At 37.2% G+C, this 72,089-nt stretch overlaps 2 protein-coding genes across 2 annotated transcripts in view; both read right to left on the bottom strand.

Moving 5' to 3' along the window:
- The window catches only part of LOC120086577 (serine/threonine-protein kinase PEPKR2), a 3,719-nt gene extending 3,269 nt beyond the window's left edge, over window positions 1-450 (bottom strand). Inside the window, exon 1 of the mRNA XM_039043304.1 lies at window positions 151-450. The gene's annotated coding sequence lies outside the window, so the exon portion shown is untranslated. The remainder of the gene's footprint in view (window positions 1-150) is intronic.
- Window positions 451-24,821: 24,371 nt separating this feature from the next.
- On the bottom strand, window positions 24,822-71,724 carry LOC120084862. The gene is given in 10 exon segments (XM_039040676.1): window positions 24,822-25,295; window positions 25,298-25,499; window positions 25,501-25,568; window positions 25,571-25,720; window positions 25,723-26,358; window positions 68,739-68,880; window positions 69,131-69,280; window positions 69,370-69,696; window positions 70,718-70,816; window positions 71,563-71,724. Coding segments are annotated over 10 exon segments (2,013 nt in total). The 3' UTR covers window positions 24,822-25,218.
- Window positions 71,725-72,089: the final 365 nt, after the last annotated feature.

Here is a 72,089-nt window from a genome sequence, read left to right as displayed (position 1 = left end):
ATCCTAACTAACATTACAGAAGCCAAAAAAACGGCATCATAATCAATTAGCCGCAAACTCTATCAAATTCCAGTTCATATAAAGATCGACATCGTCAAATTCCATAAACTTCAAAAGAAAACAAGAAAGACCCAGATGATAAAATTCCACCTTGAAAGCCCCAGATATCCTTCACCACTCGCATATCATCAAAGCGCCGGTTCCGAGAAGCGAGACAAAACAACCAGTGCCACCATTAACACAAAGATCGATCCGTCACACAACTAGATGATAAAGAACACAGAATCCGAAACCCTAGCAATCTCCGATCACATTTCCTCTTGGGAGAAAATCCAGCAATTCCCCGATTTATAAACGACAATAGAAAAATATAGGTATATAGCCAAAATATCCCCCAAGAGAGAGAGGAAAAAGAGGAGAAAAATTAAAATGAATGAATAAATAAAATCAAAAGCAATTTAGGGGTTTTTTCTTTGGTCACCAAAACTTTATGTCCAGCCAACGTGTCCACTCCATACTCCACTGCACGTCACCGAAAAGCTACCGGTTCTGCTCCTCATTGCCGAACCGGGCACGACCCGACCCGGAATGGGAGCAGATAAATTATAGCGTGTAATGCAGCAGAATGATGTCAAATGCAGCGTCGGGTTTTATAGACGTAAACGTGTCTAATACCAATCGAACGGTTGCGATTTTTCACGTATACGGCACCATTTGCGCTAGTATTAGTTTTCTCTGTGGATGTGTGCGATGGATTTGATTAGACATGTCCACATGGCAAGGTGGAACTGTCATTTTTCGTTCCCATCGCACACTTCATTTCCCATTCCTGGAATTCTCCACGGGATCATGACAGAGATTTTTCACCAAAATTGTAAGAATCGGATTCGGTGAATTTTTTTTAAAAATAAAATAAAATACCGTTAATTATTTATTAGGATTAATTTTATATGGTCATTTGAATTTAAAGTGCTCACATTTTCATCTAAAAAAAACTAATCACTTTTTTAATATAAATAAATAAACATGAATCCAATTATTCATATATATAATCTAAAAGGTAAATATTTAATCCAAACATATTCATTATTTTGACCCATAAACAATCAAACTTAAAATTAAATAATTATTCTAAATACATAATAGAGACTAACCGAGGTGGGGAAGGGAGACGAGGAATCCCAGTCCCGTCCCCGTTTAGAAAATTCTTTCCCCACTTCCTCTCCATTTCCCGCCTAATCAGGGCCCGTAGGAAAATTGGACATCTTTAGATTAGATGGTTTTGGTGTTATATTTGAAGTTGTTTAAAATAATTGCTATCAACGGTTTTTCTATATATATATATAAGTCAACTGTTAAATAAAATAAATCTGTGTTAGGTAAATTTCACTTTAAACTAAAAGAAAAAAAGTAAGTTACAGTGTTTGGTAAATAAATACAAAATAACTTATGATATAATAACTAAAATATATTTATAAATAACATTTCTTTGTGATTTAAAATTTTAAATTATTGTTTAGAGTGTTCTATTTTATTTGTTATAGATTGATTTTTAAATATTAAATAAAATAGTTTTATTTAATACAAAAAAATATGGTATTATTTTGTTTAAATCAATACATTCGATTCATGAAAAATAGAAAATAGGTTTGATTAAGTGAGAAATAGATAGATATATAAAATAAATCATAATTTTAAAATATACAATTGAAAAATAAATATTTATTAAAAACTATACCTGATTTTAGAATAATCTAAAAAATAGTATGATGCTACTCTTAAAATAGACGTGAATTAAGAATATGTTCTTAAAAGTAATTTTAGTTCAAATTTGTTTTACCAAATGTAAGGCAAAAAAGGTCAAGTGTCTGTCTTGATTGACTTAAGAAAAAAAATGTTTTTCAAAAATTTATTTTTATTTGATCATAAGCGTTTAAAACACAATTTAAATGTTATTTTAAGTGATTGTCAAACACGCCAGTTTGTCTAAAATGACTTATTTTTTAAATTAAACACTTGAAAATGTATTCCAAATGCATCATAAGTCTTTTCTATAATCACTTTTGTATCTCCCAAAAGTAATTATAGAGGCATGCTTAGTCCTTAAACTTTGATGGAAGTAATAATTTAGTCATGTACTTTGGTCTGTAGCGATTTAGGATGTAATACATTTCTAAGCATTTATTTTAAAATAATCATTTTAGGCAAAAATTGAGTGTTTCACAACCATTAAAAACAGCTCTTGAAGTATATTTTAAATAATTTTATCAAAAGTATTTAAATATAAGTATTTTTTTTAAACACAATTTTCTCAAATTGATCAAAAGGGGTTATTGGTTATTGTACTTTCAATTTTGTAACAATTAAATCTCTAAACTTTGCTATGTAACATTTTAGCTATCGCAAAAAATTAGTATTTAAATTTAATAAGATTTCTTACATAAATAAATCAATAAACTAATTAGATACTCATCATTTTATAAACTACAAAGTCAACGTCATTAAATAATAAAAATTGGCATTTAATTTAATAAATATTCTTACATTAAAAAAATAAATTGTGGTAAATTTAAAAGTATAATAACTAGATTCTTATATTACAAAAATTAAAAATACACCAATTAAATCGTTGTGAATAAAAATTTGTGGACTAAATTATTAAGTTCGTGAAAGTTTAACAAGATGTTTCAAACCTTTTACATTTATACTGATAAGTGATAGAAGCTGCGGCACGCGTGCGTCACGTGGGATGTCTTCTTGCGCAAGTCTTGCGGCTTTGTCGAGACATTTCCCAAAACAGGGGTTTTGAAGCCTGATATGGAAATTGGAAATGATGAAAAAAGGAACCATTGAATCAGGTCAATGATGGTAAATGCCTCTGGTTTTGTTGAATACTTGGATGGAAGAGAACATTGAAAAGCTTATTTTACAATGATAATGTTTTCTTCTTCTTCTTTTTTTTTTTCGACAAAATAAATTTTTTTAAGAGAAATTTATATGGATGACCTAAAAATTGGGTCCAAAATATCAAATGACCGTCTTTTAAAAAATAATGTCAATTACGTCATCGCCCTATCAAATTACTTAATTTGCTTTTACTTCGTGTTCTTACCTTTTTATTGAGAAAACCTACCAAAACTAAACTATTATTCATTCAAATTTTCCAAGGCTAACGGCTGTATTGCTCATAAACGGAAAAAAACTATTTCCGATTTGCAAACGATTCTACTTCCGGCTTTCAATCGAATCTTATCGGTAAATCTTTCTTTCAATATGGTTTTTTTTTTTTTTTGGTTTGGATGTGTTATGTGGTTGAAAACGAGTAGAAAGAGTTTGTAAGCGAGATAAGTGAGAGTGGAATCGTTTTAGAGCGACGCCGGAGAGAGCGACACTGAAGAGATGAGTGAACCTATGGTTTTTTGTTTGTTTTTCTGGTTTTCGATGTGTTATGTGGTTGAAGACGAGTAAAAAGAGAGAATGTGAGGGAGATAAGGGAGAGCGACACCAGCTAGAGCGATGCCAGCGAGATTTAATCATAATGTTTTTTTACATTTTTTTCTGAAGGATTTTACTGATTAAATTTTTTAATAAATGCATAAGTGATTTAAGATGGCTACACGTTTCATAATAGCTGAAGGTAACAGATTTCCCGGTCAAGTAACCAGCTTGGCCCACATTACCAATGCAAACAAGATTATCAAAGAGAAGCCCACGCCAACGCAGTTGGCCATGTTCGAGAGAACAGTTTTTGGGCGATTTGTTGACGTTGATATGGTGTTCAACAGCCCAATTGTCCATCACATGTTGCTCAGAGAAGTGAGGAGGATAAGTGTATTTTCTATTCTTTGTAAAAACGTTATTTTATTTTTTATGTATGTAAAAACATTCATTGTATAATTGAACGTATATTTTTTATGAAAATTTAAAGTTTAAAGTTCAAAGTTCAGTATCAGAATTTTATCAAAACACCTAGCTACTGCTCTTTTCATTGTATAGTTGAATTTTACCAGTAACAGAATAGAGCACATCCAAAACCAATTATACAACACATCCAATTGAAAGAACATTCATTGTATAATCTTTGTTTGTTATCCATTTTGTTTCAAGTATGTGTCCTGTAAAAACATTCATTGTATAGTCGGTTTTGGATGTGTTATGCTACTGCTCTTATCAGTATCAAAATTTTACCATAACATGCATAATTAAGCTTAGAACATTATATGGTTCAAAGTTCAAAGATTGAGAGAGCAAGATGTTGAGAGAGAGCGAGATTGTAAGAGAGAGCGAGTTTGAGAGCGAGATTGAGAGAGCAAGATGTTCAGAGAGAGCGAGATTGAAAGAGTATGAATTATCCATTTTGTTACAAGTTTGGGGATTAAGAAAGTATGAAGTCATTGTAACAAAATATGGATGTAGTTTGGAAGCTTCTCAAGGAGATTTGCCCGTGCTTCTCAAAGCCATCATAAACACATCATAATTTTAACATCCTACCTATTGTGACATTCAAATTGATTAAAAACAAAATAATGATAAGAAAACAGACATGAAAGTTTTGAGCGGGCAGGTAATAGCTTTACACATGAAGTATCGAATGAATAACGCTCGTGGAAGCACAAGACCATTTCCAATCAGGGCAAGAAGCATTGTGAGAGCTGATAAGCCTTTAATGTTCCTAGGATTCAGATAATTAGTCCACCGAACAAACAGCATATAATGGTTAGTGGTAAAACAAAGATGAAGATATATACTTTTATCATTCTAAGAGTTCAAGCAGGATAAATACCATTTGCAAAACCGACATCCACATAAAAAGAAGGGTTGTTGTCCATCCCGATAATGCTCCGACAACTTTCACACCTTTCTCATGAAGTTTTCCTGCTCATGCCTGTAAATCTTACAATGACACTTTTAAGGGATGTTGAACTAGATCGGAGTGATAACGTTTTTAACAACACCATGTGGAAAGATAGTAATCTTGGTATCAGATCTCAATTTCACACTATCCCATTTAATAACTATATACATCTAAGAAAATTCATAGAATTTGGTCTAGTTTTTATATCATTATTGAAAGAGATTCAATCCTCGAAACATAAGATTTTTGTGTTGACATATTTCATCAAAAGATTAGCAAATGCAAGAAAAAAACAAAATATAGGCAAGAAAAAATCTACCAAAGCAACTGCTAGCAGTGCTGCAACCAAAGCAGTTACTCCAGGCAAGATACTATTTGGTATGAATGGAACAAAAGTAAACCACATAACTTGCAAAAAAGAAAAAATTGCAAAACCAAAATTTCATCTCTTTAAGATAAATTTTACTATTAAATGTCATCATCTCTTGAATGAAGCTAGGGCTAGAAGAGAGATTACATGGGGGAGAATAGAAAATCCAACAACAGTGATAGAGTCTTCCCAAAATTTCAAGATTTATACATAAAGAACATTAAAGTAATTCATAAAGTCTATAAGAAGACCAAAAGCCACAATAGCCGACGTGGCTGCAAAATAAAGCAGGGGCATTGCCCCTGCCATTGCAAGTTGGGCAAAAACTATATATGTTGTTACACATATCTCAATCTTCATACATGTAAAAACAATGACTTCATACTCTCTCAAACCTCATACTTGTAACAAAATGGATAATTCATACTCTCTCAATCTCGCTCTCTCTTACAATCTCGCTCTTCTCATAATCTCGCTCTCTCAATCTTTGAACTTTGAACCTTGACCCATATAATGTTCTAAGCTCAATCATGCATGTTCTAATAAAATTCTGATGTTGAACTTTGAACTTTGAACTTTGAAATTACATGTTCTGATAAAATTATGATACTGATTAGAGCAGTAGCAGAACACATCCAAAACCAATTATACAATGAATGTTTTTACAGAACACATACTTGAAACAAAATGGATAACAAACAAAGATCGTACAATGAATGTTCTTTCAATTGGATGTGTTGTATAATTGGTTTTGGATGTGCTCTGTTCTGATACTGATAAAATTCAATTATACAATGAAAAGAACAGCAGGCAGGTGTTCTGATGAAATTCTGATACTGAGCTTTGAACTTTCATAAAAAATATATGTTCAATTATACAATGAATGTTTTTACATACATAAAAAATAAATGAATGTTTTTACAAAGAATAAAAAATAAATTGTCCTCTTCACTTTTCTGAGAAACATGTGATGGACAGTTAGGTTGTTGAACACCATATCAACGTCAACAAATCGCCCAAAAACTGTTATCTTGAACATGGCCAACTGCGTTGGCGTGAGCTTTTCTTTGACAATCTTGTTTGCATTGGCAATGTGGGCCAAGCTGGTTACTTGACTGGGAAATATGTCACCTCCAGCTATTCTGAAACGTGTAGCTATCTTAAATCACTTATGCATTTATTAAAAAAATTCAATCAGTAAACTCCTTCAGAAAAAAAAAATGTAAAAAAACATTATGATTAAATCTTGTTAGAATGGATCTCGCTGCATCGCTCTCGCTAGAATGGCTCTCGCTGGTGTCGTTCTCTCCAGTGTCGCTCTCTCTCACAATCTCGCTATTTCCGGTGTTGTTCTCTCTCACAATCTCGCTCTCTCCGGTGTCGCTTTCCCTTATCTCCCTCACATTCTCTCTTCGTACTTGTCTTCAACCACATAACACATCGAAAACCAGAACAAACAAACAAAAAAACCATAGGTTCACTTATCTCTCCGGCATCGCTCTACCGATCTCACTTTCACTTATCTCGCTCACAAACTCTTTCTACTCGTCTTCGACCACATAACACATCCAAAACCAAAAAAACAAACAAAAAAAACCATATTGAAAAAAAGATTTACTGATAAAATTCGATTAAAAGCCGGAAGTAGAATCGTTTGCAAGCCAGAAATAGTTTTTTTTTTTTCGTTTATGAGCAATACAGCCGTTAGCCTTGGAAAATTTGAATGAATAACAGTTTAGTTTTGGTGGGTTTTCTCAGTAAAAAAGGTAAGAACACGAAGTAAGGGCAAATTAAGTAATCTGGTAGGGCGATGACGTCAGTATAGTGTCAATTGACATTATTTTTTAAAAAATGATCATTTGACATTTTGGGCCCAATTTTTGGGTCATCCGTACAAATTTCCCTTTTTTTAAGGTCGTATTATGTAATAATCTTGTTTTTTTTTTTAAAAAAAAAAAAATTAAAATCATTTCATCTATATTTCTTATAATGGTTTATATATTTTTTTAAGTACAACGTTTGAATTCTTATCCGAATTTCAAAAAAAGAAAAAATTGAAAGTCACTTCTTCTAGTTCTCAAATTTTGACTTGATTTTTAAACCATTTGTGATAAGTAGATAACAAATGAAGAAATTTGAAGTGAAAATAGAGTTCATGAGCTTAATTTTTAAAACAAAAAAAAAAAACAAAAAAAAATTGTTACCAAACGAGACCTAAATAATTCAAAAATAATAATTTAACTGGTAGTTGGCTAATAGAAAGTAATAGGTAGGTTTCATTGTCTGTATCGGTAAGTCGATAGTTTTATTTATTTGTCACTATTTTTTAATAACATTCAAGTGACTTTTTTTATCTAACATTCTCACCAGTTTTATATTTTAATTTTAATTTTTAAATGTTTATAAAACGTTGGAATAATATTGCAACATTTAAAATGATATAAATATTTTCATTCATATTAGAAATTGAGAGGGATAGTTAGAAACTTTTGTCATATTTATTTCTTCAATTATTTCTTAAATTTTCTAAATGTTATGATATGCAAGATTATCATTAATCAATAGTCAATATAAAATATTAATTGACTGGCTGACTGCAAAGGATTAAATTGAAAAAGACAAAAATATGAATGTTTATATGGTAAACTTTTAAACAGAGTTGGGAATATGGGGGTCATTCAAACCGCAAAAATCGAATAAAAAAGAGTAAAATCGAACTGCTTTTAATTTAAAGAACAAAATCAAATTTAAAATCGAATCGAACCGAACCGAACCGTTTTTAAATTAAAAAAGAATATAATATGGATTTTTTAAAAATGTCAAAACCGAATTTGAAACCGAACCGAACCACTTTTAACTAATATATATATTTATTTGTTTATATATTTAAAAAAAGAGTAAACTCGAAATTAAAATCGAACCGCTTTTAATTTAAATAACAAAACCGAATTTAAAATCAAACTGAATCGAACCGTTTTTTAATTAAAAAATAATATAACATGTTTTTTAAAAATGCCAAAACCGAATTTGATACCGATGTGGTTCGGTTCGGTTCGAACCAATAAACCTGTTCGATTCGATTTCACATTTTAAAAAATTTGATTCGATTCAGTTTGATCACCAAACTGATCCTATCTGAACCGTTTCCATCCCTAGTTGGGAACAAAACATGTATTTAGTTTACGTCTTTTATAAACTGGGAATCCCCTTAGGTTATTCATTATTGTAAAAAATGGACTTTTATGTTTTGTTTTTTTTTTTTTGGATAAGATGGCCACTTTAGTGTTTGGGAACTTCTTTGATTTTTAAAATGCAAAATTACATTTTTACCGCTGGTCATTAAATCTAAAAAACAAAGCAAAACTACAACTATTTTTCTAAACGACTTGAGTTATCAGAGGAAAAAAATTGATTAAAAGACTCATTTTCAAAATCTAAAATGATCTTTGTCGTACCTTTTAAAGTGACGTTTAGGGCACTTGATTGATTATTATAGGCCGTAGTTATTATAGTTGAGTTATAATAGTTTGTGTTTATGATGTAGATTATTCTAGTATGAGTTATAATAGTATGTGTTTAAAGTGTAAACTATTTTAGTTTGATGAGGAAATAATAAACATTATAACAAATAATAAAAAACAATGAATATAGAATAATAAATATTGTAACAAATGTGGAGTTTGAAATAGTGTTGATTGTAGTTAATTAGAATCGCGTTGTAATAATGGATGGTTTTTATAGTTGGAGCCCAATTGGATGCACAAACGACCCATACACTAGCAATTTTACAAAATCACCCTTATATAAGCACCTACGACCATCTTCTTCTTTTCTCCCTTTATTAAGTGTACGACACTGTAGAGCTAGATTAGAAGAGTGAGAGTAAGAGAACGAAAGTGAAACGATCTATTCGAGAAGGGAGTGAGAGTAAGAAAGCAAAAAAGTTCATTTGTGAGAAGTTTCGTGTTATAATTTCACCAAAATTTGACGTAAATGAAAAAAAAAAAAAAATCATTTTCAAAATAGGGCAAAACCCATTTCCTCCCCTCCCCTGAATTTGGGTCATCATCCGGCGAACCCGTTACCAGGGAGAGCGATCAAAACGGCTCAACAGTCTCGCGCGCGCGCGCGCTTCCTCTCTTCCACAACGCAACATTCCGATCAATATCTGGGAATTGTTTTCTTCCTTTTTCCCTATCTATCGCATCTCTCCCTCTCTTTCTAGCAAAGGCCGTTCTTCATTTCTCCGATGAAAGATTCATATTGTTCCCTCAGAGAGTTGTATTTCTTCGTACAACTTCACTACAGCGCACAGCCACGTCGATTACCACCGGCGGATGTTTCCAGTGATGGCTACGGTTTCCGTGGGCAAAGGAGGATCGCAGTGGTTCTACACGTTTCCAACTTCGTTGTAGTCCCTCTCTTTTCCACAGGTATACGTTCGGTAGTCCTTTATTTCTTTCGCAATCTCATTCTTATTCTTATTTTCTGGCTATTTTCTCTCTACCGCCTGAATCGTAGTGGCTGATGAAACTACAGTTTTAATGCATTGCTGTTGGTTATTTGTAATTATGTCTTTATGGGAATGGCAAGTGAATTTCCAGGCATTCAAGAGATAGTGAAATCGAGAAGGTTTTGGAGATTTTCACAGGGTCAGCGGGTATAACATTGTTCTATTCACTCGTTACTATATGTTAATTAGTTAGAATTATAAAAAATCTTGTTTGGTTCTTTGAGTGGGATTGCTGGAGGATGCGCCATTATCGGAGATAAAGCTTACATGTTGATGTATCAGAATTTTGGAGATATTTGGACGAAGAGTCGAAAAGTCGGTGGATGATATCTAGCATGTTAGATTATATTAGATGTTATAGATATTATATTATTAGATTATTTGATTTGTTTTACCTTTTATTATGAAGAAGTCATTGGGTTTATATTTGTTTATGCTATTCAATAGAAACCTGGACAAAACTACAATGCCCTTTCTGTATTAATTATAACGACACAGTTGGACATACAAAAGAAAAAAAAAAAAAAAGAAATAACCTGGACATACAAAAGAAGGTTGTGATGATTGTTGATTAGAACAAATTTGATAAAAGAAAGGTTTCCCTAAATTTAACAAAACTATAGGAAATAACCTGGACATACAAAAGAAAGGTTTCCATGAAATACAATTGGAAATTCTCTGTGGCTATTTGTGGAGAATCAACGATGAAGATCACAGTATCAGAATTATTATTATTATTTTAACTTATCATTATTGCGCAGGGGACATGACCGTATTTGTAGACAACTATTCAAATTATGGAAAATGCAGGATAACATTCCAAACACGTAGTAGGTTGTAGTAATGAGTACAATAGCTGTGGAGCGGAACCGCTCTAATATTAGTTCAGATATAGAACACAAATTGGCATGCACTGGTGTGCAAATGGGGCCTCATTCAAGGTTATTATATTTACTTCACCTAAATGCTATATGTGTGTGTGTGTGTGTATTTCTCGTATATGGTTATATGTGTTTGCCATATATATATGTTGACATTCCTATAGACGTTTCTCTTAGCACAATATTGAAGACTTTAATCTGGTTTTACTCTTATGCAAGGAAGTAATCATATGTGAATCAAGGACCATCGACTCTTATTTATTTACATTGGCGTTCACTCTATTTTGGTGCAATTATGATGATTGTTGATTAGAACAAATTTGATAAAATATTAGATGTTCCTTTTGCTTTTACTTTCAGTTCAACGTTCAAACATCTTTTTGACAACAATTTTGCTTATTATGTGCCCTTTACCTATCTATAAAATGGAGCCACCGACATGAACGCTTGCTATTGATTATATATGAGATGGTGAGTTGATGTATATTAGTTGTTACTTTCTGCATGACCAAATTGACTCTTCTTCTTCTTCTTATTCCTTTTTATTTTATTTTATTACGTGTTTTGAAACAGACCAATTTTCTGACATTTTTTTTAAAAAAATCTAATTGCATATAAAGAAACTTTGCTTATATTCTTTTCAGGGGTCTAAAACCTTTTCAATAACGAGAGCTTTTTTTTTCTCCTTAAGGAAAATTCTTGGCCCTTCCACGCTTAATGCATGGTTTGTGTGTATGTGAAATTTTTGATAGAGAGAGGACGATCCGCACTTAGTGCATGAGGATAGGGCAATGATATGTATTTTAAGTTTCATCAGTATATCTTTATTACTTCAAAATAGACAATTGACTCTTTCATAAATTCAGTACTTAAAGTGGCATCATTGATTCATATTTTTATATACCTTTTTTCATCATTTGTTTGATGGTAGCTGATACTTGATAGGAGGGATGATCCTTTGGCTCTCCTATCAAATTAATGGACCTACGAGAGTTTTGGCTTATGAATTTACTGTCGGTCATTTGTAACTATGTTTCCTAGGCAATGGTCCATGAACTGCTAAGTATTCAAGAGAACAAAGTGGAGTCGTCGACTTGAAGAGGACTGGGGAATTTTTAAAGGACTACCAGGTATAAAGTTTATGTTCGATACTTAATTTTTTTTCACAATTCTCACGGGCTTCAGAAATCCTTCAAAAACACTCATCTTATGTTTAGCCCATAGCTTATCTATCCAAATTGTAGCAACCAACACTTACGAAATATGAGATGGTTAGTTGATGAGTATTAGCGATTACTTTCTGCATAATCACCTTTGCTTGTGTAATAAAATTAACTGTAACATGGCTATGATACCATGTGAACTCAAAAGCTATGGTTTATGATAAATTTAATAATATCACTAATCTTTGAAATGAGAGCATTTCTGTATAGACCCAATTACATCCTAGTGTTTTTGTATACTTTGTCATACAAGAAAGAGAACCATGTCCAGTTGATGCGGCTTTCAACAATTTGGCTTCTTCTGCAGAGTATAACTTAAGGTATACACGTTTGTTCTGCCAAGTGTCAAGTACAGAATAAGTTTTTAATTTTTAGATGTTAAAGTAAAGCATTAAAAGAAAAAAAGCCAATATTTTTTTTTACGTGACAGCACATGTATATTTGAGAATGTTTGTGTTAGGAACCCTCCTAACAAGAACAGTACTAGAAAATATAGAAAAAACTAAAGGACAATTCAATTATAGAAATATATGAAAATGTATTAAAATATGCTATAAACTCACAAACTAACAAGATAAACCCTAACCTTTCGAGAGGGAGAGCTAGTCTCTCCCAAATTCCCCAATGGAAATTTCCACCAAATTCTTCCTACCTCCTCTCAACCTACTCCCTCTATTTATAACCAAAAGCCCTAACTAACTCCTTATCTAATTACTAATTTACCCCTTCTAATACTTATCCTAATATTTACTAGTAATCCTACTATTCCCAAAATAAGGGGTCTTATATTACTCCGCCCTTCGAAGACACCTTGTCCTCAAGGTGTGCTTACAAAACACAAAACAAAAATTAAAATTTAAGATCAGATTTTTTTTTTTTTCATGCCCCTGTCTTCATATACAATTTTCTTCCAGTCTCAAAAACAAAATGGGCTTCCATTGATTCCCTTGACTTCAATCCATAAAACAGCCCAAGAACACAAAATTTCCCACAATCAATTTTTTTAGACATGTGAACGGGCCCATCTTCACACTATCTGTTTTTGTGTTTAAAATTGAAGTTTCCCCTCACTTCAGTTTCGAAAAGCCATGGGGCTTTAACTAATGCACTTGGATTTGGCCCAATAAGCAGCCAAGGACCCCATAAACTTGCATAATCTTCTTTCTTCTCACAAAGTATGTGGCCCCAATTAACAAGTTGCAAACCTCTGGGCAAATTTCCAAGCCATTTGTATTGGTCTTTAAATTTGAAGTTCTCATCTCATGGGCTAGGCCCATGATCCACATGTTGGTCCAGCCCCATCTGGGCTCATACCTCATCCTCCTTAAAGATAGCAACTAGCTTCAAGTGAATCCAACCCAAAATAATGCAGCCAATCTTTCTGTTCTCTGGTCTCGAATTGTTTAGTTGATGTATTGGGCCTTTTTGTTGCATTTGAAGCCCATATTGGATGACAGAACAGGCCATATCCCTAGCTCCTTTCCTTAACTCTATTTCTTTTTCTTTTTTACACGTGTTTAACCTTTCTAACCTTTTATTGTTCTTCATATACGAGAATAGATGGGCCTGTTTACCCAGCCCAAAAAGGCTCTCATGACGTGGGTAAAAGATTCTTCTTCCATCTCACCCCCTTTTCCTTTTCCCGAGCCTTATTCTCTGCCCATGGTCTTCCGTCTCCCTCTGCAAATCCCAACCCATCTTTCGTGAAGACTTCCCACCTCACTTGCTTCTTCGCTGCCACCCGCATTCCGATGACCGCCATTCGTGCACTTGCTCCTTGACCTTTGTTGCACAGCATCTGCTCTTCCCGAGAATAGTCTCTCCGTTTACACGTCTTCTTCTCCCACCACCGCCGCTCGTCCTCTTCGGCCATATACATTATTTCCGTCCTCCTCGCCTTCCCGTTTTCTTCTCCTGGCATGATCAGAAATGATTTCGTTCGCCGGACTTTTCGCCATTTCAACCCATCCTCCGCCCGCGTATTCTCCGTCCTTTGCTTGCCATTTTGTTTATTAGAGTAAGTCCAATCAGTTAAGTTTGTACCTCGTCGTTTCTCTGTCCGTACGCCACCACGCTGGGAAGTTCTTCTTCAAGACTTTTTCTTTCGCCACACCCATTCTTACCATTGGTAGTGATCTCCTTCGTTGGTTCCTTCATGGTTATACCTTCCCGATCCCTTCTCTCGCTTTTCTTGGAACTTATATCGGTGCTTTTTAAGAAACTTCATCTCTGACCCTGCTGATTTGTGACGCTTCTTCCACTTGCCCTTTTGTCTTTTGGCCGGTATGTTTCTCCTTCCTCTATTCATCTTCGCCTTTCGATTCATTTTCTCCCTGAATGTGCTATCGAATTTGTTCTCTCGGACTCCCTGATCCTTACCTCCTCTTTTATTGTTTTGAAATTGTTCCCTTCCAACAAGTTTGATCTTAGGTCTCTGTTCTGATTTTGTCTTTCCCGGTGATACCTCTTTCTTTCCTTCCCTCTTGGTTTGTCGATTGACTTTTGCTTTTTCGGAGGTGTTCTCAGGTACGATCGTTGCCTTTCAGCCACTCTTCGAACTCGTCTTAATAGTTTCCGAACAAGGTTTTCCTTCTCTATTTGGGTGTCTGCCAGCCTTCTCTCTTCTCTTTCTCTATCTCTTTGCAGAGACTCCTTGATCCTTTGTTGTATTGCCTTTTTTTTCTTTTTGTATCTCCCACAGCCTTGAATCTAGCCTTTGACCACGATCCATAGCAAAAACAATTCTCCAAGAAAGAACGGCTCCGATGCCAATTTGTTAGGAACCCTCCTAACAAGAACAGTACTAGAAAATATAGAAAAAACTAAAGGACAATTCAATTATAGAAATATAGGAAAATGTATTGAAATATGCTATAAACTCACAAACTAACAAGATAAACCCTAGCCTTTCGAGAGGGCTAGTCTCTCCCAAATTCCCCAATAGAAATTTCCACCAAATTCTTCCTACCTCCTCTCAACCTACTCCCTCTATTTATAACCAAAAGCCCTAACCAACTCCTTATCTAATTACTAATTTACCCCTTCTAATACTTATCCTAATATTTACTAGTAATCCTACTATTCCCAAAATAAGGGGTCTTACAATTTGTTTCTTCGTTGATGAAAAACTAAGAATAGAACTTAACATCCCCGGCCTAGTTCTCTCTTGTGTTCTCCTACCCCCAAACCTTAACCTTCGTCCGGTTGGTTTCTTATTGGATTTTTCTTTAGAGTTAAGCATCATCTTCTAGTTTCATCTCTCTCCTGTTAGTAAAAAAAAACCAAGCCCCCCAAAAGGAAGCACCCTAGAGAAAGGGACTCCAATCAAGCAAAATGAGACCAACCAAATAGTTGCAAAAGAAATTGTCTCCGAAGCCCAAAGAGAAACCATAAATCTCACTAGGGCCTGAACATCCACAGACTACCTCTCAGTCCCCCCTAAAATTCGTGTTCTTGTTCACTCCCCAAATACTTCACAACACATCGCTCTCCCAAACTTTCAATAAAAAACTTTCTATAAAAAACTATTTTTCTCGAAATGGTCGATGGAAGAGGAACACCTTGACCATATCTATGTGATTTTTAGTTGGTTTGTTCTTTTTTGAGTTTCATCTTCTAGTAAGCAATTTCTTCAAATGCTCAAGTCCTTCCTTTCTTCTTCTTCTTATTTTTTTTTCAGTTATGGCCAGCATGGAAAGTAAATGTGGTATTTTAAACAAATATATATTTTTTTGTTTGTTTGCTTCATGAGAATTATTTGCTGGACGAGAGAGAGAGGAGAAAAAAAGAAGGAATGGTACTTTTTTCATCAAGATTCAATGTTTATTTTTTTGGTGGATTTTGCAAGATGATTGAAGATTTATTTAAGGCATGTCTTGGCAGCAAAGACTGCAATGGATTTTACTTTCCCCTTGACCTTTCAGCTTCTTTGTGAAGCAAGGTGGAGGTTTCCAATAAGTGATTTTGCAAAATAGAGGAGGAGGAGGTGATTCCAAACTTCAGGAAGGTTTTTGTTTCTAACAAGACTTCATTCTTTTGAAGATTGGGGGTATATTTCTGAAATTCTGAATATATTGGTGAAGAACTAGAATACCTATTGACACGATAGATGGTTGGTAATTATATATGTATATATTAAAGACAAAATATATAACGAGGGCAATGTAGTTGGTGGCCAACTTGGTGGGCTTTAGTCTTCGAGGAAACAATTTTTTATAATCATTTTTGCCCATTCTCCAGTGCAAAACCATTCAATCAATCGGGCCCACTTCTCCAATGTCTTCACTCGGAGAAAAACATTCTTCAAAAATAAATGGACAGGGCTTCAAGACAGGCCCCTTGCGACAGAAAATGAGGCTTCTGATCCCTCCATTTTAGTGCAGAGTGAAAGTAACCATGATTTGCTAGAGGTATGTTGCACCAAAATCCAACTCCCCTCTCCAACTTTAAATAAAACCCTCCCCAGCCATCAAACTCTGCTTTTCAACCACTCTAGTTTCAAAATTCCAGAGTCAAACAACATTTTCATTAGGGGGTTACCCTGCACCCCTCGAAAACCAAGAAGTTTAGAGATTCGGGAATTTGACTCACCTTTTAGTGTAAGCAGTGCTGAATTGGAATTTTGCCCTGTTTCGAATCAAGATGAAAAGCCCCAAGACTCTGTCCTTGGATTAGACCTCCAGACTTGATTCTCTACTGAAGAAAAGGATATATCTTTGAAGCTTTGTACCCCTCACTCCACCTCAGTTCAGCCTCTAGAAATTCCAGAGCACCTTTCCTCAATAGTTAAGGATTGCGGATTCATTTTGGCCTGAAAACCCCTTCCCTGACAGCCCCCTCCCACTTTCCAGCTGATGAAGATTCTTTCATGGAATACAAGGGGTCTTAAAGATCTAAATAAGAGAATTGCAATTAGAAGGCTGCTTAAAAGCATACATCTAGATGTAGTCCTTATTCAGGAGTCAAAGAAGGAGAGTTTAGATGCTGCCTTCATCAAATCTATTTGGAGTTCAAAGGAAATTGGGTGGGAATCAGTGGATTCTTTTGGAAAATCTGGTGGTTTATTAACAATGTGGGACAGCAGCAAAATTAAAGTTGTAGAATCCCTTAAAGGGGGATACTCTCTAACAGTCAAATGTCGTACCTTATGCAAGAAAGTATGCTGGATTACCAATGTTTATGGATCGGTTGATTATAAGGAAAGAAAACATGTATGGCCAGAGCTCTCAGCCATTGCAGGTTACTGCACTGATGCTTGGTGCATGGGAGGGGATTTTCACCTAACCCGTTGGAGTCATGAACGATCACCAGTTGGAAGATATACCAAAGGCATGAAGCTTTTTAATGATTTCATTGATTCAGTCAACCTGCTAGAGATTCCCTTATCAAATGGGAAATTTACTTGGTCCAGGGGAGAAAATTCCACCTCAAAATCTCTGCTGGATAGATTTTTGATTAACAAGGAATGAGATGTATTGTTTACTAACTCAAAGGTGATCCGCCAGGTATGACTTCTTTCTGATCATTTCCCTTTGCTCCTAAGTGCAGGAGCTATTAATTGGGGCCCATCTCCATTCAGATTCTGTAACAGCTGGTTACTTAACAAAGAGTGTGTCTCTTCCATTGAAAAATCATGGAAAAACAGCAAAATTAAGGGATGGCCAGGTTATATCATCAATGCAAACTTAAGGCTGGTCAAGGAAGCACTAAAAACTGAATACCAAGAAGCACAAAATAGAGATGAAATGGCCCTGTCAAAGGAAATAGCCGAAAAGGAAGCTCAGTTTGACTCTTTGGGAGGGGACTCAGTGTTAGCAGTCAACATAGCCAAGTTAAAAACAGAATTTCTAAGGATATATATGCTGAAAGAAAGGGATCTAATACAGAAATGTAAGTTGAATTGGTTGAAATTGGGAGATCAAAATTCTAGTTTTTTTCATCGATTTTTGGCAGCAAGGAAAAAGAAGAATCAGATTATTGAGCTACTCAATGACCAAGGGATGCCTACAAACTCTTTGAAGGAAGTTGAAGAAATTATCCTAAACTTTTATGATTCTCTCTCTCTAAATTCCCAGGTGTTAGGTACTTACCAACCCCTTTAGATTGGCCCCAAGTCTCACAAGTTCAGAATGCTATGCTCACTACAGGTTTCATGGAAACAGAAATTGTTTTGGCCATCAAATCATTGGGAAAAAACAAAATACCTGGTCCAGATGGCTTTACCTCAGAGTTTCTCTTAAGATTCTGGCCTTTAGTCAAGGATAATTTCACTAAGCTCTTCGAGGACTTTTACTCTAGTGGCAAATTGAATGCGTGTGTAAGAGAGAATTTCATTTGCCTTATCCAAAAAAAAGAAGATGCAGTCTCCATCAAGGACTCCAGACCAATCAGCCTTACTACCCTAACTTACAAAGTAGTGGCCAAGGTTCTCGCAGAAAGATTGAAAAGAGTAATGAATTCTATTACCAACCCATCTCAGAATGCTTTCATCGAAGGAAGACAAATTCTTGACGCCATTTTGATCGCTAATGAAGTGGTGGAAGATTACAGAGCAAAAAAGAAAAAGGGATGGATATTAAAGCTCGATCTAGAGAAAGCCTTTGATCGGGTGGATTGGTCATTTCTAGAGAAGATTTTAATTTCAAAAAATTTAGACTCCTGATGGATCTCATGGATTTTGGGCTGTATTAAAGACCCTAAATTCTCAATCATCATCAATGGTAGACACCGAGGTCGTCTTCTTGCTTCAAGAGGTATTAGATAAGGAGATCCCTTGTCACCTTTCTTCTTCATCTTATTAAGTGAAGTGCTCAGCTCAATCATTGAAAAGTTATATGTTAATGGTGTATATGAGGGTTTTGTGGTCGGTAAGGAGAGGATACATGTTCCATTGCTCCAGTTCGCGGATGATACTCTCATTTTTTGCAAATATGAGAACGAAATGCTTTTAAAGCTTAAGGAAGCAATCAGTCTCTTTTAAAGGTTAATTGGGAAAAATCAGCCCTCAGTGGAATTAATGTAGCAGAAAGTGACTTATCAACAATGGCTGGTATTCTTAATTGCAGGGCCGAAGCTCTCCCCATTTCTTATCTTGGTTTACCCCTTGGAGGTTATCCTAAGCAACACTCTTTTTGGCAGCCAGTGGTTGAAAAGGTCCGTCGGAAGCTGGATAAATGGAAACGCTTTAATCTCTCAAGAGGGGCTAGGGCAACTCTTTGTTCTTCCGTCTTAGCAAACCTCCCAATATACTACATGTCTATCTTCTCAATGCCGAATTCAGTGGTTTGCTCCCTAGAAAGATTAATCCGAAACTTCTTTTGGGAAGGTCATAAAGGAAGCAAAATCAATCACTTGGCCAAATGGAGTTTAGTCTCTCAATCTACTTTAAATGGAGGCCTTGGTTTGGGAGGACTCAAAGCTAAGAACACGACTTTGCTTGCCAAATGGGACTGGCGGTACATGATGGAGGAAAATGCATATTGGAGAAGGATCATTTCCTCCAGCATCCATGACAAAGGGCCTTTTGATTGGCACACTTCCGGGAAGTATGGGAATAGTTTGAGAAGTCCATGGATAAACATTTCAAAGAGCTGGTCCAAGTTTGAAAACTTAGCTCCCTTTACTGTTGGAGAGGGGAATAGAGTCAGATTTTGGTCAGATCCTTGGCTCTCCCTTTCTCCTTTGTCTTCTCAGTTTCCATCTCTTTTTAGGATCTCCTTATTACCAAGGGGTTCCATAGTTGAGCATTGGGATCACTCTTTACACTCTTGGTCCATCACCATTCGAAGGTTGCTAAAGGAAGAAGAGATGGCTCACTTTCAAGCACTGCTACTTGCTTTATCAGAAAAGACAGTTTCTTCTAACCCGGATAGTCGTCATTGGTCCTTGGAAGCATCGGGTTTTTTCTCAGTTAAGTCCCTCCCAGCCCACCTCTTTTCCAAACCACCTATGGAGATCTACCTCTTCAAAGCTCTTTGGAAATCTAAAAGTCCAAGGAGAGTAAACATCCAAATTTGGATTATGCTGTTCGGTCTATTGAATTGCTCTACGGTTCTGGAAAGAAAGCTTCATTCAGTCACCCTACTTCCCTCGGTTTGTCCTCTATGTTATTCGGCTAGTGAAGACTTACAGCATCTCCTTTTCTCATGCTCATTTGTAGAAAAGTGTTCCAATTTTATTTTTTCGTATTTTCACCTCTTGTTCGTAAAAAAAATGTGTGAGAATTCCGGAAATTGCGTATTCAATTCAATAAGGTCTTTTTTCCAGATGTTTAATTTTGTTATCTCCTCCCGAGTCCCTTTCTACCAAAAAAGCCTCGGCTCCTTTGGATCAACATGGTCAAGGCAATTCTTTCTGATATTTGGTTCAAAAGAAATCAGAGAATTTTCCATAATGCTGAGAAAAATTGGGATTTCGCTTTGATTTAGCTAAAAGGAATGCGTCGGCTTGGTGCTCTTTGAACAAAGATTTTGATGGCTTCTCAATCCAAGACTTTTTTCTTAATTGGCAGACTTTTATTTTTCCAGCATTTTAACTCTTACCAGTTTACTGTCTAGGATATCATTTCATTTCTAAAGTGGTACTCGTTTTTCTTTTCAAGTAGGCTTGGGTTTTTTCTTGTTGTCTGCTCTTTAGGCTCTTTGTATAAATCTCTTGTACTTTGGAATACTAGTCTCTACTTATATTATAATAATAAAGAGACCCGTTTTCTTTTTTAAAAAAATAATCATTTTTGCAAACTATTTGAGTGTTTACTGGTATAATTTATGAAATTTGCAACAGGTTATTATTAATTACTATCCTTATAGAGGAGTGCCAAGTCGTCAAGTCTAGAAAATCAAAGCCTTTGTTTTTTCTTATGTTTTTTCAATAACACAAAGGGTAGAGAAGAAACATTATCATCATCAAATTACAAATCTTTCAACTCCTTGTCGCTATAGGTTTGCCTCTTTTCAACAGGGCTGAGGCGGCTATGACTCTACGGTTGACTTCATCTGCCCGATGTTGCAGCCTTGCAGGATAAATAGTGTTTTAGCATTATATTATATCTATTTGTGTTCAAATAGGGTTGGACGTTGGCGAGATTCAAACTTCTGATATTTAAAAGAGTAAGTAATATCTCCAATAGTTGGGCTATATATTTATGTTGGCTAATTTACTCTCTATCTAACTAGCTAGATCTATTAGAACTCTATGAACTTCTCTCTTTCTCCATTTTATTTCTGTATAGCATATGGCTTTAAAATAAATCTAGGCCTTCGTTTGTCTGGTTATGCATTTTTAGATCATGCTACTTTCCATTGCCTCAGAGGGTGGAAAGTTTCAAAAAGGAATTGGAAAAGTTTTATTTTAATGCTTTACTCAGTTTTATCCTTATTCTTGTTACTCCGTCAACTAGTCTTAACATAAATGGCTAGTGTAATTGCTATTCTGTTTTTCTTATTACTCCTAAGATTTGTGGCCGTGAATTTTAGTGGGACTAAGATGAGATATATTATTGGAAAATTATTTCAAATGGTAAAACTGTTGAAAATATTTACAAAATCTAGCAAATTTTAGAACTTTCAATGATAGACAGTACTGTCTATCAACGTCTATCATTGAAAGTTCTAAAATTTGCTAGATTTTGTAAATATTTTAGTTTATTTTTCTATAGTTAAAAATAGCCCTATATCATCATCATTATGTGCATTAGTTCTTTTGGTGGGTGGGTACCATTTAATTGGATTTTGACATTTTTATTGAAAAGGCTGGATTTTTTAATGTTTTTTTGAAAAAAAAAAATATTTTTAGTCAGTTGGTTCTTTAGCAGTTTATGTTCCCCCAGATTAATGAGAGGTAATTTAATTGGAATGAAACTGAAGATAGATTAAAATTGTCTCACCTAAATCAATGTTAGCATATCTTAGCGGTGATTGATATATGTTTTGTCTTTCAAAGTCAAATGTTGAAATCCCGAGATCTTCACTTATTATACTATGAAAAATTGTTCCACTTAATAATGAAATTTACCCTTTTTGTAAAAGGAGAAATATCATGGCTTTTATTTAATATTTTTTTTCGTATAGGGAGTTTCTGCTCTTGCTTTTTGATCCTATTTCTTTGTTATTATTTTCTCGCTATCATAATGTGCTCTATGAACATATTCCATGCTCATCCCATCTCCTTGTTATCTTCCTTGACCCTCGTTCTTCTGGTATGTTTGCTGCATCCGTGTTGCTTGTTTATTGATTTCATTTTGATGTTTAACAAATTTTTTTAGTATAATTTTAGGACATGTTTGGATTGACTTATCAAGTGAAATAGAAAATGTTTTTAAGCGCTTAGAAAGTTCATTCAAATATGTCCTTAAAGCATTAAAAAAAGAACAAACATCCTTTCTTTATGTGGCAGGCACGAATATTTTATATATTAATTTCTAATGTTTGATGTAATACTTTGAATACAGATTGACATGTTGGGTGGTTGGCAATTATATATAAATGTGTGATTGATGTAACGTAGGCAATGGAGTTGGAAGCTTTCATTGGGGAAGGAGGTATGTTGGCCACTAGTTGTATTCCCTATAGGATATTCTTAAGTTAAATGTCTTAGTGAGCGTAGCATCGAAAGTTGTCTGTATTCAGACAAAAATTAAAATATTACCTTTAAGAAAAAGTAGTACCGAACTTTTAAGCCATCTATTGGATCTAAAAAGGTAATATGTTCTCCCATAGGCTGTCACTTTTGTCTATGAGAGCGTGTTGATCACGAGTGATTTTGTTGAGTGGAGATTTTAGTTAGTTTAATTTCATTGCATGTGTTCTTAATCTTTAGTATGAACCAAATCTTTAAGCTGGAATTTGTGGAAATTGACTCTATCTTCGTCGCTCTTTTGTCATGTAAATATTATAGTGGTATAGTTTGCTCTTGGATGTTCATTGTTATCATCTGTGGATAGGATGCTAGCTTGTTTTAATTCTGAGAAGGTTCAAATGAGTGGAAGGTGGCATGAGCATTATTAGTAGGTTCATGGCTTGAAAAATTGGGTAAATTTAAGAGCTCGTTTGTTTCCTGGGAATCTCCCATGGAATGAGCATCTAGATTATTGCGTTTATTTTATAGTAATGTAAGATGTCCAGACATCTAGAGATTTTTAGGCATTCTAGGACCCTCTTATGGAGGGTATCATAAGTGTTTTGGATTCCCTTCTGAAACATGCGTTTTCTAGATTCCCTTGTTTAGGTATCATCTTTTTACATTTTTTACCTTTTCTTTTTCATATATATATATATATATATACTCTTCTTTATTTTCATTTTATAATTAAAATAAGTATTATCATCTATGTACTTCATTCTCTTTGGTTATATTATAGTAGTTTTTATTTTTTTTAGAAAGATATTACAATTCAAATTTACATTTGTATTTATTTTATAAAAAATCTTAAATTAACATATATTATTTTGTTGAGAAAAATAACAAATAGAACCGTAAAATGATGTTAATTTTTTTAAAATTAAATAATAAAAATAAATATCATATAAGTTCAAATTAAATCAAGTTAATTATAAATTAATGAATAGTCGTAAGGACGTTATTAGAACATTATGTAAATTTAAGACATTTCCGATTATAAAGTATTTCTAGATATTTTAGAAATTGTTCCTATAAAACAAGTATGGTTATCTAAAAATGTTGAAGATGTGTAATTTTGGGTGATGAGCATCTAAGTGGCCATATGCTTTTGCTTGCTTGTGAACTTAGAAAAAGGGAACTAATTACTCATTTTGATGTTGTGCTTTCATAGGTATGTATTATTTTTTAGAAATGTTTGTTATTTTGTATTTCGTCAGTGTACTATTGTTGCAAGTATGTTCCTCGATATATATTTAAAAGATGCGGTTGATTTGGGATAGTTTCATTTAGAAATAGTTAAGAGGTACTAGAGATTTTTCCTTTTTTCTTTCTTTTTTTTTTTTAGTTTAACAAGATAGTGTGGAAGATTTGAATCTCTTGTACAAATTTTATGCTAGGTAATCTATGTTTATTTTTGTGAGGAAGTTTATTTATTATGAAATATTTCTAGTCATTTTAATATATTTTTTATATGCCAAATATATGCGACTTTTCTATGGTTTTATTTTGGTCTTGTACCTTTACGAGTGTAACTATGTGGTTCTTTAACATAAATTATTCATTAAATTTTTTAGATAAAATTCAGTGGTGTATGTGGGCTTTTTTCTTTTGCCTTTTCATTTAAATTTTTTCTTATCAATCACAATGAGGGGATAAGGGGGAAAAAGTAAAGCCAGACCAAGAAGAGTTTTGTCCCAAAAATCAAATATAGGATTGTTGAAAATAATTGAATAATTATAGTTTGTTTTACTCTATAACATTGTTATATAGTGATGAAGTAAATATTCACTATAAGATTTGACCTCAGTTTCTTCTCTTAATAACTAAAAAATATTTTTAACTACATTAAAAAATAAACCATAACAACTATTAGTCTACTAAAAAAATATGGAGTTTGAGCAAAGTAAAAGATATTTCGATGAGTTCACACTCCATCTTAAAATCAATCTTTAAAGTTTTTTAAAAAGTCACAATACTAATTACTAAATTAGATCGAATAAATAGTTCTTTCCCTCTTTACTCATCATTGGGCAAAATAAAAGATTCCAAATCATAAAAATCATTCAAAGAATATATAGTTGGCAATTTGGTGGGTTTTAGTCTTCAAGAATCAAAGAATATCCTCTTGCTTTAATGGGTAGGTAAATATCGAGACAAAGATTCCTCATTCCTCTTCATTTCCTTGAAATAACATAAAAATCTAAAAAAGGTAACAATATATATATATATATATATATATATATATATATATAGAATATTGAATGTCTAATTTCTTCATCTATTATCAAGAAAATGACTCAGAGAAAATATAGAATAGAAGTTTCTTCTCTTTGGTCATGGAATGAGAAAGTTTTTAAAACTTTAGACCTGACAAAATTGATTTATGGATTTGAATGAGTAGTGAAAGGAATATCATTTCCAAATATTAATAAAAAGAAAGTTAACGAATCACTAGAAACGATACCTCTTTGGTCCCAATTTCAATTATGAATTTATAATTTTATAACATAATCACTTCTGGTTCAATTTTAGCATGCATTTTCTCAATTATTCTACTAAAAAAAAGATTTGTTAGGGTTATTTTAATTTTAATTTTTTACTCGGACAGTAAATTTTTTAAAAAAATTTGAAATGTATATTTACAAATTTCATTAACTTTCAAAAAGAAAAGAAAAGGAAAAAGAAAAAAAAAACCCAAAATCACTATGTACCAAATGGATTCTCGAGTCTTGACCAGTCAAAACCTCAAAACTCTAAAGCTAATCCGCCGCCGTACTCGGACCATTTCCACTCGGCCTCAGCCGGGCAAACGACCGGTCGCCGAAGTCCTCATCCCCGGAGACCGCCCGGCTCCGGCAGCCCTTTCGACGATAGGAGCCGGCACCGAAAACGTCCGCTGTAGGAAATTCCTCCACCCGCCGTTTTCTCCGGTTCCACCTCGATATCCCCGTCGCAAACTCTGCACTCTCGGCAACTCCGCCCAGCTTCTGGTCCGGTTCAGCGTCGAGTTCATTAGCTGACTCCGAACAGGCTCCGGCAAATCGCAAAGTGAACCGCTCATGCCCGGTCGAATTAGACCGCTGGAATATTCCGCTCAACCGCCATCCAACGACCTCGACCGAGTCGGAGTACTCCGGTTCGCCATCGGACTTGGATTCGTCACATTTGTCGTCTCCGTTGCCACTCCTTCCCCGGCACGGCGGTCTTCGACGACCGGAATCGACACGTGGTTCGGCGTCGGCGATAGCGACGGTGGCGGGACCGTTCGATTCCGATTATTTCTGAGCCGGTGGACGGATCAAAATTAACGATGGACAATGTCACTTCACCAGGTTTAGGACAGAGATTAGCTCTGCAAACAGGGCAAGTCGAGTGTGAAACTAACCAAGCATCAACACAATCCGAGTGAAAAACATGGCTACACTTTGGGATCAATCGCAACATATCGCTATTTTCAAATTCATTCAAACAAACGGCGCATTCCAGTGAGCTTTTCCCGATTTTCAGCCCTTTCACCGTCGAGTACACAAAAGTTGGAAATGTTGCAATGAATGCCTGATCAAGTCCACGCGACGGCCTCCACGGCACGCCACCGCCGCCACCTATTCCGATGCCAACATCTCTTAACCTCCTCTCTCTGCAGCGGCGCGTGTAAATGGAAACGATGCCAAGTATAAAGAAGGCGGAAATCAGCGAAACGAATGCAATCGCCATGTTTTTACTAACCTCCGGCTCCGATGATACCGGTATGGTTCCAGCTCCGGTCTCCTGCGCGGCGGCCGGCGGCGGCGGCGGCAGTGGCAACAAAAGTAACAAGAATTGACAAGTGAGAACGTGATTCTTCTTCCTGATTGCCATAATTCGAATTATCAACAGGTCGGTTGATGAAATTCCAATTTCTTTTCAAATTGGTTAAAAAAAATTAGGGAAAAAATTGCGAGACGAGGAGGCTTTTGGTTGAAGGGAAGAACCAGAAATTTCAGTGGCGTTGGAGTTGACTTACGATTGAGAGAGATATGCCGGTGGTGGCCACGTTTGATATTATCTAATTAAACTTTGATTATGTTATCCATTATCATTAATTTATATTATTAAATTGATTAATTTCATCATTAGTCCATCAAAGAAATTTTATTTATTTTCTTTAAATGACGTTAATAACAATTTTCAATGCTTTCGAAAATTTATTCGGTTTTAAAACTGTAGAAGAAGATTCATATGATAAGCTGACCTTGACTAATGCTAAGGGCAAAATGTTTGTATAAAATAATCATCGACAAAACTTTGGTTTATTTATTTACTTATTCAACTTTGAATATGAGAAAAAAAAAAAAAAATCCAAAAGTAAGCAAGCATGGTTCAGCATTGCATATACCTCTGTAAGAGATTTGAATCCAACAAAGTATTAAAATTTCCGCGACATTTAAATCTATGAGTTTAAATTTCTAATATTAATATAAGAGGTGAATTGACATTTTTATTATACCCTATAAATTCGATGAAATGTAAAGAAAAAAATGCAACCTACCGTTAATGTAATATTATAACTAGTATTTAAGTTATTTTAAAAGTGTAAAATATTTATTTATTAATTTAGATATTTTTTATTTCGTTTTATTTAAATCATAAATATATATCAACGTCTACATTTGTTGATAATTTCATCTATTCTTTCCAATTAAATTTTAAAATGGCATTATTTTGGTATCTAAATTTTATAGTGTATATTTGTCTTAACAGTTTAATAAAACAATTTTTGGCATAAGTATTTTAGGTTTATTTAATTTTAGTCATTTTAAATGTCCAATTTTTAATTTATGTGATTTTAGTACGTCTTAAATTTTATCCCTCGAAATTGACTCGATAATAATAATAATTTTCCCCTAAGTGAATATATTTTAAAAAACATGAGCATTTGAGGGGCACTTGCCCCAACTTCTTCATAGATTCGCCACTAGCAACTAGTAACAATATGGTGTCCATGTATTTATTAAAATATATTTAACTTTATATAACATGATTGTTAGTTAATTAATTAGTTACCGTTCTACAAAAATTTGAAGTTGATATATTAAAACATTAGAAGAAAAAGTGAGCTTAGCTGAATTGATAATTGACATGTCTTTCATCTTAGAGGTGGAAAGTTTGATCCCTCTTCCTTGTGTCCATGAAGTTATACTAAAATAAAACATTAGTAGAAGTAATAATAATAATAATTAAAAAAGAGTATCATTTTTATTTTTAGCTTTTGTTTCTCTACAAATAATTAAAAACTTCTTTTAATTTTCAAATTTTGATTTGGATTTTGAAAACGTACCAATAAGTAGATAGCAAACAAATAAATCATAGGTTGAAGTTGAGAGTATATCTTAATTTTATTATTATTATTTTTATAAAAGTGAACTAAGGTGACTTATTTCATGAAAATCCAAAATTTTCCATAGAATGAACATCTAAATTACCCATTTGTGTTGTTGTAGTGTAAAATGCTCATAAGCGTATCGATTTTGTTGCATGACATCTCAAGAGTTTTGGTTGCCTATTGGAACATAGGTTTTAAAGATTCCCATGTCGAGCATCTTCTTTTGACTTTTTAGTCAAATATTTAGTCCTTGTATTTTAGGCGAATTTTTGTTTAAAATAATGTTATTTAATATTTATTGACAAAAATAGAGTTTAATTGAAAGAAATGACAAAAATAGGGTAGTGAAATCGTGGGTCGGGTCCATGAGTGCTGAGTAAGCACATAACACGTATATCCGGTCTATGATTTAAAGCTAAATCGCAGTTGAGGTCCACGACTTCTCTCCACACATCACGTGACCATCTGCTGACCTGCCACCTGACGATTGTCACATGTCTAACATGCTGCATTAACTAGGAAGTCGTGGACTGGGGTCCACGACTTCATACTCGTATACCAGATACATGACTCAGTGGTCCCAAAACCCTCCTCTACCACCCTCCGAGTGCTTTCTTCTTCAACCTCCAACTTTTTTTCTTTCTTCCTCTCTCTCGTAGCTCACCACCAACCGCGCGTCCTGTTGGAGTTAACAATTAACATGCGGAAGCAATTAAGATATTGAAACACTATAATTCAATTAATCTTAGCAAACAAGCATGCATTTTCATAATTTAGCAATTATACGATAATATTAAAATTATAGGTTATATGTTATATTTGATATAATATATAGTTTAATATATATTATACGATAAGGTACTTATCATATGAATATATATTAAATAATTTATTAAAAAAATAAATAAATATTGATTTATTTATTTTTTGAATTTTTTAGAAAAGAGTTGTAACTTCCTCCCCGTTCTTTCTCTCTACTACGTTAGTGGGAAGAGTTTTTCTAACATATGGGTTTTATTCTTTTCTCTTCCTCTGGGTGCTCTAACAGAATAAAGTTTTTCTATAAATCTCACGTTCTCTCCCAATCATTTACTTCTTCCTCTTCTTGCTCCTTTCTTTTTCCCTCACCAATATTGTCAGAACCCCACTCCTCATGGATTCTCATCTAGAGAATACCGAGGTAGCCATTCATGGTGGTGTTCACCGGTTCGATAGAATCCATTGAAGATTGTTCTTCAAAGGTAAGGGTTATGAACCCTAATTTATTCTTCTTGTATTTTTGTTAAAAACGTGTTGTATTATATTTGTTAAATGTATAAATTTTTGTTTTGTTATCTATAAAATTAGTATTCTGTGAAATTTTAGGAATTGGGACGATTCATTTCCATTGCGGACCCTTCACATGGATCCTTCAATTGGTATCAGAGCGAGGTTTATGGCCCAATTTTTTTTTTTCTTTTTCAAAACTTCAAAATTTAATTTTACTTTTATGGTGGTTAATCATTATGTATATTTCATATGATGAATTCTTTGTTGAATGTGGTATGCATTAATGGATGTTTTCGGGATTGAGCATTTAGATTCATCACTTTATTTATAAAATTGGTTTTGTAAGGGCCCATTTTTGGGGCATTAATTGCGATAGAGTATGTATTTTTTGTTTGTTGAGTCGTTCGTGATGTTCCCGACCATTTTCTGGAGAATTCGAGGTGTTTTCCATGGAGTTCCGAAGTTGTTCGAAACTGTACAGTAGCATCATGACGCTGTGCCCTAGTGTCACAACGCTGCGATGCGACGAATGAAGGAAAACTTCATAGCATGATGATGCTAGGGCACGACGTCGTGATGCTCCGAGATCGAGTTTTCACGAGTTCCAGCTCTAGTTCAGCTTTGGTTCGTGCATGGTCCGTGGTCTGCTGATTCGGTTCGATTTGTGGGTTCTTCAGTTTGAGCTGTTTAGGTTCATTTGGACCGGTTCCTAGTATGGTTAAAACGGTTCAAGGCCCAGTTCACCTATTTCGAACCGGATGGATAATTATCTTGTAATAGTTAGTTTTTTTTAATAGGTGTCCAATCCCGGTCCATTAATTGCTTTTATATTATACATGTGATGTATGATTTAAGTTTATTATTATATGCCATAAGGTATGTCATATAGTATAAAATCCCACAATAGGTTATGCATTTAATTTCATGCATCATATTATAAATGTTACAATTTTAGATGCATGATTTAATTTTATAGCATGCTCATGCATCATATAATATAAATTTTATAATATATGCATGCATGCGTCAATAACATATCTATGTATCATTTATATTATAATTGTTATAATATATGGTTCAATGTATGTATGGATGTATGCTATAGTTGAAGGAACTCTTATTCAAGAGTACCTACGAGCGGAAGCGGATCTTTCCAATTCATTGTGACAGAATTTCCACATATACATTCGAACATACTAATACGCATTCATAACGCAAAATTATTGGTATGCTCAAAGAAACAATAAATAAGAGATCAAGAGATCATTCCAGTTGAAGACTTATTCTTCACAACAAATCTCGCTTTCGCCGAAACGGTAAGCTATCGCTCAACAAATCCTAATCGTCTACCTCGAACAGTCTCCACACGAATAGAAGGAAATGGGGACGACACAACCACTCAAAGCCCTCAGTATTCTTGGAGTGAGAATCTAAAGAGTGAGCTTTGTTCAAATTTGGTAGAGGGGAGGAGGAAGGAAGATCGTATACAATGATCAAGCAAGTGGGAGAAAGACTCGTCTATCGTATAGACAAAATGCTTGATCGTCTAGGTGAAGTATACAATCGTGTAGGAAAAGGTAAGCGATCTAGACGATTGCGTCTATACGATCGTTTAGTAAATGTCGGGCGCTAAACGATCACTTAGGAAAAGGTAAACAATCGTTTAGTAAATAGTGCGTGCGGGTGTAAACGTTAAGCGATCGCTCAGCACTATCATATAGGTAAACGATCGTTCAAGCATTATCGTATAGGCACAAGTTTTACTAAGCGATAACACACTTCAACTTCAATGTTTAACACACCGTGGGCTATTTAAGCGTCTCAAAGTGATTCTTTAACTTACTCATCCGTTATGAAAACAGAAGAGACGCCGACCTATTATCCCTTAACCGTCCAATCAATAGACAATGAATATAATCACATTATATTCATAACTTATGGATTATTATCATATATTAATCATAGTATTTTTCCTCCACTAGATATAAATCATGTTTATATCCAATTTTCTCCAAATTAATGTATCTCATACATAAAGTTAATTATATCATACATAATTAACTAGTTCAATTATATCATACATAATCGAACTCCCTCTTGTCAATTTGAATATTTCAAACTGACCCAAAAACTAATTCTCAAGCGACCAAGGAGACCTTATGGACCTATGGCTTGAAGCTCCAATAGTACGTGAATAATTGACTAAACTCTTTAGCCACGATATCCACCATCCGTTAATGCCAGGCATTCCACTAAAGACCGACAATTGAACTCTTCTTACCATAGATATATTTCTATAGCCATCGGATATAACCAATCATCAATATGATGACCCTTCACAGATGCTTGTAAGTACAGCTGGCCAATTTACCGTTTTGCCCTTGAAGTTACATCTTACTCCTTAAGTACCACTAATCCCTCTAATGAACAATACAACATAGTCCTACTATGTGTGAACACCTCTCGGGCCATGAGAAGGTATGTGGCACCACATCGTTCAAGCCTCGGGATCAGCCCTTAAGAGAGTAATCTATCTACTTACCCCTACTTCGGGGAAGAAGTGAACTCCATCTTGTGAAGCTAAGTTCCCAGCTCCTAAATCAGATGAATCCCCAAAGTGGTAAGTTTAAGTCGGCGCTCTGACCACTCCTACCCATGCAAATCAAAGGATCGCCTTCAATGGCAGGAGTTCCCAACTCACTCAGGATTGAGGTCATGTTACCTATGGTCATCNTTTCCCAACTCCCAAATCAGACAAATCCCCAAAGTAGTAGGTTTGAGTTGGTGCTCTGGCCACTCGCGCCCATGCAAATCAAAGAACCACCCTCAATTGCAAGAGTTCCCAACTCACTCAGGATTGAGGTCATGTTACCTATGGTCATCCTAGTGAAGTGAAGTCTCTGTCATGAACGGAGTTATATGACGAGACGTTAACACTTCAAGGTCAGGTCTTATACAAACTCTTTGTATAGGACGCCCCTGCTCGCATGTCCCCTACACGAATGATCAGGATCAGATCATCTGTGACAAGTCACAATATTTGTAACTATTCCACAAAGCGGGTCGCGTCCATAGTGTTACCACGATAAGGTTTCCCTTCTATATCCATATACTACAGGCCATTTTGGTTGTCACTTAAGACATGATTGATGAACTCTCAGCGTCTTCTCACGCATTTTGTCTGGATCGCGGGGAAAGTCCCCGATTCACAAGGATCCTCCCTGGATGATTGGAATTATGCTCATCAGCTTCTATTTATAGAGTTTGGACCGCCGACAACATTAATTGGACTGCTCTGGGTTTGACGTTCGACGCGTTTGTCCTTTATGAACCTTTACCACCAACGGCATGGTAGGTGAAATGAACGCCACCCCCAAACTTAAAATCATGCTTGTCCTCAAGCATGCGTTATACTCAAGAAATTCTAATTCTCATTCATGCTTTCCTTTGCGATGACCAGCTTCTTAGAATATAATTTACACACACCTTTAACCATCATCGCAATGCTTTCCTCCACTTGGCTGCTTCTTCAAAAAGATCTTTTCCAAGTTTAGATCCGGCAAGCCTTTGCTCAAAAACTCTTTATTCATTCAATGCAATTTTGCGTTTAGCTTCTGAGATTGCGCTCATTCAAAATACTTCAAAAATTTGCGATGGCTTATTCAAATGCGGCATTGAACCTGGTTACGCCTTTCGTTTTGGCTTACTCTTACGTGTGTCATGTAGGCATCCAACTTCGGTTGTGTTCCACATTCAACTCAACTCTTGTCTCGTTTGTTTTGGCTTGAGTCGGACAGAGGAGTTGCACTAATGCGCTGATCCTGGCGACTTGCCTTCGTTTTGGCTTGCCCCCACGTATGTCATGCAGACATCCAACTTCAAGCAAGTGCCTTTCACAACTTAACTCTTATCAACATGGGTTTTCCCATTGCGTTGACAGTGGAGTTATTATTCCCAAAATCTCACTTCAATTTTTTTTTCTTTCAAATGATCGCAATATAATGAACGCAATTCTCCGAGACCGCTGCCACCTTCAAACTTAGAGGTTGGAAGCGTTCTCACTGCAAAGCTAAAAGAAAATTACCAGAATGTGATAATAAATGTTTGAACATAGGTTTGCACAAAATAAAACTTAAGACTTTCAAAATTTGAAGAAGCTAATAAAAGTAAAGAATGCCTTGCGTTGATTAGTTAGAAAATGCGGTGAATTATACGTACCATCATAGAACATCGCAAAACAACACAATTAGGAAAAAGAGAATTTCAAAAGGATAAGGCATACAAGATAACAAGAAAAGACCTTAGGTGGAACAACGCATGCGCTCATGCGTTGGAATCCACGCGATTGAAGCCTTGCATTGAAAGTTGAAAAGAATTCTTCCGTTGATCTACGAATCGAGGAGACTTATTGTTGCACCTACAAGAGCAAACGTACCCAAAACCAAGGAAGCAACCATATATCCAAAATAACAATAAAAATAAAACAAATAACCTATACTAAGAAAGCAAAGTAAAAATAGAGTAGAAGACGTCCCTGGAAAAATAAGAGTGCTATCACCGCAAGGAGTCTTCCGTGCAGGAGATTGCTCTCAACTGCTTGGGTCAAGTTGCCCTAACCCTTGGAACTTCCGAAAATTGTTGGGTGCATGCGACCGTCATGTGCTTAGAATCACATTCAACTCTTTTGCGACTGATTGCCCTTCTACCTTAGGGTCAACATTGGCTTTCAGCGCATCGCCTACACTTAATGCTGTTTGCAACCTGGTCGCACAAGCTGCAATACACCCAAGATAAAGAGTTTGCTTGCAGAGACACAATACTTACAAACATTTAGTTGCCAAGTCCCCAGAAACGGCGCCAAAAACTTGATGCATGAAAATTAGAAGTCAATTTTACTCGACAACCAAGATTCGCTGGATGTATATGCGATGCATGTTCCTAAAATATGCGTTGATAGTCATGCGTCGATCATCATGCGTTGGAATGAAAATGCGCCAACAATGTATGCGATGACCATGCATCCTGCCACAAGTTTTCTTGCGTTCACGCCAAGTATAACATGAACGCAAGTTTCTTGGGTAATCCGAGGTCGAACATAGAGGCTTGTACTATATGTTTGCGGTGATTGTGCATGCGGCGGTATAAATAAAAGAATGGAGGGGTTGTTGTTCAATTAATCCTACTCCTACTCCTATCTATTAACGCAATGAGAATATGCATGAGAGGTAGAAATGCGACAAACCTTGACATGGAATAAATGAATGGAAAATAGATAAAATGCGGAGATTTTTTCATTGTAACCCTTAAGAGCGGCCGCAAGGGAACCTTAGTCAGCATCAGACTATGCGATCATGTTACAACCATGCACGGTAAGTTATTTTCCAGTGCTCCTAATTCTAGGACGCATGTTGCATGCAAAAGTGTCCATAGAGCTTATCCCTAAGTCTCTACTCTTGTCCTATGCGTTGATGCAAGATGCATGAAATCAAGGTGACTGCATACAATCGTATCCTATCTCTAGGATGCATGCGATGCATTAATAACAAATAATGCTCATTCCTAAGCACCTATCTTTCATATTATGTGATCTAATCTGACTCTCCCAAGCTTAGATTTTGATCTGACTTCCCAAGCCTAGATCCTATCCTTAGACTACCCTCCCGAGTATCCCTAATGGATGAATGAAGCATACATAATACAAGACAATCGTATAAACTTCGCTGACCTACGGTTGCTACTATCCCTAGTGAACAATGCATACTTTCTTAATGTGTCTAACTACTTACCCTTTCAGGCAGTTGATTGTTGCTGACTTTACTCATAGACAAGCAATGCGTTAGCCCATAGACATGCGTTGCAACAGCTTCACACTAAGCAAATAAGATTACTCACATACTCACACAACGCATACCTCTTGGTGGTTTGCTCATGCTTCATATCCCTAATCTACATGACTAAGTATACAATACACAAGTACTCCCACTAAGTGTCGCAATGAAAGTAAAGATGCTAAACAAGAAGATGGAGATGAAGTCAAAGGAATAGAGAATGCATTGAAAACACATTGTATTAATTTCTTAATTCAAAATGTCATACAATACAATATAGAAAGGAAAGAAAAAGAAATGACCGGTTGGAAGCAAAACTTTGCTTCCAGCGGATGCGCGCCAAGGTTGTTGGTAGTGCCATGGATGGGCGGAGAAGCTGACTCTCTCGAGATCTAACTTCGGTCGAAGGCTCTAATCGTCACTCGAAATGGATGAAGGAGGTGAAGAACTCTCAGCGTCTTCTCACGCATTTTGTCTGGATTGCGAGGAAAGTCCCCAGTTCACAAGGATCCTCCCCCGGATGAGGGATAAACCTGTCTCTTATACACATCTAGATGTGTATAAGAGACAGGCGTTGATCCCATTAGAATGCGTTGTCGCGTAGCCGCAATCATTCAATGACCACATTCGCTTAACCCTGTAACTCTACATGATGACCGCAATCGCCTGACGAGCGCAACTCCATTGCGATGGATGCATACGGCTGATTACCGCAACATCCATGCATTGATTGATGTGTTTGCCTTGCGATGGAGTGTTTCTCCGTATGCGGTCGTCTATGCGTTGGTCCGGTTTCCACGTTTACGTTAATTTCCTGCATTAGCTACAAAAATAGAACATTGAACGCATAATTAACGCAAAGTACTGGGTTAGCTGAGATTCAACATGCTGATCGGCGCAAACTCTTTTTCTCGTGATTTCCTAGCATGATTGACGCAATTTCTGCCTAACGACCTTCATAATTCTAAGTAAAAGGTTTAAGATGACATGCATTTTTGCATGTCATCAATGATCCACTCGTATGTCACTACATATATGCTTAAGTTACATAAAGGCAACCAGGTGTTGGGATTGGTGTTCTAATTCTCCCGAAGTCTCGTTGTTTGTAATGATACACATTGTTTGATGAATAAAATAAATATTATTTCATTCTGGCATTTACTCATATCCAATAAACAAAGCTCCATGGTTGTCTTATGTGATCTTAAGCATGTATATGTGATATACAAGTGGATCATGCCTTAAGTGATAAGCTAAATAGGTCTATAGTATAAGGATGAAGGTTGGATATCTGATCCTGGTGACACTACGAATACGGCCCATTTTGTAGAGGTTTGCAAGTATTGTAAACTACTACAGATGGTAGATCCTGACCATTCATGTGGAGACGTGCGAGCGGGGGTGTCCCATACAAAGAGTTTGTATAAGACCGAGCCACGAGATGACTAGACTCTGTATATAATGCCATTGATACTAGAGACTTACATCTCACCTAAACGACCATAGGTGACACGACCTCAATCCTGAGTGTTTTAGGAACTCCTGCCTTTGAGGGCGATCCTTTGATTAGTATGGGTGAGAGTGCCCAGATTGCCAACTCAACATGCCTACCTGATTTGGGACCTGGAAACTCAATTCACAAGATGAAATTCACTCCTTTCCGAAGCAGGGATAAGTAGAGAGATTGCTCCCTTAAGGGCTGATTCCGGGACTTGAACATAGTGGCCACAACTTCTCTTTGGAAGAGAGGACTCAGTGATAGTAGGAATATGACTTATGTTCATTAGAGAGATCAGTGGTACTTAAGGAGTTAGATGTAACTACAGGGGCATTACGGTTATTGGCTGAGCTGTACTTACGAGTGATCTGTGAAGGGTTGTCGTACTACTGATTGGTTAAGATGGACACATAATATATATGTGGTAAGGAGAATTCAGCTATCGATTTTTAGTGAAGTGTCTGATAGTTAACGGATGGTGGATCCCGTAACTCTTTTTTAGTCAGTTATTGACGTACCGTTGGAGCTTCAAGCTACAGGTTCATAAGGTCCCCTTGGTAGCTCAATGGATTCAGTTGAGGGTCAGTTCTTGGTGTTGATTTGAAATGTTCAAATTGATAAGAGGTAATTTGATTATATATGATGTAATCGGTATGATGTATGAGATACATCTAGTGAAAGATTAATGTAAATCAGATTTACATTAAGTACCATGGAATAGAAAAAGTGCTATGGTTTATATGTTTCATGAGATGAAATATTAAAACTATAGGTTATAAATATAGTATGATAAGTTAGTTATCATTTATATTTATAATAATATTAATTATTGGATAATTAATTCTTTTTCTTCAATAACCAATTGGGTGGGAGGTTATTGGTGGTTTCATGGTAACTGTGAGATAAAAGGAAAATTGTTTTCCTAATTTTAGTAAGGTTAAAATTTTTGTGACTTTGAGATTTTTTCTCTCTCGAAAAATTATCTCACGGAAGTTGTCAAGTAAATAGGATTTAATAAGCGACAACCTGAAGCAAGCTAAATGATCGTGTAGTGTTTGTAGGCGGCAGACACACAGCTAAGCGATGAGCTAAACGATCGCTTAGCTTTTGCTAGACGATCGTTTAGTTTTTGCTAAACGATTGGGCATCGACCTATATGATAGATTCAGCCTTCTCCCAGTTGCTCAATCGTTTACACGATTTTTGTTTCCTCCATTTTTGCCTCAAACCAAGTACACATAGAGCTCACCCTCTAGATTCTCACATTGAGAATACCAAGGTAGCCTTCTTGGTGGTGTCATACTCAACTCGACACCATCGAGGTTCTATGGAGGCTGTTTGTGCTGTTGGGGTGTTCGTAACCGAGGCAATCACTGAGTTCGAGTGCACGGTGTTCGTGCAGTGTAGCGATTGTGTTGGACGAGCGTTCGAGGTTGCTATGTTCGGAGTGTTCGTGATCAAAGGAGCTTGGCGATGAGTCTACAAATGTATGCAGCATTTCTCCTTGAATTATTTATAGTATTATGCTGTAATTTCAATAATGAATGCATATTCGTATGTTTTTGTGTATGACTATAATTGTAAAGTTCATATATGATTGTAATTTGGAATGATCTTTCCGCTTCTCATGGAAATCCCATGTGCACGATTTCCTTCACTAGGGATATTAAGTTTATTGGTTTGTGGTAAAATAAAAACATCTAAATGTGCAAAGTCAAGAAGTGAAGTAAATATCATATATATTATACATCACAAGCGTTCGTACAAAATTGTTTACAAACTTCAAGACATGAGACTTTGGGGCACAAACCCCAATAATCTCCCACTTGTCCCAAAGTAAATTGGGGAGTACAAAAACAAGTACAAAACAATAAACTAGGGCATAAAAATCTAGTACAATAAAATCTCTCATTTACCCCAATCCAGCCGCGGGCGGTCCCATGGACCCATGCTCTGAAGGTGACCCTTAAACACTGTAGCCGTGAGAGCCTTCGTAAACGAATCAACAATGTTTTGCTACGAGGCGATCTTCGTAACAATCACATCTGCTCGATGCACTATATCGCAAATTAGATGATACTTTCGCTCTAAGTGTTGGTCGTGCTTGTGACTCATAGGCTCCTTGGAGTTTTCCATAGCACCACTATTGTCACAATAGAGGGTGATGGGCCTAGACATATTTAGAACAACTTCCAGCTTTGTTAAGAATTTCCTGAGCCAGATGACCTCTTTAGCAGCTTCACAAGCCACTACATACTCATAAAGCAAGACCTCTTTCACATAAGAAAGTGGAGGCGAGTTTGGGTTCTCCATCGTGGAGTTGGTGATGCACCTCTGTTTAGTGCACCGCCACACTACAACTCCTCCATTAAGAGTAAAAAACTGACCCTGAAGTGGACTTTCGAGAGTCCTTGTTAGTATGAAAGTCAGAATCTGTGTATCCAGTAAGAATCAAATCCCTAGACCCATACACGAGCATGTAGTCCTTCGTTCTTCGAAGATACTTGAGGATGTTCTTAACTGCAGTCCAATGACCCTGGCCTGAGTTAGATTGATACCTACTGACAGACTAGCATTTTATTCTTACGATCCCGAAAGATCTATATACTGAGAACAAGCTGAGCCTCTCCCAAATCTTTCATTTGGAATTGGATCGCTAGCCAGTTCTTAACTGCAGTCAGTAGACCTACATCATTCCTAATGAGTAGTATATCGTCTACATACAACACAAGAAAACTACTAAACTGTTGACGATCTTCTTGTAGACACAAGGTTCATCCCGGTCAACATTCTCCATTACCTTTTGATAAGACAATAGATCCTCAACTTCACCATCAGCCACCATAACTAGGATTTCCGTGAAACCAAGATAGTGATCAGGCGGGTTCGTAACCCTCTCATTGCGTCGAGGTTCCCTCAACTCTTGAGGTGGAACCGACCTACCAGATGAGCTATTATCAACAATACTGGCTGACGAATCAGGTCATTCAACAACTCTTGTTAAAGTTTCAGTAGTTTCTTTGGAAAACTCACGTAACACGACTTTACTATGTGGACTGTGCTCCCTGATATGATCCTCCTCTAGGAAAGTAGCGTTCGTGGAAACAAACACCTTGTTTTCGGATGGATCATAAAAGTAACCCCCTCGTGTACCTTTGAGGTAGTCTACAAAGAAGTACAACCTCGATCGTGATTCCAACTTCTTGGCCTCAAGCACATATGCTGGGCAATGCGGAAGTGACGTAAACTAGCTTTATGCCTGTACCATAACTCTAGAGATGTTCTCGCAACACTCTTAGAAGGAACTCAGTTGAGTATATATACTGCAGTCTACATTGCGAAACCCCAAAACGAGTTCGGTAAGGAAGCGTAACTCATCATCGAACGAACCATGTCCAACAAGGTTCTGTTTCTCCTCTCCACTCATTTTTCTGAGGTGCAAAAAATTTAGACTTTCGTTGCATCAGATAAACATACCCATATCTCGAGTAATCATCAGTAAAACTGATAAAGTACTCATAGCCTCCTTGAGCTCGCACATTCATAGGACCGCAAAGGTCAGAATGTACTAATTCTAGAGGCTCTTTGGCTCGATAACCTTTTCTAGTAAAAGGACTCTTAGTCATCTTACCCTCAAGGCAAGATTCGCACACTGGTAAAGAATTTTCTTCTAACTCGCTTAGAAGGCCATTCTTCACCAATTTCTCAATCTTATTGAGATTAATGTAGCCTAATCGAAGGTGCCAAAGTTGGGCATTTTCTTTTGGAGAAACTCATTGGTGTCTAGATTGAGTTACAATAGATTTAAACATCTCTATGTTATGGAGGGAACTTAAGGCTAACGGAGCTCATACAAGTTATTTTCCAGTTTAGCTGTATAAATTTTTCAACACCATCCTTATGAATAAACACTTCATTCAATTTAAAAGAAAGAGTGTAATTACATTGTAACAAACACTTTACATAAATAAGGTTTTTTTTAGTTTAGGAACTACAAAGACATCTTTTAATATAAGAAACCTATTCTGTAAAGTTAACTGGATGCCTCTTACTAACACAGCTGAGACGATACATAGTGCCTACTCGCAACGTCATCTTAACAGCCTTCAGCTGTCGCCAGGAACTAATCCCTTGAAAAGAAGAACAAACATGATTAGTGGTGCCTAAATTAATTTTCCTGCCAGAATCATCATTCTCCACTAAACAAGTTTCTAACACAAGTAAATCACATTTACCTTCGTTTGCCTTGGCCTTATTCTTAGCCGCCTTTATTTCTTTCAGATAGCGAGGAAAATTCCTCTTCCAGTGTCTGTTCTGGTTGCAGTGGAAACACGTTCCTTTTTCAATCGGCAGTGGACGCTTCTTCTGGGCGACAGGTGGCAGGTTAGCAGGCGCTTTCCCTTTCCCTTTACCACCCTTCTTCTTCTTCCCATTTCCAGAGGCAGAAGTTGAAGGTGTAGACTTCGTTCCTGAGGTCGAACCTCGATGGAACCTTTTAGAAGACGAGACAACATTTTCCCCACCTCCCCTTTTCTTCTTACTTTTTCAGCAAGGATTGGTAAGTCTGCAACTCGTTGAGGAGAGTAGTAAGGGTATAGTCCACTTTGTTAAGAATCATATTGCTAAAAAAGTGGTGGAAGCTCTCCGGCAATGAATGCAGGATAATGCTAACCTGACTGCCCTCATCGATTTTAGACCCATTCATCTCCGCCACATTAAAATGGACCATTATATTCAGCACGTGTTCACGAGCAGAAGTGCCTTCCTCCATTTTGGAGCTGAAAATGTGTTTCAGAGCTTCATGCTTGAGCTGTCCAGATGGCTGTCCGAACATTCCCCGCAGGGATTCCATGATCTCATGTGCTGAGACCATGAGCTCATAGTTTTTGGCCAACACATCACTAAGACTGGCCAAGATATAGGCTTGGGCCTTCTCGTTTACCCGTGTCCAACGCTCGTATGTCGCCCAAAAATTTCGAGTAGCGTTTTGAGGTGGAATAGGAGGATAGTCCTCCATAAGGCAAACTTCAGATCTTTGGCCATTCAGTTTTTCGACGCTAAGTAAACTGATAGTGGTTGTAGCCATTTAATACTGTTGCTAAAAAAAATGAATAAACTTTTATAAGACTTTGCGAAAACCACGTTTTTAACCAATTAGTTTTAGCAAAATAGATTCCAAGTACCCTAAGTGATAAGAATTCTATTTTGCAATGATGCCCTAGTGAGGCAGGACAGACGTCACCGATAGGGTGATCAAATGTCCTTTATTGGGATGAGACATTCTCAACCATTAGGCAGAACCAACTCTTGGAACTGAACCTAATAACCACCATTTGTTCGATCAAGAATTGTTAACCCTTAACAATTTCGCGTAAGTGTAACCCCTCGTTTTCGACCCCAGAGTCCCACCCTAGTGCACCCACCATAGGAAAAAGGCAGATTAGGACAAGAGACTAAGAAACCTTATCCTCTTACAGGAGATCAAATAAAGAAACGCGCAAAACAACCATCCTATAAGGGGACACTCCCAGGGTGCCTCGAGGCATTGCGCAGAAACTTTATTTAATCCAACGAGAGAGACCATGGGATATGCTGTCGCACTTCCCGCTCCCACTTAATATGAACATTCTCTCTAACCACCTTGATATTGACCTACCCAAACATCATTCTTTAGGGGGACACTCCCAGGGTATCACGGGGCCGAGGATAGATCTCATGGTGTTTACTATGAGGGAGAAACGCGAGAGGTTTAAATGAAGCATCAAATGCCCCAAGTACCTCCCACTGAATGTTCTACCTAAGGGTTTATTGACCTAGACAATCCGGCTACTGATTATAATCTAAGTCATTTATTAAGTTTGCACAAAAAGAACTTTTGTCTTTGAAATAAAACAAGTCCAAGTAGTCACATTAAACTCTTTAATAGATTGTCCTTAACTTGCATGCATGCATCAAATCTATCTAATTCACCTTTCCAGGTAGGGGTGTTCCGTTGCCATCACCTTAAATACCCCAGTCTAGACAGAACCCGCCTTAGACAAAAGGTCCCTAATAGATAGATTTGCTACACTTTAACCTTTTACCAATTATTTTAGTTCTAATTTCATTTTATAACTATTATAAAATAAACAACTAAAACACACATGCCACATAATGAAGTATTTATAATGCTTATAAATATTACGCTAAATAAATAACACATACATAAATATAATCCTTATATTATATGATGCATGAGCATGCACTTACATAATTTAAATCATGCTTCACTAAATCATAACACTTACAATAAAGAGAATATGCATGATCAATGCATAACCTAAGGTGGGATTTATCTATATGTGCATACCATATGACATAAAAGAAAAATATACATCGCATGTATAAAACCATGGATTAATGGACCGGGATGAACCAAGACAAAATTGGAAGGAAAAAAAAACTATCTATTACATTATTCCATCGAGCAAACTAGTTCACAAGCGAACCAGGTCTTGAACCACTGGGCGAAGCTCTCATCGTTTAGTAAACGCCTCCAGGTAAACGATCGTGTAGCGCACACTAGACGATAGCGTGAAAGCTAAACGATCGCATAGACAACAATGAGGTCGCGAATTAGCACACAAAAGGTAAACAATTTACCACACAATTACTCCGCGATCGTATAGTCAGTAACTAAGCGATGAGGCTTGCTGAGCTATACGATCGTCTAGTGTGATACTTAGCGATTGTCTATATGATATGACCAACTCTTGATCATCTTCTTCCTCGAAGAATAGCAACCCTTGCTCCGACCTTCATCACGAATGACTCAAGACTTAAACTAACTTTAAAATTTTAGACTCGATAGCAATTAATTGTGCCAAAAAACGTAGGGGCCTATACAATTAACTGGAGAATTCAAAAAACCGAGGTAACATCCTAAAAAACTCCATTAATCCATACATCTACAAAAGAATTAACAATTAAAACAGAGAGTAGACATGTTACACCTACCGAGAATGTAAATGCAATTCTTTTGCAGCAATGAATTGGAATATCAGAAACCGAAAGCTCTGATACCAATTGAAGGAACTCTTACTCAAGAGTACCTACGAACAGAAGCGGATCTTTCCAATTCATGTGACATAATTTCTACAAATACATTTGAACATACTAATATGAATTTATAATGCAAAATTATTGGCATGCTCAAAGGAACAATAAATAAGAGATCAAGAGATCATACCAGTTGAAGATTTATTCTTCATAGCAAATCTCGCTTTCAGTAAGCTATCGCTCAACAAATCCCAATCATCTACCTTTAACAGTCTCCACACGAACAGAAGAAAACGGGGACGACATAACCACTCAGAGCCCTCAGTATTCTCGGAGTGAGAAATCCAAAGGGTGGGCTTTGTTCGGATTTGGTAGAGGGAAGGAGGAAGGGAGATCGTATACAACAATCAAGCAAGTGGGAGAAAGGCTTGTCTATCGTATAGACAAAATGCTTGATCGTTTAAGTGAAGTATACGATCGTGTAGGAATAGGTAAGCGATCGTCTAAACGATCGTGTTGGAAAAGTAAGCCATCATCTATACGATCATTTAGTAAATGTTTGGCACTAAACGATCATTTAGTAAATAGCGCGCGCGGTTGTAAGCGTTAAGCGATCGCTCAGCACTATCGTATAGGTAAGAGATCGTTCAAGCACTATCATATAGGCACAAATTTTACTAAGTGATGACACACTTCAACACTATGTCCGTGCCTCCAATGCCTAACACTTCATGAGCTATTTAAGCATCTCAAAGTGATTCTTCAACTTACTCATCCGAGAAAATAGAAGAGACGCCGACCTATTATCCCTTAACCGTCCAATTAATAGATAATGAATATAATCACATTATATTCATAACTTATGGATTAATATCATATATTAATCATAGTATTTTTCGTCCACTAGATATAAATCATATTTATATCCAATTTCCTCTAAATTAATGTATCTCATACATAATGTTAATTATATCATATATAATTAACTAGTTCAATTATATCATACATAGTCGAACTCCCTCTTGTCAATTTGAACATTTCAAACTGACCCAAAAACTGATTCTCAACTTGTATCTAAGCTACTAAGGGGACCTTATGGACCTATGGCTCAAAGCTCCAACGGTACGTGAATAACTGACTAAACTCTTTAGCCACAATGTCCACCATCCGTTAACTGCCAGACATTCCACTAAAGATCGACAGTTGAACTCTTCTTACCATAGATATATTTCTATGTCCATTGGATATAACCAATCATCAATACGATGACCCTTCACAGATGCTCGTAAGTACAGCTTGCCAATTTATCATTTTGCCACTGTAGTTACATCTTACTCCTTAAGTACCACTGATCCCTCTAATGAACAATACAACATAGTCCTACTATGTGTGAACACCTCTCGGGCTATGAGAAGGTGTGTGGCACCACATTGTTCAAACCCTGGGATCAACCCTTAAGAGAGCAATCTATCTACTTACATTTGCTTTGGGGAAGGAGTGAACTCCATCTTATGAAGCTAAGTTCCCAGCTCCGAAATCAGACGAATCCTCAAAGTGGTAGCTTTGAGTCGGCGCTCTGGCCACTCGCATCCATGAAAATAAAAGGACTGCCCTCAACAGCAGGGGTTATCAACTCACTCAAGATTGAGGTCATGTTATCTATGGTCATCCTAGTGAAGTAAAGTCTCTGTCATGAACGGAGTTATATGACGAGACGTTAACACTTCGAGGTCAGGTCTTATACAAACTCTTTGTATAGGACACCCTTGCTTGCATGTCCCTTACACAAATGATCAGGATCAGACCATCTGTGACAAGTCACAACACTTGTAACTATTTCACAAAGCGAGCTGCGTCCATAGTGTTACCAGGATAAGGTTTCCCTCCTATATCCATATACTACAGACCATTTTGGTTGTCACTTAAGACATGATCCACTTGTATGTCACTACAAACATGCTTAAGTTACATAAAGACAACTAAGGGTATTAAGTTTATTGGTTTGTGGTAAAATAAAAACATCTAAATTTGGAAAGTCAAGAAGTGAAGTAAATATCATATATATTATACATCACAAGCGTTCGTATAAAATTGTTTACAAACTACAAGACACGAGACTTTAGGGTATAAACCCAAACAATAGTATGTTTCATTACCTAATTATATAAATGTTATATGTGTTAGTAATGAAATGAAATTGCATGAAGCATGACACTACATTAGATAATTTATAAATGTTATAATTTATTAAAGTGTGTCAAAGCATGCAATGTATGTTTTAATTTGTTTCATTTATTTATAATGTTATAACAAAATGAAATTAGAAATTAAAATTGATAATTTAGAATTGCATGCAAAACTTTGGTTAAAATCATCTTTTAAAATTTTTTTAAAACATGATTCAGATAGACCTAAGATCACGTTTCTAATGAGATTAAAAATTTAAGTTTAATCTTTTAATCAGTTTAATAAGATTAAATTGATTCTTAATAAATGATTAACTTTGTAACAAATATATCTATAAGGGACCTTTTTTTTAAGGCTAGTTTTGTCTAGGCTAAAGTATTTAAGTTGACGAAAATGTAACACTCCTACCTGGGAACTTATCCATAAAGGTGAATTAGATAGATTTGTTACAAACATGTAATTTTTTTATTAAAGTTTGTTAAAGTGTTTAATAGACTTTAATCAAAATTGTTTAACTATCCAAAGGCAAGTGTTGTTTTTGGGCAAATTAAACTTTCACTTAGTTAAAATCAGTAGTCGGATTTTTCTAAGTTAATAAACCCCAATTAAAACACTCAGTGGGAGGAAAATGGGGTATATGATACTTAATTTTTCTTCTTCACGTTTCTCCTTAAAAAGTTCACATCGTGGGATCTATACTCGGCCTCGAGGAACCTTGAGTGTCCCCCTAGGGATGGGCATTTGTATATCAATATCAAGGTGAATGGAGAGGGTGTTTATAGTAAGTAGGAGCGGGACGTGTGACAACACATCCCTCGATCTCTCTCATTAGTTTGAATTAAAGTTCCGTGTATGGCCTCGTGGCATCTTGAGTGTCCCCTTAAAGGATGTCATTTTTGCATGACGATTTATTCGAACTTCAGAAACGGAAAGGATTACTTTAGTTTAATATCCCAATCAATTTTTCCCTATGGTTGGCTCATTGGGGCGGAACTTTAGAATCTAAAATTAAGGGTTACACTTACAAGAAATGTTAAGTGAGTTTAACAATTTATGGACCGAACAATGGTGGCTGATAGTTACAGAAAAATTGAGTTGTTTTGTCTATTGGTTGAGATTGTCTCATTCCAGTGAAGGGACACCTGATGATCCTACGATGGCTTTTGTCCACTCTCACTAAAATATCATTGCAAAATAGATGACACTTAGGGTACATTAGACTTTTTCGCTAAAATTGATTGGTTGTCTTGATGGTTTAATGGAAATAGACTAATATAAATAATCTGTATGGTTTCAACAAACTTATTTGATATGACTTCCGCAACGCTTAATTTATTCGTCGCTGACAAATTAACGAGTGAAAATTACACTTCTTCAAAAAACACGATCAACACAATCCTAATCATCGATGACCTCCATTTTTTCCTAATTGAGGATTTCCTCCTATTCCAGGTCTCAATACTGCTCAAAATGTTCGAGAAGCATACGAGAGATGGACATGGGCAAGAGAAGGCCCTAGCGTACATCTTGGCAAGCCTTTCCGAAGTCTTGGCTAAAAAAAGCATAAGCTCATACTCACGACTCGTGAGATTTTGAAGTCTCTGAGGGGAATGTTGGGACAACCGTCCGCATAGCTCAAGCACGACGCTCTCAAACACATCTTCAATGCCCGTATGCATGAAGGGGCATTTATTCGAGAACATGTTCTCAACATGATGGTCCACTTCAATGTGGCAGAGATGAATAGGCTCGTCATCAATAAAGCCAGTCAGGTTAACTTCATTCTGGAATCTTTACCTGAAAGTTTTCTACAATTCTGTAGTAATGCTATTATGAATAGGATTGACTACAGCCTGACCACCTTGCTTAACGAGCTACGAACCTTCCAGTCTTTGATGAAAACTAAGGAACAGAAGGGTAAAACAAATGTTGCTTCATTCTCTAAGAAGTTCCATAGAGGTTCGACCTCTGGGACAAAGTCTGTGCCTTCTTCTTCCGGCACCAAAAAGTGAAAAAAGAATAAAGATGGAAAGGGGAAAGCTAACCCACTAGTTTTTGCCCAAAAGAGTAAGAAAGACAAGGTTGCAAAGGGAATCTGTTTCCATTGCAACCAGGAGGGACATTGGAAAAAAAATTGTCCCAAATATTTGGCAGAAAAGAAGAAAACCAAGTAAGTTAAATATGATTTGTTTGTTTTGGAAACATATTTAGTGGAGAATGATGATTCGACTTGAATGATTGATTCATGCGCCACTAATCATGTTTGTTCTTCATTTCAGGGAATTAGTTCCTGGTGACAACTGGAAGTTGGGGAGATGAAGATGCGAGTTAGAACTGGGCACGTCGTCTCAACTATTGCCGTGGGAGGTCTCCAGTTAACTTTACAGAATAAATATATTTTGCTAGAAAATGTATATATAGTTCTTGGTTTGAAGAGGAATTTAATTTCTGTAAAGTGTTTATTAGAACAAAGTTATTGTATACATTTTTCTGTAAATAAAGTATTTATTTTAAAGAATGGTGTCAATATTTGTTCTGTTGAATGGGAAAACAATCTTTATTTGCTAAGACCGTTAGCAATTAAAACCCTCCATAACACTAAAATGTTTAAAACTGCGGTAACTCAAAATAAAAGACTTGGAATTTCTCCTAAAGAAAATGCCCAACTTTCGCACCTGAGATTAGGACACATCAATCTCAATAGGATTGAGAGGTTGGTGAAGAATGGACTTCTAAGGGAATTAGAAGAAAATTCTTTACCTGTGTGTGAGTCATGTCTTGAAGGCAAAATGACTGAAAGACCTTTTACTGGAAAATATCATAGGGCCAAAGAACCCTTGGAGCTAGTACATTCAGACCTCTGTTGTCCGATGAATGTAAAAGCAAGAGAAAGGTTTGAATATTTCATCACCTTTACTTATGATTATTCAAGATATGAGTATGTTTATTTAATGAAACATTAGTTTGAATCCTTTGAAAAGTTCAAAGAGTTCAAGGCAGAAGTTGAAAATGCATTAAATAAAACAATTAAGACATTTTGATTTGATTGAGGTGGAGAGTTTTTGGATCTAACATTTCAGAACTATTTGATAGAGCATGGAATTGTATCACAACTCTCAGCATCTGGTACAACTCAACAGAATAGTGTATCAGAAAGGAGAAATCGAACCCTGTTGGACATGGTTTGGTCTATGATATGTTATGCTTTCTTACCTAATTCGTTTTGGGTTCTGCAGTACAGACTACAACGTATATTTTGAATTATGTTCCATCTAGAAGTGTTACGAGAACACCTTTGGAATTATGAAATGGTTGTAAAGCTTGTTTACTTCATTTCAGAATATGGGGTTACCACCATATGTGTTTGAGGCAAATCCTAAGAAACTGAAACCTCGTTCAAAATTGTGCCTCTTTGTAGGCTACCCAAAAGGAACGAGAGGTAGTTACTTCTTCGATCCTAAAGAAAATAAAGTATTTGTGTCGACAGATGCTACTTTTCTGGAAGAAGACCACATAAGGAAGCACAATCCCCAAGTAAGGTTGTATTGAATGAACTTTCCAAGGAATCCACTAAACCTTCAACAAGAGTTGTTAAAGAATCTAACATCTCAACAAGAGTTGTTGAAGTTGGATCATCTAGTATGTCAAATCCTTCTCAAATGTTGAGGGAGCTTTGACACAGTGGGAGGGTTGCGAACCCATCTGTCCGTTACATGGATTCAACAGAAATCTTAGCTATGGTAGCTGACGGAGATGTTAAGGATCTATTGTCTTACAAGAAGGAAATGGGGGATGTTGACAAAGATGAGTGGATGAAAGCTATGGATCTCGAAATAGAGTTGATGTACTTCAATTTGGTTTTAGATCTTGTAGATCTACCTGATGGGGTTAAACCTACAGGTTGTAAATGGATCTACAAGAAGAAACGGGGTGTTGATGGGAAGGTGCAAACCTTGAAGGCTAGACTAGTGGGAAAGGGTTATATCCAAGTTGAGGGAGTCGACTATGAGGAGACTTTATCACCTGTTACCATGCTGAAATCTATTTGAATCCTCCTGTCCATTACCTTATATTATGACTATGAGATATGAAAAATGGACATTAAGACTGCCTTTCTAAATGACAATTTTGAGGAGACTATTTATATGGAGCAGTTTGAGGGAGTCATAACCCAAGGTCAAGAGCAAAAGGTTTGCAGGCTTCATCGATTCATTTATGGATTGAAGCAAGCTTCTCGATCTTAGGACATAAGGTTTTATATTGCGATCAAATCTTATGACTTTGATCAAAATGTTGATGGGCTTTGTGTATACAAGAAGATTATCAACTATTGGGATTGGTGTCCTAATTCTTCCGGTAGTCTCGTAGTTTATAAACATTTTGTACACATATTGTTATTAATAAAATAAATGTTATTTTATAAGCATTTACTCAAATCCAATAAACTAAGATCCATGGTTATTTCATGTAACTTAAGCATATTTGTGGAGAGATACAAGTAGATCATGCCTTAAGTAATATCCTAAATGGTCTATAGTATAAGGATAAATGAGGGATACCTTATCTTGGTGACACTACGGATACGACCCATTTTGTAGATGTTACAAATGTTGTAAAGTGCTACAAATGGTTTGATCCTGATCATTCATGTGGAGACATGCGAGCGGCGGTATCCTATACAAAAAGTTTGTATAAGACTAGACCACGAAATGATTAGTCTCTTTATATAATGCCGTTGATAATTGAGACTTATATTTCACTAAAATGACCATAGGTGACATGACCTTAATGCTGAGTAAGTTGGGAAATCTTGCCTATGAAGGCGGTACTTTGATTTGTATGGGTGAGAGTGGCCAGATCGCTAACTCAACAAGCTTACCATTTTAGGGATCTGTCTGATTAGGGAGCTGGGAACTTAGCTACACAAGATAGAACTCACTCCTTCCTCGAAGCAGGGTTAAGTAGATAAATTGCTCTCTTAAGAGCTGATTTTGAGTCTTAAACATAGTGGCCATACCCTCTCTTTGGAAGATAGGACTCAATCATAGTAGGACTATGACTTATTATTCATTAAAGGAATCAGTGATACTTAAGAAGTAAAATGTAACTACAAGGGGAAAACGGTAAATTGGCCCAGCTGTACTTACGAGCGATTTGTGAAGAGTCATCGCACTGTTGATTGATTATATGGACACAGAAATATATTGGTAGTGCGAAGAGTGCAATATATTTGTAGTGCGAAGAGTGCAACTGTCGGTCTTTAGTGGAGTGACCAACAGTTAACGGATGGTGGATCTCATGATTAAAGAGTTTAGCCAATTATTTACGTACCATTGGAGCTTCAAGCTATAGGTCCATAAAGTCCCCTTGGTAGCTCAATAGGTTCAAGTTGAGAATCAAATTTTGGGTTAGTTTGAAGTGTTCAAATTAACAAGAGGAAATTCAATTATATGTGATATAATTGATATGATGTATTAGATACATTAATTGGAGGAATTAATATAAATATGATTTATATTAAATACCATAAAATAGAAAAAAAATTATGGTTTATATGTTTCATATGATGAAATGTTAAAACTATAGGTTATAAATATAATATGATAAGTTGGTTATTATATTTATTTATAACATATTAATTATATGCTAATTAATTATTCTTTTTCTCTAATAACCGAATTGAGTAGGAGGTTATTGGAAGTTATGGTAACTGTGAGATAAAAGGGTTTCGGTTTTCTAAAATTGGTAAGTTGATGAGTCATTCTGAATATCTCACAAAAATGTGATCAAGTAAAAGTGTTTTACTAAACGATCGCATAGAGAGCATACACGATCGAGCTACGATTTTACTATACAATAGTTACTCGCTTAATCATTGCTACACGATCGAGTAGCAAAGTCTATACGATAGGCTTCCGTTTACTAAACGATCGAGTATTTTGTCTACACGATAGACAACTTTCATCTCCCACTTACTCGATCGTCTACCTCCTGCTTTCCTCAATCCAAGATCATACAGAGCCCACAACTTCTGGATTCTCACACCGAGAATACCAAGGTAACATTTGTGGTGGTGTTCTAATTTCGTTCGAGGATCGAGTTGGACTCGATTAGGATTGAGGTTCATTTAGACGTTCGTTGAGATCGTGTTCTGATCGTTGGTTTGAGTTTGTGCTATTGAACGAGTTGCTGACTGATCAAGGGATACTTGAAGAAGAGTTCTTCAAAGGTATGCATACTCTATCCCTTATATCTTCATTTTAAGTAGCATACTGTAATTTCTGATTATGCATAATTGTTTCCGTGTAAATTGTAATTGTTTGTGTTCATTGTCAATAAGATTTGGAACGATCCACTTCCGCTGCTCAAAGGATGTCTATTTAGATTTCCTTCATCAACTGTTCAGTAGCTTTCCTAGTGTTATAGGTAGACGATATTCTACTCATTAGGAATGATGTAGGTCTACTGACTGAAGTTAAAAACTGGCTAGTAACCCAATTCCAAATGAAATATTTGGGAGAGACTTAGTTTGTTCTAAGAATTCAAATATTTAGAGATTGAAAGAACAAATTGCTAGCTCTATCTCAAGCATCATACATTAACAAGATGCTTGTCAAGTATTTGATGAAGAACTCTAAGAAAGGTTTATTACCTTCTAAGCATGGAATTATATTATCTAAAGAATAGTGTCCTAAGACACCTTAAGAGGTTGAGAAAATAAGACGAATCTCCTATGCATCGACTGTTAACAACCTAATGTATGCGCTGTTATGTACTCGACCTGACTTCTACTATGCAGTAGGGATAGTCAGTAGATATCAGTCTAATTCAGGATATGATCATTGGACTGCCGTAAGAATATCCTCAAGTATCTAAAGAGAACAAGGGACTACATGTTTGTGTATGGTTCTAAGGATTTAATCCTTACAAGATACATGGACTCTGATTTCCAGACTGATAAGGATTCTAGGAAATCCACATCAGGATCAATGTTCACTCTTAACAGAGGAGCAATAGTCTGAAGGATCACCAAAAAAGGGTACATTGTTGACTCCACTATGGAGGCTGAGTATGTAGCAGCTTATGACTGCTAAGGAAGCTGTTTAACTCAAGAAATTCTTGACTGATCTAGAAGTCATTCCAACCATGTCAAAACCCATCGCACTTTATTGTGATAATAGTGGTGCCATGGCTAATTCCTGAGAGCCTAGAAGTCACAAGTGTGGGAAACACATAGAACGGAAGTATCATCTCATTTGAAAGATTGTGCATCAAGAAGACGTGATCGCCACGCAGATGGCTTCGGAGAACAACGTTGCTATCCATTTACAAAGGCCCTCACGAGTTAGGTATTTAAGGGTCACTTGTAGATGGAACATGCCACATTTAGACTAAGGCAAGTGGGAGCTTTGTACTAGGCGTATTATGCCCTAGTTTATTGATTTTTGTATTTTCTATTTTAGTTTGACTTTTACATTGTACACCCCTCTTGCTTTAGATCAAGTGGGAGATTGTTGGGGTTGATGCCCTAAATCTCGTAGGGTCCTATAGTTTGTAATTGTATTGTACAAACATTTTATTTATGTAATAAAATATGTGATGTTTTAATTCAAAATTAGTTGTATTAACCACAAACCAATAAACTAACATCCGAGGTTATCTTGTAGCTTGAACATATATATAGAGACACAAGTGATAACCTAAATGGTCTGTAGTAGATGGATAAGGTTGAATATCTTATCCTGGTGACATTACGAGTATGGCCTGCTTTGTAGATGCTACAATTGTTGTAAAGTGCTATAAATTATCTAATCCTAATCGCTCATGTGAAGATATATGAGCGGGGATATTCTATACAAAGGAGTTTGTATAAGATCGGACCATGAAATGTTTTAGTCTCATTATATAACATCATTCATAACAAAGACTTACATTTCACCAGAATGACCATAGGTAACATGGCTTGAATCTTGAGTGAGTTGTGAACTCCTACCTATGAAGGCGGTCCTTTGATTTTTATGGGTGAGAGTGGCCAAATCGCCAACTCAAATGGTCTACCATTTTGGGGATTCATCTGATTGAGGAGCTGGAACACAGCTACATAAGAAGGAATTCACTCATTCCTCAACGTCGAGGTAAGTAGATAAATTACTCCCTTAAGGTCTGATTCTAGGGTTTGAATAATGTGGTGCTACACCCTCTCCTAGCATGAGAGGAGTTTAATCATAGTTGGACTATGATTTATTGTTCATTAGAGGGATCAGTGGTACTTAAGGTGATATATGTAACTATAGGAGTAAAATGATAATTTTGGCCCAACTGTACTTATGAGTAATTTGTGAAGGGTCATTGTACCGTTGACTGGTTATATCCAATGGACATAAAAATATATCTGTAGTGTGAAGAGTTCAGCTATCGATCTTTAGTGGAGTGTCCAACAGTTAACGAATGCTGAATAATTGATTTAAAGGAGTTTAATTAATTGTTCACGTACCGTTTGAGCTTCAATCTATAGGTCCATGAGGTCCCCTCAGTAGTCCAAAGGAATTAATGAGAATAAGTGTTCGTTGCTATCGTGTTTCGCTTTAGGAGTGTATCGTACAAAATAAATTGTAAGAATAAGTTCTAAGTGATGCGTTGATGCTTTGATACGTTTAAGTATTTGTAACGCGTTGGTGCGTTAGAGAAATGCAATAGAACGCGTAACACTCCTAATGACGTTCAAGTTTTCCTAAACCAGACCCAAGTATAAATCTAATTTAGGTTCCTGGTAAGTCCAGGGTCGAATTCAGGGATTCAGTTAAATAAACACAGACCTTGCGTTATATCTATTGTAGGGGTTTTCCTAAATATATGAAGAGAAATGTGTTATTTACACTAAGTGCTGTGCCTGTGCAAGATGATACAAAAGAGTTGAGTTGTGAGTGATGGATCATGCGAAAATGAAGTTTAATGTGAGTGGATGCGTCGGTCTAAGATGAATGTACACAAATCAAAATGTAACGTGGATGAGATGGGATGATTTGCTTATCTTTTGTTTATGCGTTAGACTTTATTCAACACTTCTTAATGCGAATAACATGCAAAACCTATCTCTAGGATGCATGTGTCTAACACAAAATGCACCTGTAAGTCTATCTCTAGCTGTACTAGACGTCCTACTTGATGTAGCTTAATTATTCTCTCGAATAGTCTAAGTTAAAGATGCTTTTACCAAGTGATCAAGTCGACTTAAGCGTTTGAAATGAAGTTTTGCATAAAGTATGAATGCATTCAACATAAACAAGATATAAACAATGGCAAAAATGTGATGGATCAAATATATGAATTTTATAAAGAAGTAAATTGTCTTTATAAAAACAATATTCAATCAAATGAAACGAAAGTGATAAATGAGATGAAAGGAACTGAGTCAAGTCGCAGAGTACAATCTCTTGCTCTTTAGCTCAATTCTGTTGTGTATAATCATTTGTATAGGAAGGGGATGAAGTGTCTTTCTCAAGCTTGGCTTCCTCCGCTCCCTGACCGACGGTGATGGTGGTTCTCAACCCTTCTGATCGTCTTAGCACCACAGTATAGCTTAAACCCCAACTACACTAATTACAGAGAGTAGGGATCTTGATAATTTCTGAACTGAATAATTTTCTAACTCCGAACTCTGGAGGGACTTCATCTATTTATAGGCGTTGGTCATGTCCACATGGTGAATGGGCAGCATTAAAGTCCATACCCTGGTCAGCATTAAAGTCCATGCCCTGGTCAGCCGCTTGACTCTTGGGAGATTTTCAGACACCGCCTGCTGCTTGGAAGCTTTTCAGACACCGCCTGCTGCTTGAAAGCTTTTCAGACGCCGCCTACTGCTTGAAAGCTTTTCAGGTGCCGCCTGCTGCAGGTGCCCATACTTGCAAATGGTGATATGACACAATCAGCCTTGATCAATGAATCTTCTTTGCGTTGAACTCCCTCCGACGCATGGCCCATGCGTTAGAGCTTTCCCTGCGGCACCTTCTTGATTATGCGTTAGCTTTTTGTAAAGATCCTGCAATACAATACGTTAGTGCCGCGATATTTAGTAATAAAACTTCTTTTGCATGAGTTTGCTATTGTTTGAGTAATTCTATGCGTTTTTACTATAAATGAGGAGAATTTATCATTAAAGACCTTAGTTGTTCCAACTTAAGAGTAAAAATAACTTGTATTTCTACAAGTTATCAATAAGTTTTTGGATTAATTTGAATTCTTCAAATTAATTGAGGGAATTAATTAATTATATGTGTTATAATTAAGTTAATATAATTATATGTGATATAATTACTATAATGTATTTGATGTATTATAATATTAAGTATTTATGAGAGAGTAAATATTTGAATATGATTCAAATATTAATTATATTGGATTCATATATTTAAATGTAATACAAATGGGATTTATATTAAATGTCATTAGTGAGAGAAAAGAAACTATAGGTTATATTGTATATGATACAATATAAAAACTATATTATATGTTATATTTGATATAACATATAATTTAATATATATTATATGATAAGGTAATTATCATATGAATATATATTAAATAATTTATAAATAAATAAATTTTGATTTATTTATTTTTTTCGTTTGAAAATTATTTTTGGGAGGGAGTTGTAACTCCCACAACTCCCTCCCCCTTCTTTCTCTCCACTACGTTAGTGGAAAGAGTTTTTTTAACAGAGGGGTTTTATTCTTTTCTCTTCCTCTTTGTGTTTTAACAGAATAAAGTTTTTCTGTAAATCTCACCTCTCAATCATTTGCTTCTTCCTCTTCTTGCTCCTCTCTTTTTCCTTCACCAAAATAGCCAAAGCCCCATTCCTCCTGGATTTTCATCAAGAGAATACCGAGGTAGTTGTTTGTGGTGGTGTTCATCAGTTCAAGGGAATCCATTGAAGACTCTTCTTCAAAGGTAAGGGTTTTGAACCCTAATTTGTTGGGATTGGTGTCCTAATTCTCCCAGAGTCTTGTTGTTTTGTAAAGATATACATTGGTCAATGAATAAAATAAGTATTATTTAATTTTGGCATTTACTCATATCCTATAAACAAAGCTTCTTGGTTATCTTATGTGAACTTAAGCATGTATATGTGATATACAAGTGGATCATGCCTTAAGTGATAACCTAAATAGGTCTGTAGTATAAGGACTAAGGTGGGATACCTGATCCTGGTGACACTACGGATATGACCCGCTTTGTAGAGGTTTGTAAGTGTTGTAAACTCCTACAAATGGTAGATTCTGACCATTCATGTGGAGACGTGCAAGCGGGAGTTTCCTATACAAAGTGTTTGTATAAGACCTGAACCATAAGATGACTAGACTCTGTATATAACGCCATTGATACTAGAGACTTGCATCTCACCTAAACGACCATAGGTGACACGACCTCAATCTTGAGTGTTTTGGGAACTCCTGCCTTTGAGGGCGATCCTTTGATTAGTATGGGTGAGAGTGGCCAGATTGCCAACTCAACATGCCTACCTTTTTGAGGACTTGTCTGATTTGGGAGCTGGGAACTCAATCCACAAGATGGAATTCACTCCTTTCCCGAAGTAGGGATAAGTAGAGAGATTGCTCTCTTAAGGGCTGATTTCGGGGCTTGAACATAGTGGCCACAACTTCTTTTTGGAAGAGAAGACTCAGTCATAGTAGGACTATGACTTATGTTCATTAGAGGGATCAGTGGTACTTAAAGAGACAGATGTAACTAATAGAAACATAATGATTATTGGCCCAGCTGTACTTATGAGCGATCTGTGAAGGGTTGTCGCACTGCTGATTGGTTAAGATGGACACATAATATATTTGTGGTAAGAAGAGTTCAGTTGTCGATCTTTAGTGGAGTGCCTGGCAATTAACGGATGGTGGATCTCGTGACTAAAGAGTTTAGTCAGTTATTCATGTACTGTTGGAGCTTTGAGCTATAGGTTCATGAGGTCCCCTTGGTAGCTCAATGGATTCAGTTGAGGATCAGTTCTTGGTGTTGATTTGAAATGTTTAAATTGACAAGAGGTATTTTGATTATATATGATATAATCGGTTTGATGTATGAGATACATCTAGTAGAGGATTAATGTAAATGAGATTTACATTAAGAACCATGGAATAAAAAAAGAACTATAGTTTATATGTTTCATGAGATGAAATATTAAAACTATAGGTTATAAATATAGTATGATAAGTTGGTTATCATTTATATTTATAATAATATTAATTATTGGATAATTAATTCTTTTTCTTTAATAACCAAGTGAGTGGGTGGTTATTGAATTCATGGTAACCATGAATTTAAAAGGAAAATGGTTTTCATTTTTTTAAAAAGAAGATTTACAAAACGATTGAAATTTTTTTTGAGATTTTTCTTTCGGCGCAAAGGATCTCACGGTAGTCTTCAAGTAAATACGGATTTACTAAAAGATGGTTAGGCAACTAAACGATTGTGCAGTATTTACTAAATGATCACATAGTTTTGCTAGACGATCGCTTGCCCAAAGTAAACGATCGTGTAGAGTCTATAGGCGACAGACCAAGCTAAACGATGAGCTAAACGATCGCATAGCTTTTGTTAGATGATCGCTTAACTTTATCTAAACGATTGGGCATCGACCTATACGATAGGTCTTTGCCATCTCCCACTTGCCCAGTCGTGTACACGATTGGTGTTTCCTCCTTCGTCTGCTTCATACTAAGTTCGAACAAAGCCCACCCTCTGGATTCTCACACCGAGAATACCAAGGTAGCCTTGTTGGTAGTGTCAAACTTAACACAACATCGTCGAGGTTTTCTGGAGGCCGTTCATGGTGCTGTGGAGGCCGTTCGTGTTGTTGAGGAGTTCGTGGTCGAGGCGATCGTTGAGGACGAGCGCGAAGTGTTCGTTGCTGTGTCAGTCATGTAGATCGAGCATTCGAGGTTGCTGTTGTTCGAGCGTTCGTGAGCAAGGAACGTGGAGACGAGGCGACAAATGTTCATAGAGTTCTTCCTTGTTCATTTGTTGTTCATGCTGTAATTTCTGCATTTTAATTGTATAACAACTTGTTTGAAGTTAACTGTATATGTATTGTTCATTCATGATTGTGCTTTGGAATAATATTTCTTCCGATGCTCATGGAAATCTCAGATCCGATTTTCTTCAATTGGTATCAGAGCCAGGTTCTCTGATATTCCAAATTACAGATCTGAAATTAACGCATTTTTCAGTCGTGGTGGGTTTTTGCATTTATGGTTAACTGTTTTCTTTGTGGATGAATTTGATGAACGTTTCGGGTTTAAATTTTTATTTTGTTTAAACTTTAGTTATTACAAAGTGTTAATTGTAAGGGCCCTTGTGTTTTTGGGCGAAATTAACATCGCAATCGAGTCTGTAATTCAAAAGTTTTGAGTTCGTCGAGTCGTTCGTGATGAAGCTTCGGTACATGGCGATGCAGTTCTCAACGGAGAAGAAGACCAAGCATTGGTCGAATCGTGTAGCCTTAGGTAAACAATCGTAGGGATTTTACTATGCGATCACTTAGTAGTTTTTTCTAGACGTTCGTGTAGTATTTTCTAAACAATCGTTTAGCTAATGCTAAGTGATGGGGTAAATCGTTTACCATATCGCGTAGTGTTGGTTGTACGATCGCGTAGGCGCTGGAGTAGGCGCGCGTTAGAAGATCGAGTAGTTAGCAAGCTTCATCGCTTAGTAACTACCTATACGATCGTGCGTATGCGATACAGAGGTGCTAGATTAGCGATCGCTTGGCGATGGTGCTTCGCGGCATTGTAGTCATTTAGACGATCGCGAAAGACGGGCGTTATGCGGAGCGCGCTAAGTGATCGTGTACCTCAGGCTTCATCGCTTAGTAAAGGTACACAATCATATAGTAATAACTAAACGATCGTTTAGCTCTGGAGCGCTGGTAAGTGATAGAACAAAGAATTTGTTTTATCGTGCAGACGATCGCGGGGTGCATAGTACACGATGGTTGGTTGGAGAAGTGATGCTTTTTCCGAGCGGTTCAAGACCCGGTTCGCCTGTTTGAACCGAAGACTCCTTGTCTTTGTAATAGTTAGCTTTCCTTTTGTGTTTTTAAGGCAATTTTACCCGGTTCATCAACATTGGTTGTTTATACATGTGATGTATGGTACTTATATGTCAAAGCGTTTGTTGTATAGTTAAAACCCACCTTAGGTTGTGCAATTACTCATGCATCATGTATTATAAATGTTATAATATTACATGAAGAAATTACTTGAAAGCATGTGCATGCATCATGAAATATTAGAGTTATATTTTGCATGCATTGAGCATTATCATGCATCACCATTTTCTTATAAGTGTTATAGTCTAAGGGTGAATGGAAGCATGTTTCGCTTGGTTCATTGCAGTTTTGTATAAGTGTTATATAAAAGAAGTAGCAATGAATCGACAATTCATTGAGCATGACACTTAGACAGTTTATAATCATTATGAATGCCTTGCACGTGTTAGCTTAGCATTGTGGTTGTTTCCGTTTATAAGTGTTATAAAGAAAATTAGACCTAAAATCAATAATTCAGAGTTGCATGCGGACTTAGGGTGAACTCAAGTTTTTTAAAAGGGTTTTAAATTTGGATTGAGATAAATCTAAGTTCAAGTGGTTCTAAAGAGTTTAGTAACCTAGATTAATTTTTTAAAATCGGTTTAATAGGATTAAATTGGTTGAATAAAATATTCAAGTTGTTGTAAACCTATCTATAAGGGACCTTTTGTCTAAGGCGGGTTCTGGCTAGGCTGAGGTTCTTAAGTTGACGGAAACGTAATACCCCTACCTGGGAACTTACCTGGAAAGGTGAATTAGATAGATTTTCAATAAGCATGCGACAATTTGGTCAAAGACTCTGTTAAAGAGTTTAATAGATGATGATCAAAAGTTGTTTCACTATCCAAGGTAAATGTTACTCTTGAGAAAACCTAAAGGTCACTTAGTTAAAATACTTAGCCATGTTTTTTTCTAAGTAAGCTAAACCCTAGGTTATAAAATACTCAGTGGGAGGAAAAGGCGTATCAGATATGTCTATGATTCCACTNTTTTTCTAAGTAAGCTAAACCCTAGGTTATAAAATACTCAGTGGGAGGAAAAGGCGTATCAGATATGTCTATGATTCCACTCACGTTTCTCCTTGCATGTTCACACCGAGAGATTCATGCTTGGCCTCGTGGTGCCCAGGATGGATCCTCCTTCGAATGGTGTTTGCATGAGTCAATATCAAGGTGGACGAAAAGAGTGTTTATAGTAAGTAGGTGAAGGGTGTGTGTCAACACGTCCTATGGTCTCTGTTATTGGTTCACATTGTGAGATCATTTTGTACGCCCTCGTGTCGCCTTTGGAGCATCCCCCTTCGAATGAGTTTTGTGCAGTTGTTCAATATCAAGGTGAACTCTAGAAATGGATAGGGTCGCTTTAGGTTTTTCCCCATTCGGATTTTTTCCCTTTGGATTGGCCATTTGGGACGGACATCTAGGGATTAAAATGGCAAGTCACACTTACGGGAGATTGTTAAGTAAGTTAATGATCTCTTGGCCAAATCAATGATGGCTTGTCATTATAGGAACAATAGTTGTTCTGTTATTAATGACTGGTTGAGAACTTCTCAATTCAGAGGAGGAATAACTGACTTCCCTTCAGCGGCTTTTGTCCTAAACTTTGAAGCGTCATTGTGAAACTAGATATCACACGGGGTTCATGTTAGTTTTTCTAAAACCTTATTGGATGTTGTTTTGTTTTACAACGGGTATTTTCTTAAAACCTAACGTAGGTCGATGTGTTTTTCTTTTCAGAAACTCATTAGTATTCCCGTCTAAAGCTTTTAAAATGATCGATTATTTACAGTGGAAAGAATAGTGTGAAACGAATTTCATGGCAAACGACCTCTATCCCACTACTCTCCAAAAGAGGAGACAAGACAGTAAATATGATTTATTGGTCTTGGAGACATGTCTGGTAGAGAATGATGATTCTGCCAGGATCCTCGATTCAGGTGCTACCAATCATGTTAGTTCCTCTTACTAAGGATTTAGTTCCTGGCAAACGTTGCCACAGGGAGAGATGACTCTTCAAGTCGGTACTGGTGAGGTTGTGTCGGCTGTTGTTGTAGGTAGGCTGAAGTTATTTGTTGACAAGAAACGTTATCTGTTACTGGATAATGTTTTTGTAGTTCCTCATATTAAGCAGAACTTAATCTCGGTTTCTTGTCTCATTGAACAAGGCTACACCGTCTCCTTTTTTAAGAATAAAATGTTTATTTTCAAGAATGGAATGGAGATTGGTTATGGTTCAATGGAAAATAACTTATATGTACTAAGGTCATTAGTCGTAAACGCCTTGTTCCACACTAAAATGTTCAGTATGGCAACAACAGCTAAAAGACCAAAGGTTTCTCCAAAGAAAAATGCCCATCTTTGACATCTTAGGTTAGGTCACATCAATCTCAATAGGATTGAAAAGTTGGTGCAAAGTGAAATTCTAAAGAGTTTAGAAGAAAACTCTTTGTTGGTATGTGAATCATGCCTCGAAGGCAAGATGACCAAATGACCTTTTACTGGAAAAGGTTACAGAGCCAAGGAAGCCTTAGAGCTTGTACATTCAAATCTCTGTGGTCCGATGAATGTTAGAGCTCGAGGTGGGTATGAATATTTCATCTCTTTCATAGATGATTATTCAAGGTTTGGGTATCTCTTCCTAATACAACATAAGTCTGAAGCCTTTGACAAGTTCAGGGAGTATAAGGCTGAAGTTGAAAACTTGTTAGGTAAGAAGATAAAAACATTACGATCTGATCGTGGTGGAGAGTATATGGACCTCCAATTCCAGAACTATATGATAGAACATGGGATTGCGTCCCAACTCTCGGCCCCTGGTATACCTCAGCAGAATGGTGTATCAGAAAGGAGAAACAGGACCTTGTTGGACATGGTTCGGTCTATGATGAGTTATGCTCATCTTCCAAACTCGTTTTGGGGTTATGCAGTGCAGACTGCATGTTATATCCTGAATAACGTTCCCTCAAAAAGTGTTTCTGAAACACCTTTTGAGTTATAGAGTGGCGGTAAAGGTAGTTTACGCCACTTTAGGATTTGGGGCTGTCCGATACATGTGCTAATGACTAACCCAAAGAAGTTGGAACCACGTTCGAAGGTTTGCCTCTTTGTAGGCTACCCCAATGAAACGAGAGGAGGATACTTCTATGATCCGAGTGAGAACAAAGTGTTTGTTTCAACCAATGCTATCTTCTTGGAAGAAGATCACATGAGGGATCATAAGCCACGAAGTAAGCTCGTTTTACGTGAGATCTCTAGTGAGATTGAAACTGTTGAGGGGTCAATAAGGGTTATTGAATAGGTTGATAGATCAACAAGAGTTGTTGAGGTCGGAACGTCTAGTCAACCAGCTCAAGAGTTGAGACTGCCTCGACGTAGTGAGAGGGTTACGAATGATCGCTACATAGATTTGACTGAAGCCCAAAACGTCATTACGAATGATGGGGTCGAGAATCCATTGTCTTTTAAGAAAGCAATGGAGGATGTTGACAAAGATGAATGGGTTAAGGCCATGAACCAGGAAATGGAGACTATGTATTTCAATAACATCTAGGAGCTTGTTGATCCACCTAATGGGGTAAGACCTATTGGGTGTAAGTGATCTTTAAGCGAAAGAGAGGTGTAGATTAAAACTTTCTCACCTGTTGTCATGTTGAAGTCTATCCGGATTCTTCTGTCCATAGCCACATTTTATGATTATAAAATATGGCAAATGGACGTCAAGACTGCCTTTCTTAATGGTAATCTTGAGGAGACCATTTATATGATTCAACCAGAGGGGTTCGTAGTTCCAGATCAAGCACAAAAAGTTTGCAAGCCCAATGGGTCCATTTATGGGCTGAAACAAGCATCTCGATCTTGGAACATCAGATTTGACACTGCTGTCAAATCGTTTGGCTTTGACCAGAATGTTGATGAGCCTTGTGTTTACAAGAAGATCATCAATAGCTCAAAAGCTTTCCTGGTATTGTATGTGGATAATATCCTACTCATTGGAAATGATGTAGGGTATCTGACTGACATTAAGCGTTGGCTAGTTGCCCAGTTCCAAATGAAAGATTTAGGTGAGGCACAATATGTTCTAGGGATCTAAATTATTCGGGATCGCAAGAACAAACGGTTAGCCCTATCTCAGGCATTGTACATTGATCAAATGTTGATTAGGTACAGGATGCAGGATTCCAAGAGGGGTTTGTTACCCTTCAGGCATGGAATCATTCTGTCTAAGGATCAATTTCCTAAGACACCTCAAGAGGTTGAGGAAATGAGACGGATTCCCTATGCTTCTGCTGTAGTAAGCTTGATGTATGCAATGTCGTGTACTCGACTCGACATTTGCTATGCAGTAGGGATTGTCAGTTGGTATCAGTCCAATCCAGGATTTGATCACTGGACGATAGTCAAGATGATCCTCAAGTATCTTCGAAGAACGAGGGACTATATGCTTGTCTATGGAGATAAGGATCTGGTCCTTATAGGATACAACATTGCTGATCCCTTTACAAAGGCCCTCACGGCTAAAGTGTTTGAGGGTCACCTGGAGAGTCTGGGTCTGCGGGACATGCGGCATCTTGTCTAGGGCAAGTGAGAGATGATACTGGGGTATGCCCTAGTTTATTGTATATTGTATATTTTTATTGTATTGTACATTAGTCTCCCGTGTCATTAGGATAAGTGGGAGATTGTTGGGATTGGTGTCCTAATTCTCCCGGAGTCTCGTTGTTTTGTAAAGATACACATTTTTCAATGAATAAAATAAGTGTTATTTAATTCTGACATTTACTTATATCCAATAAACAAAGCTCCTTGGTTATCTTATGTGAACTTAAACATGTATATGTGATATACAAGTGGATCATGCCTTAAGTGATAACCTAAATATGCCCGTAGTATAAAGATTAAGGTGGGATACCTAATCCTGGTGACACTACGGATACGACCCACTTTATAGAGGTTTGCAACTGTTGTAAACTCCTACAGATGGTAGATCCTGACCATTCATGTGGAGACATGCGAGCGGGGGTGTCCTATACAAAGAGTTTATATAAGACTTGGACCATGAGATGACTAGACTCTGTATATAACGGCGTTGATACTAAAGACTTCCATTTCACCTAAACGACCATAGGTGACACGACCTCAATCCTGAGTGTTTTGGAAACTCCTGCCTTTGAGGGCGGTCCTTTGATTAGTATGGGTGAGAGTGGCCAGATTGTCAACTTAACATGCCTACCTTTTTGGGGACTTGTCTGATCTGGGAGCTAGGAACTCAATCCACAAGATGGAATTCACTCCTTTCCCGAAGTAGGGATAAGTAGAGAGATTGCTCCCTTAAGAGCTGATTTCGAGGCTTGAACATAGTGGCTGCAGCTTCTCTTTGGAAGAGAAGGCTCAGTCATAGTGTAACGGAAAAATTATTCTTAAACAATGTGCTGATACAAATATGAGATACTACTTCTTAATATGCGTTAATTATGAATATTCTTGTAGTATGTCTTGTGTTGTCACAAGTTTCCTTACGTTGTAACCAAGTATAATTCCACCGCAAGTTTCTCGGTGTGATCCGAGGTCGAACACAGGGACTGTTTGAGGTTATTGTGGTATGTTCATGGTATATGCGACCAAGTTTTTCAATCTTTAAAGAGTGATTACACAAGTATATAAAATTTCGGTAAAGTAAAGGAAAGCAGTAAAATGCGATAATAAAATAAGTAAAATAAACTTAAGCTAGATGATACAAGATATAGGCTCATGATACAAGATGTTGGGGTCAAGGGTGGCTGTGAAGGTTATGCAAAGAACATGGAATGCGGCGGCAAGTCTTATGTACAAACAAAAAGAGAAAGATAACTAATATAAACAGCGCAAGTTTCTTAATTGCGTTGAAGTTATAAGTACAGTTCCATTTTCCCTTGGCGTACATCTTTCAGTGATCGGCCGTGCTCCCACATGTCTGTGGTGAAACAAAGACGAACGTAGTGAACGCAAGGTTGCTTCCATGTCTGGAAGTATTATTTGCTTTAGTTAATGCATTCTTCTAACCTTCTCTCGACAGATCAGAATGGCATCTTCACTTCTGCTCTCAAAGGTGAAGATTTCATCTAGCATGCTTTAGCTAAACGCATTTATCTCTTTAACACAAGTTAAGTACTCGTTTAATTCATAATAACGACTAGGGGATTAAAAAGACATCATGGGGAAAGTGATTCACGGAGGAATAGAAGTAGACATAAATTGGAATATGAAAGCAATCGAAACGTTTAATATCTCTATTAAGCATTTGATACATGGTGTGTGAATGAAGAGATAAAGAGGGTGAAATACAATGATGAAAAGAGATAGAACATATACAAACAAGTGCCAACGTCTTGGCACCGATCCAGGTGGAGATTTGCTTGCCGGATTGGATGGATCAGATGGATGGATGAGATTACCTCTCAGGCTTGCTCAACCGGTAGCAGGATGCTCAACACAGAGCTTCTCGATGGATATTTAACATAATAGAACTGAGACTTACCTCTTGGCCTTGTCTCGTCTTCTTCCCGAATTTCTTCAGTTAAGCACTCAGCTTAGCCTTTTCTCTCAACATTTTAGCAGCAATTAGCCCCGTATCCAGTAGCATATCTTTTCTTTGAAATCTATGGGGTATTTATAGGCGAGGACCTTTGACTCCGGCCTTATGGTCTCCACTTGCTGTTATGAAAATTCCGAAGATGGAGGGATATTATTCCTTCTGTTATGCAATCAGACCGTCAATTCTGCACAACCGTTAGTTGTACACGTGTCTCAATCCTCCACTTTTGCGTTGTTCAGCTATATCTTTCGATCGAGTATTCGCATGCGGTGTTTATTTTTATTACCGCATGCGGTTGAAAGTCAGCTCTGGATCGACTATCACATTGTGCCGACATTGCGTTAATCGTCTCTTCATTGTTGGTTGACGGGCGCAATGTGACAAAGATGCGTTGATTAGTTCTTCTTGAGCCTTGAGCGCAAGCGGTGACTTAGTTTTCCTGCAAAACAGAGTAAAAATATCTTTTTCTTCCATCTTAAAGATGTTAGTGGGTGTAATTGCGATAATTTATATTATTGTATTTCTGAGCTAACGAGGGCATGAGCTTGTAGCTTAGATCAAAATTTTCGTTACAAGTTTATGGCGCCATTTTCGGGAATTAGTTAACGGTTTATTGTTTAAGTGTGTTTTTGGTATTTTGTAGGACAGATCTCATTGTACTGGCTGTTCAACGCGGAGAGCAGTCTGACAGTTTATGAGTACTGGTGCTGAGCCAAAATTCGAAGCTGACCCTAAGATCGAGCATACTTTTCGTGCAAGGGCACGTCAGAATCGAATTAGGCGAAAGAAGACAGCCAACATGGCAGACAACAATGATAATGTGGTATCGGTAGAGAATCAAGGAGCTGTCTCTTATACACATCTAGATGTGTATAAGAGACAGGTATAAGACTGTATCTTTTCCCTTATACCTTGAGGGACGAGGCTAAGAGGTGGGCTCACTCACTGGAGCCAAATGAGATCACTTCATGGGATCAACTGGCAGAGCGGTTCATGAAGAAGTTCTTCCCACCTGCCGTTTAACTCAAGGCGACGAAAGGATGTGCTAAACTTTGAGCAGATGGAAAATGAAACCCTAAGAACCGCCTGGGTGCGATTTAGAAGATTGATGAAAAACTGCCCGCATATCGAGATCCCCGATTGTGTCTTAATGGAAAATTTTTATAACAGTCTGAACCGAGCAATGCAGGCTGTTGCTGACGCCTTCGAGGCAGGAGGTTTTATGGATAAAACATACATAGAGGCTAAGGTCATCTTCAACCGCATCTCGCAGAATATGGATGACTGGATCGATGATGGATATGGAGGTCAAGGCACCGGAGAAGGAAAAATGAAACAGCCATTGTCCCTACAGAGACAATGACCACATTGGCCACTCAGATGGCCGCGGTGACCTCGATCCTCCAGTCAATGACAATTAACCAAGTATCCATGGCTCAACAATCAGCATAATTGGCTACACCGGCTCAAGTGGCCGTAATTAGTTGTGTTCATTATGGAGGGGCTCACGGAGAAGACATGTGCTCATTGACTCTTCAGCAAGTATGCGCCATCCAGAACAACCCCTTCAGCAACACCTATAATCTGGGCTAGAGAAGCCATCCTAACTTCGGTTGGGGAGGCAATCCCAACCAGGGGGGGTAGTTAACCATCAAGGGGGTAGTAGAGGGAATCCTCTTTTTCACCACAATCAAGGGCAACCAAGGCAACCGCACACCCAGCAGTCATCATCATTAAACACCTCGGGAAGCTCATTGGAGACACTGTTGAAAAAATACATGGATAAAAACGACGCAGTGATGCAAGCGCAAGCGTCTTCAATAAGAAGTCTAGAGATCTAAGTAGGCCAGCTGGTCTTTGAACTGAGAAGTCGAGCACCGGGAACGTTGTCCAACAATTTCGAAGCCCCAGGATCTACAGGAAAGGAGCAATGTCCTTAGGACATTGGGCAGGCAAGTCTGATCGCCTGCGGAGATTTGGATTACGATCACTCATGACAATACAATTTTCGGTCCATATCTCAATACTATGTTTAATGCTTTCTTAAATTTCTATCTATTTGAATTCTGAATTTTGTCTTTGATTCTGCATTTAATTCATTCTTGACTTTATGGATTTATGTCTTCATTTACTTCTTTGCATTTAATTCTGTCTCGTCTTTAATTCTTTGAGTTTTTATGTAATTAGTGCGTTGAGCTTTAATGGTGAATGATTGAGAAATAAGAGAAAATTTATTGCCGCAAGTCGTAGAAACTTGCGTTGATGGATTTTTTTTTTAAAAAAAATAAAATATATAATATGAAACAATTAACAACAAGTACGCAAGGCGATAATGGACGCATTTTGAACTAAGTAAGACATGCTTTGCGTTCATTCAACCCAAATGCATTGAAACCGAGGGGTGTGTTGTGCGCGTATATATCCTTTACCCGTCCTAGCTAAATGCACTATGTTGAGGTATCCTCCAGAAATGCGTTTGGTTAAGGGCTGTGTTGCGGGGATATATGCGTTGTTGCCCGTCCTCAGTGAAAATGCATTTGCGTTGGTGAAGCACAATGCGTTAATCTTTATCTTGCGTCCATTCGAATAAAATATTAAAGAAAATTCTTTTTGCATTTGAGAAGTCCAATCATTTCGTATCCCAAAGTAATGATGATTCAGCAGACGAAAGGACAATTTTTTTTTTGAAATTCCATAAATGAGGGAAATCGATCGACGCGCCTTTTTTAGCTGCTCGAGGCCTGTCACCGCAAAAATCGCGTTGGGCCCACCACGACCTGACCTATAAAAAGAATCCCTTCCCTTATTGTGAGATTTTTACCACATTTGCACTCTGAAAAATCTTAGCGCCAGCATACATAGCTTTCTTCTTCCCCCAGCATCCCAACGATTTTCCAGTTCTCCCGAGCTTATCGTCCATGGCTGACCAAGCTTCCAACCAAGCTACCTCACCATCAACCCCTTTATCTGACTAAATCGCCATGCGAGAGGCAACATTCCTTGCTGCCAGTCGTAGGCTTACTGCCCAACCACATACCGTCCCAAGAATCATCGATAGACCCAGAGAAACCCATTGTCCTTTCGACCTCCTCTGTTCAAGAGGGGGCAAAGCACTGAAAGTACTCCAATTCCAACCCCAGCTGTCTCAACCGAGAGCGAGAAGAAACGACGTGATGACACTGAGGTGTTTGGCAACATTCTGAGCAATCTGGAGCAATGAGATGGACTACCCGAGGCAGGGGTTATAAACCAACCATTGTCGATGAAGGAGGTGGCAGTGGTGGTGAATGAAGAGGTGGTGGTGCTAGAGGCAGTGATGAACGAAGAAGAGATGGAGCGAGGCACTCTGGCCTTAGAGACTTCTGAGGTAACTGCCAACGCAGAAACCTATGACGGAACCTCAAAAGTTGCGGTAGTGGTGCAACTGGAAGTAGTAGAAGAGGAAAAGAAGAAAAAGAAGAACAAGGGAAAGAAGGCTGAGGAGGCTGAATCTTCCCATCATCGCAAAGAAAAGAAGAATAAAGAAAAAAAAAGGATGATGATGAAGATGAGGAGGCCACGAAGGACAAAAAGAAGAAGGAGAGGGAAAAAAGGAAAATGCGGCAGCGTGAAGAAAGGCGCCTGAAAAAAAAAACAGAGAAGCAGAGGGCTGCGAGCCCTGAAAAGGATGGAGAATCAACCTCCGTGAGGGAGGATAGGGGCGAAACAACACGACTTAGGGAACCGGTGCAACCTGAAACAATGCAATTGGTTACGGCCGAAGAAGGAGAAGAAGCATAAGGAACCCCCTAATGCGGCGTCGCAGGGAGAGTGCGCCACAAGGGTCAACTATTGACCCTCAGAGATTAATTTTGGCATTGGAAGAGGAAGAGAGAAAAAGAAAAGAAGAGGAGGAGAAGCAAGAAAAGATGGAGAGGGGCAAGCTCATCATCGTAGAGGGGAATAGAAGAAGAAGATTGAAGTTTGAAGAAATGCGACGCAACAATGAGCTTGCCAAACTTGAAGGGATACAAGCACGAGAAGGAACAGCATCTGTTGCTGGCCTCTGAGCAATTTGAAGAATAATTTGCGAGAGAAGAAAGAGAAGAAGAAGAAGAAGAGAGGAAAAAGAAAGAAGAAGAGGATAGATTATTGGAGGAAAAGAAAAGGAAAAAGCGCGAAGCCAATAAGCGGCGCTTATATAAGAAGAAGGGAAAAGAACTCGCAGAGCACGAGAAAGAAGAACAGCAAGAAGCGGGAAAAGAAAGAAAGACAAGTAACCCACCTTGCATTGGCTAAGGAAAAAGGCAAAGCAATTGTGGAGAGCAGCAAACCCGCACTGGCCAGGAAGCGTTCATCAAGGGAAAAGAAGAATGATGATATGTTGATCGAAATGGGCTTTTTTCCTGTGCCGAATCCACTACCTGACCTTATCACGAGCATGATTGTGGAACATGGGTGGGACACATTCTGCCAGTGTCCATCCATCATTGTGCCTCAGGTGGTGCAGGACTTCTATCACAGACATCTTCATGGAAATAGGGATGCGGTAACTTTTAAAGGAGAAACAGTATCCTTCAGTGCAAGGGACATCAACGAAATATATCAAATGAAAGACAACCCTGATGCACCAGTGAATAAAATTATTGATGATCCCACAGAGCAACAGATGGAAGACGCGCTGAGATTATTAACGCAACCAGGCACGAAGTGGTCGGTTTTGCTCAAAGGCATCTACACTCTGGAGGTCAATTCCTTGCTTCCGGAGGGAAGGCTCTGGGTTTACCTGGTCAAGAAGCGGCTGATCCCAACAATGCATGATAGAACTGTATCAAGGGATCGGGTCATGGTTGCATACTGCATCGCACGCAGCATTCCTATTGACGTAGGGCAGTTGGTTGCAAGGCAGATCAGAGCATTGGTGGGGCATATCCGGGGGCAGTACTTCTTCCCGGGGATCGTTTCAAGTCTGTGCCTGTCTATGGGCGTAGGCATTGATAAGGAGCCCATGCTAGAAATCCACGGCCTCATCAACAACAAAATATTGAAGCTGCTCCTCAAAGACTCCCCACATTGCCCCGAGATGCCAGCAAAAAGGCCCGCGATCGATTTGAATGCGCCGCAAGAACCCACGCCAAAAAGACGAAGAAGAGAAGACAAGAGAAAAGAGAAGGTCCTGGAGTCACCATCCAAGCCCTTAGAGTCCACCAACGTAACCCTTTTCCCCTCTTCACGAACATTTTACCAATCTCCTCCTTGTCCCAACCTTCTCACCTGTTTACCCAACAGCCCCACCTTCACCATCAGCATCATCATCGCAACCCACCATTCCACCACCGCAAGTTGATGACCCACACGATTTGGGTGAAGGCACCTCTGCCCACCCCAAAATGATGCTGGCGAGACATTGCAGGCACAACCCTCCATCACCTCCATGGCTGCTGAGTTAGCAGAAATGAGATCTCTCTTCTCCCAACAACAACAACGTTTCTCTCAACAACAACACTTCTTCAACAAGCGATTTGAGGTAGTAATGGAGTGCATTGATGATATTCAACACAGTGTTGCCACATCAAGAGAGGCGCTGATCAACATGCAGCGCAACATTTATAAAGTCCATATGCACGAGAGAATGATTGCGGAGTGTAATCAAGAGTACTTCAACTTTCTCACTGCATATCTTCATGGTTCGATAGTGCCCTTAATCTCCGACAACACTTAATGTTTGACGAAGCGCCTCTTGCACCACCTCAAAATCAACCTCCAGACCCGCCAGCCCCTCAGCAATAATCCTCATATAT

This window comes from Benincasa hispida, chromosome 9 (assembly GCF_009727055.1).
Source record: "Benincasa hispida cultivar B227 chromosome 9, ASM972705v1, whole genome shotgun sequence".
Lineage (NCBI taxonomy): Eukaryota > Viridiplantae > Streptophyta > Magnoliopsida > Cucurbitales > Cucurbitaceae > Benincasa > Benincasa hispida.
This window is presented reverse-complemented; position numbering and strand designations above follow the sequence as displayed.